This window comes from Cryptomeria japonica, chromosome 10 (assembly GCF_030272615.1).
Source record: "Cryptomeria japonica chromosome 10, Sugi_1.0, whole genome shotgun sequence".
Classification (NCBI taxonomy): Eukaryota; Viridiplantae; Streptophyta; class Pinopsida; order Cupressales; family Cupressaceae; genus Cryptomeria; species Cryptomeria japonica.
Window position 1 is genome coordinate 161922430 of NC_081414.1, and position 72089 is coordinate 161994518.

Genomic DNA, 72089 nt, shown 5'->3' on the forward strand with positions numbered 1-72089 from the left:
TTTGTTCTTTGAATGTAATCACATATGTTGTATGAAATGGCATGGACATGACAAAACCCTAATCACACACACATGCTTGCATATGAATGATGTAATTTTGATCCACAATGGTTAAATGATGAATAAGAAGCCTTGAAGATCTTTGAAAAATGCTTGATAACGAATGCTTCATGGATGCAAGAATGCTAGGAATTGATTGCCTGGATTCTTAGATGAAATTAGGTTAAATATCTTTATATATGGGTGTCTAGGTAAATTGTTGATTATGTCGACCTCCAATGATCATGCGAAGCCATGAGGATTAATTCTCACTGGGGAAATATGACTCTTGCCCCAATTCAAATTTGGGCCCCATTGAGAGGGACCATGGTACTAAAGATAATGATCAAGGGGGGATACCTCACTAGGGGACCTACTTATGGGTGTTCATATGTGGCATCAAAACTGGAGAATAGGCACAAAACAGACCTAGACAAGTGATGAGGATATGGCATGCTAATGTAGGGGCATGAACATGAGGTGTAAATTAGATCGGTGATAATTTAAGACGCTACAATTAGAATTATTGATAGATGAGTTTTGCCCAGAGACTATTTGCAAAAAATAAAGACTAATAAAAGATATTCTACAAATGAAATGTTGCAACTTAAATTTAAATATTCTAAATCTTTTAAGAAACCTTTATATCAACTAAAGAATCAAAACAATATTGAGATGGAAAAAACTAAGTATCTTGAAGGACTTCCATATAATATTGTTGATAGGGTTCTCCAATAATTGGATCTCAGAAACATCACTTTGAAGGAATGCCCCATCTCTAATTTAATCTATTTTTCTAGAGAACAAATTCTTAGATTTATTGATGATTGTAAATATTGGCAAAAGTTCACCAAGCATGAAGCACAGTGTATTGCCCGAACTTTTATTGATACAAATGGTTGTAATCCATTTACTAAAATATAGCACAAAAAATACAAGAAGCGTAAGAGAAGTAAGGTCAAATTCCAACATCACAGTTTTCTATAGAAACAATCTTATGCATCAAAAAGTAAATACCTTTGCAATCAATTTCATTTGCAACTTCAAAGAAATCAAATCATATGTTACATTTGCAACAAGCCTAGTCACAAAGCTCTTAATTGTTCCTGCAAGAACGAGGTTTTTAATGAAACCTATGCCAATCCCTCTATAATAGTATGGTAGAATTTTATTGAAGAAGAAGAAGAAGATATTTATCTTCACGATATCATTTATGAACTTGTTATAGAAGAATTTGAAGAACCCAATTATGAAGATGAAGCAACACTTGAAAATCTTGCAAAAATACTACACGAAATAGAGTGACAGTTGGAAGAAGAAGATTCTAATGAATATCCTACTGTCATGATGTACCAAACAAGAAGAGGTAGAGGACATAGACAACACAATTTCTAGTTTAAACAACCAAGGCCACCATTTCAATCACATCAGCCACAACTCCAACACTACCAAAGACAATTTTGAGAATTGAATCAATTTGAATCTATTCTTCCTCCTCAAGTAAATGAACAAACCTTATCATTTTCTCCCATTTTTATAGAAAGAAAGGAAATAAAATTTCATAAAAGAAAGTCTACTCTAGAAGATCCTGTTGTCAAGGCTATCGCTCAATTCTCCATAGAGCAACCACATTTTGAGGAGGATGATTATTACCCCTAGTGCTGTCCAACACAAGCTATCATCCAAGAAAAAATCTAATCATTCTAACACTTCCTACTTTTATTTGAACCATTCTAAATTTATTACACAAATTCAAGAAGAAAATAAAAATGAAGAAGTGAAGTTACCTTCTTATATTGAAAATCCAAGAAATGTAAAGGTAGTTATGTCCATCCTTCCAGATCCCAAGCCTCAGCTTGAACCTCATTACCTAGTACATCTATTGACAAAAAAAAATTCACAATACATCAGCATAATGAAAAAAGGAAAACAATATGTTGTCCAAGTTGATATTGGAGCCTCCCTATCTTTTTTAAAAGAACAAGTTTTAGACAATTGGGAACAACTAACCCAAAAAATTGCCTATACAACTTGTGGTGTCCAAGGCAAAAAGTTTACCTATGATAAATAAAGCCATCAACAACCTATAAAAGTATAAGGAAAAAGGTTCAAATGTGATTTATTTGCCATGAGTCATATGCTTGTTGATGTACTCCTAGGCGGTAACTCCATTGATAGATACACACCTTAAGGTACTAAAATGAGTATAATATTTACACTCAATGGAGATAATGGAGATAATGTAAGTACACCAAGGCTAGAGAAATATCCAACACTAAGTAGAATCCAAATAATAGATCCGCTTCCAAAACTTAAAGCCACAATCATCCAAGATATGTGTTCTACAGATTCTAAAAAAATCTAGAAAGAGATGACATAAATGGGGATGAGATTACAACCAGATGTGAAGATAAAAAGTGGTAAAAAGATCCCAATCCCTACACATGATTATCCAGATGTGGCAAAGGTAATTGAAGAACTTAAAAAGGGAAAGTATATTGTGCATTCATAATTTGATTTTAACTGTTGTGCATTTACGGTAGGTAAAGAATCTAAGAAAAGGAGAAAAAAGAAAACAATGGTAATAAATTATAGACCTCTAAATGCAATTACAGTTCATTTCCCTTATCCTATACCATTTTAATCTTATCTGCTAGAAAAATTTGTTAATGCTAAAATCTTTTCTCAATTTGATTAAATTAAGATTCTACCAAAATCGTGTGAAGAAGGAAGACCACTACAAAACAAAATTTAGTTGTTCATTTGGCCATTTCAATGGACAGGCATGCCCTTCAGGTTGATGAACACTCCCTCCTATTTCCAAGAAAGGATGGATAAGATTTTCCATAGTTGTGAAGACTTCTTGTGTGTTTATATCAATGATATTCTTGTTTTTAGTAAAGAGTTTGATGAGCATAAATATCATCTAGAAACAGTTCAGAGATTAGCTTTAAGTTTTAGGATTGTTATGTATCTCTCAAAAATTCAATAGTGTTTAGACTCTTATGAATTTTTAGGTATGATAACTTTATTTATGGAAAATTTGAGGATCAATCTCACATAAAAGAGAAAATCATTGGTTTTTAGCCTCCTCTTAATGCAAAGGATCTACAAGGATTCTTAGGAATATTAAATTGTGTAAATAATTTATCTCCAGGTGTGGGTTTTGACTAAGAACCTTTAGAACAACTTTTATCCAAGAAGAAACCACAATGGAGTCCTATCCATGATTAATTCTTGTAAAAAATCTAGCAAAAGATACAAAATCTCCTTCTCTTACATGTTCCAATTGATGAATTTATCTTATATGTAGATGCTTCAAATTATGCCTAGGGAGGACACCTTTATTTTGTTTGAGATGGTAAGGAATTCATTTCTAAGTATGTCAGTGGCATGTTCCCTCTAGTAGTTAGGAAATGGATTTATTTTGATAAATAAATCTATAGTGATAAAAAATCTAAAGAAATTTTCTCTCAAGCTAATGCATTTGAATAAATTCAGCATAAGAATTGATTGTACCAGATTCCTAACTTTTAAAGAAAAGGATGGTGAAAGGAAAGATGGTCGAGGCATGTATCTTAGGTGGCAAGAATACTTGAATCAATTAATTATGAAGTCCAACACATTATAGGAAAATAAAATGTTATTGCAAACAATCTCAATTGAATTACACTGTGAGTATTTATGCAAAATCCTTCTTCTTCATCCATTAATCTAGGATTCATAATCAACAAATAATTTGACTTCTATTTCAAAACAAATCATCTTACTAAGGGGTGTAAACAAGAAATGTCAAGATTATGCTACTCTACAGTTGAAAAAATCTCACATTTAGGATGCATCTCTAATATAGTGATAACCAGTGAAAAATTTGGTAAATTTTCTATCCAAGGATAAATACTGATCACCAATACTTACTCCTACTGGACATCATTCGAAGACCATTTTTACTTGGTTACTCAATTGTTTTGCTTCAATCTCTTGTTAGATATTGGATTTATTCAAATATGTTGGACCAAATCAACTTAATCCTGATCATTCTCTCAATAAATGAATTGTCACAAGAATTATTATCAAGCTTAAATTAAAACAAGAATCTTTCTTTTCTCCTCAACTATATTATATAATAACCTTCAAGACTAGAATATCCATCATAAACTCCAAATACATGCCAGATGGAGACCACTAAACTGAGAAGAACTCTTTGATCATGGCAAATTGATGTCTCCTATCCTATCACCATCATCTAGCTCATCAAGGAGTAATGATGAACATCATGTCTATAGTGGCTAAAATGTCTTTTGCTAAAGGGAATAATTATACAAGGACTACCAATGTCAGTGATTTATGACCAATATACCTCCTTTATGGGCAACCTCATTACTAGGTAATCCAATTCATATTCCCTTTTCACCTCTTTCCCCAGTCATAAGTCTACTATAAATAAGTCTTTGTAGAAGCATAATGGGCATTGAGCCTTAGAGTTATCAAGTCTTTAGTGTGTGTCTAGTTTAGGGAGTCTACTAGTTTATGAAGTATGATCTATCTCAGAGTGTGATTATGACCTAAGAAATTGAAAACATTAATTGGCATATGGAAGAAATATCATATTGTAATATTATTGTTATAAATTAATAGTCAAAAGATGAATCCATTCAACCAACAACCTCTGCCACATTTTTGTGTTAATAGCCCAAACCCTTTGTGGTTCTATCTCTTCTTGGCATATGGTTCTAGCTCTTCTTGGAATATTAGTTATAGCTCTTGATAAAAGGAAAAATATTTTAAAGGTATTGTTTACAAATTTCTCAAAATTTATGATTATAATTTTCTTTAAAGATGCAATAATTCATGTCATTTCATTTTACTTTTTCAATTGATTACTATAGTTTGAAGCACAAAATATATCTTATATACATTCCATGAAGAACCCATTTCAATTTTATATTTATTTGTTTAAATAATTATTTTTATTTTGAACATAAAATATATCTATGTATATACATACCATGAAGAACTTGTTTTAACTACTAGATAAACAATTAATTTTTGAACACACAATAAATATTGTAAAGCTAACATTACATAGAATATACTAATGAGTTTTTTTTTGGTGGGGGTTTCTTCCTTTTAATTGAATGCTTTTTTATAGATTTTATATCCAATTATTTCAAAATTCCATAATAAAGAGTATTATTTTAGGTCTATAACCAAGCTCAAAACAAAAAGCTATTCATATTACTAATCCTCTTTTAGTTTAATCAATTATGTATGAACTTATCATTTTATGTATTGGTTTTTTAGCTATAGTTTTTTTACGTGGGAGATACAGGCATTTGGCATAGTCATATGGATCTTAATGATGTCCTGACCTACCAGTTCAAAACTATGAATTTGTGTATGAAGAATAAGTTTGTTGATCATACCCTGATCTTTCTTGTCCATTATTGGTTATACAAAAAAATCCCTTCCATTAATGAACAGTCCTTGTAAAGTATTATCTCTCGAGGAAGCTTTGTCCACAGTTTGGAAGTCTACAAGTCCAACAACCCAGTTAAGAGCCTGTCATATGATCAAACATAAAGATACCAAGATACAAACTTCATGGGCACTCAAACTATGGAGTTAAGATGCACAACAAGAAAAACCTCCACAGTTACAAGGGGTTAGTATTCATAAAATTGATGATAAGGTTGTCTTAAATTTTTCTATACCAAATGCTACCCAAAGCTAGTCCATGTGGATTGAAAGAATATTCAATTATAACCAGGATAGAGCTCTATCTACAAGAATGTCTTTCGATATTACTTCAACATTTATTCAGCCTACACTTGGTTGGGAACACATATTTCAATTTCCAAAGGGTTTAATGCATAAAGGGGTGCCTGATGGCCACAACTCTTGTGATTGTAACTTCTTACCAAAAGGCAAAGGCCCTATGTTAGGAGCTAATACATTCTCCTATACTCGTTCATTTTTCTGAACTAGAAAATGGACTAATGAAAATATGATAATTGTAACTTTATTTTCCATTCTGGAAAAGTCCGGATGATGTTTGGAAAAGTTCTCTCTTAAATTCTTGTTCCTCATAATTCCAATCAAGAAGAAATGTTTATTGATACTCTAACAAGAAGATTTGTCATTCCAGGAATTATACCTTCCTTCAAGGATTTCATGCAGTATGATACAATTAGCAAATATCAAATAGAATTTTGGCCTCAACATGTCTCCATTGTTGGTGAACAACTTGTTCCAAGTCAAAGAAAATTGCTCAATTGGTCTAATCTATCTACGTAAACAAATGATACTTGCACAAGATCTTCACTACCAACAACAAGCTCATCTTCTTGACCAACAATGGACATTTGTTACCACACAAGCCAATATGTATTCTATTTTTGCCTAATTACAAACCCTTGAAGCTCGTCTTAATGATGAATGGAAAACCTTTGTCCAAGCTGAAATTACCCGCGTATGAACTGATTATACTCTTTTCAAGAGTCAATTGGAAGCCTGGTGGGCAAAAGCAATCGTAGATAACGCCGCAGGTGGGTATTCAAATGGAGGGGAGCACCTCGCTATCATGGAAACACCTCGCTATTATGCTTCTAACCTTGATGACATTGTCCTGGTTGATGTGGGAGAAATGGATTAGTCAGATGAAAGTGAAGAATTTTTTGAGCCAAAAAATAAATCTGAAGATACAAACTCAGAAATGTCTGAAGTATCATTCTTTGTCAGAATGATATGTGGAAGGAGATATTCTACATATATAAATCAAACATTGGAAGAAATCATTGTTGAAATGTGTAGAAAATAACATATTCAACAAGGGATGAATATAAGACCAAAAATCTAGAGAAAACATAAAGAAAAATTGACAAGATTAGAGGAACAAAAAAGGTATTTACTTCGCTAATTAGAAGTACCCTCATCCTCTACTAGATCATCTAGATATTCTCATCTAGAAAAGAATATACCTCTAAGTCTAAGAAATGTCTTTGAAGCACATGTTAGTGGTAGTATGGCATGAAGAATCTAGCATAGTTAAAGAATTGAATTTCTTCATAAAGTTATTCAACAAGCTAGAGAAGAAATCCAAAAACTCAAGGATGAAGAAAATGCAAATCTTACAGAGGAGTTAACCAAAGGAAAAGAAATGGAAGCATTTATTTCTATATTCAATGAGCTCTCTCCAGTTCCTATAGCCCCAACAATCTCTACAACGGAAGAAGAACTTTATAATCAAGAAAAAGTTTACATTCCTCTCATACAAGAAGCTATCCAAGCTAAAGGACTTGATCAATACAAAGTCTTTAAACAACCTATTACAACCTCATGCCCTGGTTTAGAATTTCAAATCCTTTTCCAAGGAATAAAATTATAGCCATTATCCTTTTTATGGGATACTGGTGTTGATTTGAATATTGCCAGATATAATTGTTTTCTTGAAAATCAATGGATAGAAGCTACCACTGAAATTACCTTTGGTAATAGAAAACATGTATCCCATTTGATATGTAAAGCTTTGATTGAATTTTCTGATGGAAATATTGATGAACTTGTCTTTGTACATTATGAAATAGATGGGTATGATGGAGTCATTAGTAGTCAAGCAATGTAGAATTGGAAACCAATTCTAATTACTCAAAAGTATATCATATTGAATAAGAATCAAGTCCCAAGGTTGCAAACAGAATATGCTTATACTAGTAAAACCAATGCCTCAAAAGAAAAGAAAAAGAATACCATATAAATCACCAAGAAAGCAACAAATATCCAACCCTAATTGGATCAAATAAAAGATGAATTTGCAGCAACATTCATGACTAAGGATCTGAAAAAGCATTCCAAAAGTTTAGAGTGTAGACTGCCACTCAAAAAAGATGTTGAAGGAAAGGAAATGTTGCCTAAAACAAAATCAAATTATTTCTTGAAGAGTCTAGTTGAGATAGAAGTATGTAAAAAATAAATTGATTATTTTTTAGCTGAAGGTTTGATTTCCCCACCTTCTTCACCATTTTCTTTCTATGCAATGTATGTTCTAAAATATAATAAAAATGGAAATAAGCTTTTGTTAATTATAAGCCTCTCAACACTTTCCTACATGATAATCAACATCCTCTTCCAGGAAAAGATCACATATGGCAAACAATTTAGGGAAGTAACATATATTTTGAGTTTGATCTAACAAAAGGTTTTTGGTAGATCTCAATTCATCTTGATGATCTCTACAAGACAACTTTATCAGTTCCACAGGGATTGTATGAATGGAATGTCCTTCCATTTGGTATCAAAATTGCTCCTTCTATTTTTCAGCATCATATGGATATTATTTTTCTCAAATGTTCTAAATTCATCCTTCCTTATATTGATGATATCTTGGTCTTCAATCAAAGCCCCAGTGCACATCTTGAGCATCTTCAACAATTTCTACACCTTTGTCAATAGAATGGTCTTGTTGTTAATCCCACCAAGAGTCATTTTGCTATAGAGTCTCTCATTTTTATTGGCATTCGTCTTCTTCTTAGAGGGAGAATGGAGGCACACCAACATAACTTAACACAATTTGCCAATCTATAGGTGACTAATCTAAAAGAGCTTCAACGTTTTCTTGGGTTGGTTAACTATGTTGCAAGATTCTACTCAAATATTTCCTAGGACATAATAGAACTCAATAAGTTGCTAAAGAAGAATCCTCCAGTTTGGTCATCAAAACATGATGAATCTATTGACAAAATCAAGAAAAAATGTGCTTCGTTACCACCTCTGCATCTGCCAGGTAATGGTGATAAAATTATATAAATAGATGCAAGTGAATTTATTTGGGTAGACATCTTGAAAGATAAAACTCCACGAGGTAAAGAAGAAATTGTCAAGAATGTTTCTGGCAGTTTTAAAGGCAATGAGTATAATTATCATAGTTCTCATAAAGAAATTATTGTTGTGATAAATTCCTTGAAATACTTTTATATGTTTGTTGCTGATAAAATATTTCTAATCAGGAGTGTGTAATACCCTAAAATTGGTCATCTAAACCATGGTCCCGTAATCTCGACAACATCACCAAGGTCCTAACCAAAGGCAATTAAATTAATCTTGAGCACATAATTAATTCTTTAATTATCAAATATCACATGGCAAAATCAATTACCCAATATTAATTAAATATTTATTTAATTAATCAAATCATTTCCAAGAATATCATTTTGATCAATTATCCTATTTTAATTTATTAAATATCTTTGCATATTTAATTAATAATTTGTCATTCAATCATGCAAAAAGATTTAATTTACTGTAAAAAGAAGAATTTATTACAAAATAAAGAGTTGAATTGAAAAAAAAATAATAATAATTGAATTGAGAGAGAAATCAAACTTGAGATATTATTTCTTTTTCTAAATTTAGAACTTGAAATCAGAAAAGCAATTTAATTGAATTATTGAATTATTCTCTTAAATTGGAACTCAAAGCTTTTCAGAAAAAAGAAGTTCAGTTGCATTAAAAAGATCTTTTTCTTGAATAAAACAAAAAATTATCTATTTTTATCACAAATGCATGGAATTAATTTAATATTATTTTCCAATGCAACTTGAACTTCTAATTTGAATGCATTTCAATTAAACTATAATTGGAATCTATCTCAAGGTTAACTCAACCCAATTTCTCAATTATTTTCAATTAATCCTAAATTGAGCTTTTTGTGATTCTCTATAAATTCAGTCTTTAGCTCTCGTTCCAATTCACCCCAGAGATTTTTGAGAAGACGTCATTATTATACTGATTTTGCTCTGGAGTCATTGATATATTGTGCTTTTTTAGATTATTTGCATCCATTTTTCCATTCATTATTGCTTGCATCCATCATTGCTTGAATTGATTTTCGCTTGAATTATTCATTATTGCTTGCATCCATATAGCATAATATCATATAGATTAAATCCTTCGTCTTGGTGTAGTCTAGTCACTGGTATTGCTTATAACAATTTGAGAGCAATCTTATACTCGCATCATTTAGAAGGCAATTGGTCGATTTGTCATGGTTTTCTTATTAATGCTTATATCTGACTAACCATGCATATAATGACTAAATTGAAGTGTTGTGTATTGCAGATACAGCTTCTTATCCCACTTTTCACACACACATTTCTGGCACCCACCGTGGGGCCCGAGACTACATTTTTCGGCCTCCAAGATTGATTTTTTTATTTTTTTATTATTCTTCAGATTTTTCAACTTTTCGGATTTTCGGCCGTACAACCTCTGCGTCATCTCGTACGACAATTTGTACAGGTTGAAATGATAAATTGCAGGTGTCGTATGAATGACAATATTATATCGTACAAGTAGATATTTTGTCATACGAGCAGAGATCCTCTGTCGTACGAGCAAACATCATCAACAATCCTATTTCGTGCAGTACTGAATCCTGTCTCGTACTAGTCAAGACTCTGTTGTACGATTCTGTATTCTCTAATAAAGAGGCAAATTTCATGATTTTATCATTTTTTTAAAATTATTCTGACGACTGACCTTGATTGTTTATCTGTCTGTCTCAAAAAATTTCGCAGCCTAACTAGTTTTTGCAGAACACTTATTGAAGAATATTCTTGTCGCACAAAGACAATATGACTACTGATTCGTTGTCTTTGCAGGTTGCCTAAGGAGAATTGACTAAACATCGTGTACTCTTTAAATTCATTTTTAGGCACCTAACTTGCTATCTGGTTAATGAACAAATTTTGTCTTTCGTGTTTTAGAAAAATCTGAGAGGTAGGAGAGTATGCTCTTGTCTTCTTTTAGACAATCAGAAATCCAGACCCTTGAAGTGCTTTCTTAAGATTGATTGCAACATCTTTAGCAGGCCTGCCCTCCCGAGGAGCTAATAACTCTATAGCCTTTAGGGCTGGTGAGAGGGGAACGACCTAAGTGGGAACGGCTAGACGCCAAGTACTCCAACCCACTATAAAATAAACATGATTTGATGAAAATCAAGTCAACGGCAGTGCTCGGGAATAGCTCTCCTTTGTACCTTCAGGTATATTAAACCTTGTTTTTCAAGGCTGGGAGACCTCTTAATTGAGTTTATACCTTGACGCGTCGAATAGACCCCTTACTAAATCCAATTAAAATTAGAAGCTACCTGGTTCACCTCCGAAAGGGAGATAATCTTTGTGCAAGAGAGATAGTAACTCTCCCAAGATACTTTTCATTTCGTGCCCCCATTAGCATTTGGAGTTGGATAATACGACGTTGAGAATCCATTGCGTGAGACTCAACAACCATATTTTGATTAGCTATTGGGTGTGTACCTGAGTCTACAAGCAAAGGTTTTCTTGCCTCACCAAATTCCTTAGGGTTTGCATGTTGTGATTGGAGTTACTATACATACTACCTGTTTTCTGTGTTTTCATCCCTGAAACAAAAATTGGAATACCAAAATTGGAGAAGACAAGAAACAACTCAGTGATTTGAAACTTTGTCCATGTCAGAAACTAGTCCATCCTAAGTTGAAACTCTGTCTGTGTTAGAAACTAGTCCCTCCTAATTTGAAACCCTGCCTGTGTCAGAAACTAGTCTATCCTAAGTCAAAACTCTGTCTGTGTCAGAACTAGTCTATACCAAGTTGAAATTCTGTCCAAAATTAGTCGATCCCAGTCAAAAATCAGGCCACCTTAGAATTTTTCATACTCAGTTGTCATACTCAGTAGTCAGAAAACTCAGAATTTTTAGTCTCTGCCCTATGAACAGTTGTATGAGTCTGCTAATTTATCGTGCTGCACCAGTCCTATGTCGTACGAGTTTACTAATTTGTCGTCCTATAGCAGATTCTCTGTCGGACAAGTCTACATCATTTATCGTCCTGCACTGTATACTGTCTCGTACGAAATAGAATTGACCTCAGTCTTTTGTCGTCCTACACATGCCCATCAGTCGCACAGTACAAGGCAGCAACTCGTACGAAATAGAACTTCTGTAGTCCTATAACTGCTAAATTGTCGTCCGGCTCAGAAAACCCAGTCATACAAGTCTCTAGTTTTGTCAGACAGAATAGTCAAACTTGCCAAAAACACAGTCTACCGCGAACATAATACTAGTTATCAAATTTTCCTGAGCATAAAACAGATCTAGATAGTGTACCTCTGCCATTTTTTGTTGCACGATTTGGTCGATCACCCTTCAGCTAGTTCAATAAAACTACCTATCAAACTCAAGTCACTTCGATAACGTCTTACATAGGATATATCGTTCCTGAATCAGACTGAATCTTAGTTACTATTTTAGAATCAACCCAAGTAAACATCTTATACAGGATAGATCTTTCCTGAAACCAGACTAAATCTCAATTGTTTCTCTCAAACAATACTTAAACCGAACAAACTAGCACTGAAATTGATCTTGACCTCTGCATCAAAAACAAGCTTTGGATCACACTAATCTATAAAGATGCCTATACAAACTAGGAGTTCTCGTAAGAAAGAAGCCAAACACAAGGAACCGGTCTTCACATACCAGCATAATCCATTTTATCGGGAAGACCCACTCACTGACATGCCTTCGTCCTCAGGAATACCGATTTTTGATGAACCTCGACCCCCTCCTATATATGAGACAGTATATGACATCAAAAATGAGGACAATGATAATATTCATGAGAGTGATGATTCCTCCTCCAGTGACGCTAATCAAGATGTTGAACCTTCCGAAAAAGAAATTCTTGACTTGCAAAAGGACAAAGACTTTAGAAAAGTGATGAATGATATCCTAGCTAGAGAGAAGGAAGACTATATCTTAAGATTAGCAAGACAAGGTGCCAAACTTCCTGTTGGATATGATGTCCAGACACTTGTCACCAAAAAGGAAGATTCACCTATCCTCGCAGTACACAAACTACTAGCTTTGAAAACTGAGATCACGGAATTGAAGAATAAGGATAAATCCCCGAAGCAATATTCCCTGGAGACAATATTCCCATTTCCATTTGACAAGAATCTATACATGCCTCCATTTCCTTCACGAATTGAAATCCCAAAATTTGACAAATATGACAGTATCTCAGATCCCCAAGATCATGTCAGAGAGTTTTGTGCTGGCTATATGGAATTCATGCACAATCACACCTATCTCATGCGTCTTTTCCCGAGGAGTCTGGGAGGACAAGCCATGGAATGGCTCTCAAGTCTACCTCAAGGAATAAAATCATTTGAAGAACTAGTCCAACTATTCTTGCAGCAATACTCATACAACATTCGACATCCTGTGACTATGACTGATCTTTGCAATACTAAACAGAAGATGGGAGAACCTTTTCTCACTTTTCTCCAGCATTGGAGAAGGATGTTCTCTAGGTATCCATGACCTATCCCAGACTCTAAGAAAATGGATATATTTGTCAATAACTTGGTCCCAGAACTGAAATATAGTATTCAAATGCAAGTACACCCATCATTTAACAAAATGGTAGATAATGCCATTCGAATGGAAGATGTGCTCATCAAAAAAGGGGATATTTCACCTTGGAAGGAAACACAACCAGGATCTAGCTCTAAAGAGAAGAACAAGTATTGGAAATTTGGCAAGGACAACAACAAGAATGTTGTTAATGATGGAGTAGTAGATACTATTAAAACCACCTCACAACCCACCATATTCAACTTGGCTAGTGGTACACAAGCACTCAAAGTTGTTGAAACTGCAGCAGAGAATGCTCCTAAGAAAAAAGAATGGTTCAAAGAGAAACCTTGGCTCTCTAAACCTAAGCGTGATTTCACTCCTCTTGAAGAATCATATGAATCCGCTTTCAAGACTCTATTGGCAAACAACCTGATAACACTACCAGATAACTCCAGACCATACGATCCAGAAGTCAAACCAAGATGGTGGAGAGAAAATGAATACTGTGAATTTCATCGAAACAAGGGTCATAACATAAACAATTGCCTGAAACTAAAACATGAGATTCAAGATCTCATAGACGCTGGTAAAATCATTGTCGGAAATCACCCGACCAATGTTGATCACAAAGCATTCAAAGATCCTTTACCTATTTATGAACAAGGTGATTCATCAAAGAGCAAAGGAGGTGCCAAAGTAAATTATACTTATGCCAGCCAGGACAACGTTATCAACATGATTGAACCTTCACACTCAGAATATTGCAATGTGATTATAGTTCAAGATAAACCAAATGAATCACGATGTGCAAGAGCTCTGACCCGATCTCAAAAGAAAGTCACTCTCCAAGGAGCTAGTTCTTCCACTCTAGCTCAAGAAAACTCAACAGCCTTACCAAATAAACAAAAGGAATCAACCTTCGACAAATTTAAAAGGTTAACTTCGTCATCATCTTCTGGATATAGCGTAGTTGAACAGTTAAAAAGGACAAATGCTCAAATTTCAATTTTTGAATTGCTACAACTCTCATCTGCTCACAAGGAAATCCTAGACAAAGCATTGCTCACTACCAACGTTCCAAAAGATTTAGACATTGATCGGTTTCAGTCTATGGTGGGTCATCTGACTTCACCTCACTATTTGACCTTCTATGAAGAAGATGACAATTCATTAAATCATCCACATAACCAGCCATTGCATATTGAGGCCATGATCCACAAACATAGAGTCAAACGTGTTTTGATAGATGGAGGCGCGGGGTTGAATATCTGTACTTACCATCTGCTTACACAACTAGGATTCACTGAAAATGTCATTGATCCAGGCAAGAAAATAACAATTAAAGCCTATGATGAGGAAGAAAGGACCTCCAAAGGTCTGGTATCATTACCAATCAGAGTGGGGCTAGTAGAGAGAGATGTCCTTTTCCAAGTTCTTGATATTTCATTGTCATACAATATTTTACTGGGCAAGCCGTGGATTCATGAAATGAAGGCAGTATCATCAACATATCACCAATGCTTAAATTTTCCTTATAATGAAGCTGAAGTTAGTATTCCTGCTGATACAAATGTCATTTGTAATGCATTGACAAAATGTGCAGATACTTTTGTGCCTCATAATAGGGCAGCCTCTCCAAATGAAGATCCAAAAACATTGATGGGAGACTTGGAAAAGAGATTGAAGATTACAGATACCGGCATGGATGGCTACAAGATAGAACTGGTACTATCATTAGTTTCTCTTCCCCCATCACCAAAACAGTTGGGCAAGTCATCAGAGAACATGAGAACATAGAATTCAACTCCTAATGTCATACATGATGGTCTCTTTGTACAATCTTCCACTTCCCTGGTAGATGAAATAGAAGGGGATGTAGTTCTTAACTGGCTTTTTAAGGAAGACAACCAACATGAAGAGGTACGACACTATGAGATTTCTCCTACTCAGTATGGTCTTTGTTACAAAATGATTCAACGTATGGGATACTCAGGTACTGTTCCTCTGGGCAAACAAAAGGAAGGTATTACTAAACCAATTTAGCTACAAACCAAATCCACAAATGATAAGGCTGGACTGGGATATAATACGAAAAAGACATCAGACCAAAAACATGTTTCTAAGTCTAAGTGCTTGAAAAAGATATCACCTTTAACATTACATGAAGCAGACACTAAACAAACAAAAGTAGAGTGTAGAGAAGAGAAAGAGGAATCAACAGTCAAGAAAGAAGAAATAGTCAGCACCCAGGCTTCGATGGTATCAGCTACGACAATACAAGAAGTTGAGGTTCCTGAGGATATAAGAAATGAAGTGGTGAGAATTAGAGAATTGTTCGCACCATTAAAAGTTCCAGTCACATATACTGGCAGGCAACAAGTAGATGATTCAGAGACTAATTCAAACGAGTATGAATGGGGTCCTTACTACCTTTTAGACACATCCACTAAAGAAACTCTAGAAGTATCTAGTGGTGTCATAAATGATACTCAAGAGCTGATGCGCATAAAACTAGAGAAGGAAATACAAGAAATTAGACAAAAAAGGCAAGCAAATTATGAACAAGGATTGAAAGAAGGAAGAATACCAGAAAGCTTCTCATCTATGTGCCCGTATCCTAAAATAGAACAAATCAAGTACAACACTACACAAGAAGAGTTAGAAGCTACACAAAATGAACCAGTCGTCAGTCCAGAAGAAGCTAAATGGAGTAGATGACAACAAATTACAGAAACAATGAGATCATGTCAACAGGTGTGTCAGATCCAAATGATAGATGAACCACAACATGAAGGGACTTGTAGCATTAAAGATGTTGGCATTGATACCATACATACGCTTACTAAATCACCTAAAAGAGGCTTGGAAACTTTATCTGATGACTCTAATGACTCTGACGACAATCCTATTCATGATTATATCCACTTAGCCTCAAAATCAAAATCATCAGATGCAAATAATGAAAAGTTGCCTACTAGTCTTATTGCTGTTAAGCCATCATATGAAGTCCAGTCTGGCGTAGTAAACGACGTTACAAGTATGTCTATTGGATTAGATCGATTTAATATTAACATGAACTCTAATAATCACGATCTGACTTTTCCCGGTCTCGAGACACTTACGCAAGGTATACTGCTAGAACTTGATTTTTCAATCCCCAGCTGTGATAACAATACCGTGAACACTCTTGAACCTATCCAAAATTTATCCTTAGTACATCCCGAATTGATTGCTTGTACTTTACAAAACCAACCCATGAATGTACCTACTTTTGCCAATGACTATACATTATCCTATTATCTCAATGCATTCGAACCTATAGACTCTTCCACCAGTGAACGAAGTGAAAATATGACTGAAGCAGATATCAAGTATCTTAGTCGCAAAAACAAGAAAAATAAAAATAAAAGATCTGATGGCGAAAACCACATTGTGGCAGTGTCAGAATCTAAAAAAGAGAAAATAAAGGACGTACCTGAAGGTGAAAACCTCTTTGAGGAGCCTAAAGGTGAGATGCTTGATATACTGCCAAGTCATTTTCAGGAAAGATCCTCCATATTGATCGAGCCAACTTAGCCAGTGAACATCAGGAGTCAAGAGACACCACAAATCATTCACTTAGCTCAATCACTATCAGAAGAGGAATTGAAGGATTTCACTTAGCTATTCTCAGAAAAGAAAATAAATTTTGCATGGATGTATTCTGATATGCCGGGCTTGGATCCTAATCTCATTATGCACTATCTCTCAATCACACTAGGAGTAAAACCAGTTAAGCAAAAACTCCATAAGATGCACCCACATGTGGCACTATTAGTCAAAGCTAAATTAGAGAAGCTTCTCAAAGCTGGATTTATTAGAGCAATAGATTATGCTAAATGGATTTCCAACATAGTACCTGTGTCGAAGGCAGATACATCTATCAGAGTTTGTATAGACTTTAGAGATCTCAACAAAGCATGTCCAAAAGACGACTTTCCATTGCCAAATATTGATATGATAGTCAACATGACAGCTGGATATGAGATGTACTCACGAATGGACGGATTTTCTAGCTACAATCAGATTAAAATTGCTTCTGGAGATCAAGAAAAGACGGCTTTCACTTGTGCATGGGGAACCTTTTGCTGGAACATCATGCCATTTGGGCTAAAGAACGCAGGAGAAACCTATCAAAGAGCAGTCACTACTATTTTTCATGATATGATGCACAAGAATATGGAAGACTACGTTGATGATACTTTAGTGAAAACTATGAAAAGATCAACACATATTCAAGTTAGGTCCTATCCTCGATAGAATGGAAAAGTTCAAACTCCAGTTAAATCCAAAGAAGTGTGCATTCGGAGTGACGTCTGGTAAACTACTTGGATACATCATTTCAAAAAAAGGAATCGAAGTTGATCCTGAGAAAGTCCAAGCCATAATGGAAATGTCGCCTCCCAAGAATATCAGTCAAATGAGAAGTCTACAGGGACGTCTCCAATCCATTAGAAGGTTCATTTCTCAGCTAGCAGACAAGGCTCAACCTTTCACGAAGGTACTAAGGAAAGGCGTATTATATAATTGGGATCAAGAATGTGAGCAACATCTTCAGCAAATCAAAGAGTACCTATCTAATCCACCGATATTGATGCCACCTATTCAGGGTAAACCACTAATCTTATATATTTCAGTAACTGATTCATCACTGGGGGCACTTCTGGCGCAACAAGATGACAACAAAAAGGAAAGAGCTATCTATTACATTAGTAGGACATTAGTGTCTTATGAAATGAACTACAGTATAATAGAAAAAGCATGCTTAGCATTGGTCTTTGCATCACAAAAACTAAGACACTACATGCTAGCACACTCTGTCAAGTTGGTGGCTAAAATTGATCCACTCAAGTATCTTCTTAGCAAGGCAACACTCACAGGAAGATTGGCAAAATGGGTCATGATCCTTACAGAATTTGACATTGAATATGTGGAACGTAAAGCCATAAAGGGACAGGTAATTGCCGATCAACTTGCTGAAGCTCCACTAGAAGATACTCAACCACTACACATTGAGTTCCCAGATGAATCAATAATGCATCTTACTCAACAACCCTGGAAGATGTTCTTCGATGGGTCCTTTACTCAAACTGGTTCAGGTGCTGGCATATTATTCATTACTCCTCAAAAGTATTCCATCCCAAAATCTTACAAGATTTTATTTCCCTGCACAAACAATATTGCATAATATGAAGCCTTGGTAAATGGGATAAAGCTAGCCATTGAATGGAAGGTTGTTGAATTGTATATTTATGGAGATTCTCAGCTGGTAGTCAATCAAATCAATGATACATACTAGACTCGAGATGAGAAGTTGATGCCTTACAAGAGAATGGTGGACGATCTAAAGAAGTACTTTGCTTTTGTGTCTTTCCAACAGATTCCAAGGTCCGCTAACAAAGCAGCAGATGTTATGGCCACACTCGCATCCATACCTGAGTTACAAGAGTTTAATGCTCACTTTGAATTCCTGGTGGAAGAGTTACGTTACCCAACTTATGATTCCCCTGAGACCCAAATAGTCTGTTCCATTATTGGACATGACTCATCCCGATACAACCACATCTACTCCTATTTACGTGACCAAGTTATCCCTGAAAACCTTACTCATAACGAGAAAAAGAAACCTAACTCAAAATGCTTCACGGTATGTTATCATAGCTAACGATTTATTTAGACAAGGTTTGGACGGTACATTGCTTAGATGTCTAGAAACTGAAGAGTCTAAACGTGCATTATCAGAAGTCCATGGAGGTATTTGTGGATCTCATTCGAATGGCCTAACTTTAGCGCGTAAACTATTACGGGCTGGCTACTACTGGCCACATATGGAAAAAGACGCCATAAAATTTGCTAAGACTTGTGAAAAATGTCAGCTACATGGGAACCTCATACATGCTCCAACTCGGGATCTCATACCATTTACTACACACTAGCCTTTTCAGCAATGGGCCTTTGATCTTATTGGCCAGATTTACCCTGCTTCATCCAACGGACATAAATTTATCATAACTGTAACTGAATATTTCACCAAATGGGTAGAGGCGGTTCCGCTCATCAAAGCAACTGGCAAACAAGTTGCCTTGTTCATCTTAAACTATATCATTTGTAGGTATGTAATACCTTCCTCCATTGTGACTGATAATGGAGGACAGTTTAAGAATAAAGATCTGGATGAACTCTGCGAGAAATTTAAAATCAAACAACACTGGTCATCAGTATATTATCCTCAAGGCAATGGACAGGCCAAGGCATCTAATAAGAACCTGTTAACTATCTTGCATAGAACAATGAACAAATCAGGGAAGGATTGGCATCTGTAGATCAATCCTACATTATGGGCTTACAGAACAAGTATCAGAACACCTATTGGGGCTACACCTTTTTCTTTGGTGTATGGGTCCGAAGCAGTATTGCCTATTGAAGTAGAAATACCATCTCTAAGAGTTTCATTGCAAGGTCTTGTTACTGATGAAGATCATAGGATATCTAGATTGCAAGAAATCAAATTGCTGGATGAACGTCGGCAAGTGGCGTTTGATCATCTCAGAGTGTACCAAAAGAGAATGTCTAGAGGATATAACAAGAAGGTTAGACAAAGAGAATTTCAGGTTGGAGAGCTAGTACTAAGAGAAAATCCAAAAAATCAATAGTTTCGAGACAACAAAGGGAAGTTTGAATCCAATTGGCTGGGTCCCTATATCGTTACTGCAGTCTTCGGCTCCAGTGCCTATCAGCTCTCAACATCGGAAGGAGAACAGCTCCGAGAACTGATTAACACCATCCACTTGAAAAGATTCTTTACTTAGCATTCTCTGCTCCAGTAAATTGTATAGTTGAAAAAGTCCTGAAAAAAATACTAAAAAAAAAAATCATAAAAGGTCCTTAAAAAATTCAAAACAAAAAGAGAAAAAAAAGAAAAGAAAAAAAATATATATAAAGAGAGAAAATGCCCTGGTGAAAACCTGGTAAACAGGCACCTTGGTAAAAAAAATTTGATTCTCTGCCAAGCAGGTGAAAACCTGGTAAACAGGCGCCTCTTGTACTCAAGCGCTCCATCTATCAACGCAACATTGGCATTTCCCGCTTTCATGCATCTTTGCTTTCGCTTGTACATATTTTTCAGTCACTTTTATGATACCCTGGTTCGTTGGAACCCACATGACTTGAAGTTGATCAATGCCCTAGTCTTAGGAAAATTGATAGAGCACATCCCATGTCCTAAGCAGTATCAAACAAGTCATTTTCCCGTCAGTGAAAACGAGTCGTCCACTCCGAGTCAGTCATCTGTCTCCTGACTACTACAGAGTTTTTATCACTGAGTTAACAAGCAAAACAACATAACAGAAAATAATCACTAAACAGTTTGAGCTATGCATGAAAATTTTCTTTGTATGTTGTCTTTTATATTGGTTTTCGATTATTATCCCCCTGAGTAACTCGAGCAAGTCTGTATTGACTAAGAGGTGCAAGGATTGGGGGCATAATATTTTCTTTGTTTTCTGCTTGTAGGAATGATCCCGATGATCTGGAAACATATAAATTAGCTGGGTGTCTATGATAAGAGCCTTCACATCAAGGTGAAATCGCCTCACATACCTCGACTCTACTTATTTGTATGCTATAGGGAGGTCCATATCATTTCTTTGTCTATTCTGAGGGAATTTCTTTATGATGCAATTCGGGTCCCTGCGAAATCTGTCCAAGGATATGAATGAAAAAAGGGTCATTGCGGACAAGATAATACATATTGTACATTGAAAAAGAAAGGAACTCTAACCTGCCTGTTGTGTTCGTTATGCTCAGTGATGAATCTTAAGCATTTTAAATCCAGTGACTAGGTTTAGGTTGCATTTCACATCTCATTTTGCATTTCATTTTGCATTTTGTGACTTTAGAGTGATTTTGGTGTGATAATAATGATCTCTTTATTTGCTGAATAAGAGTTGGAAGCTTCATCATTTCTCTGCTAAGTGGTCTCCTCTTCACCATTTCTTCGATCGAGTACTTGTGTTTTGAGATGTTAGCTGCATACATAAACATCTTATATAGATTCATTCATTTCATTATTAATCATTTGCATTCATCTTATTGCATAAAAATAATAATAATAAAAATGGCACTATTCATTTTCATTCATTTATTTGCATATGAAAAGAAAGAAAAATAGACACCAATATTCCATTTGCATACATTTATGCTGAAATAAATGCATACATGTAGAATAAAGCATATAGAAACATCTCATAATCGATTGACACAAGTACAATGAAGTCCAATCCGATCTCGTATATATATCATATCAAGTCTAAGGGTACAAAATGATGTCCAATGACATGTACAAACTCCCATCAGAGCAAGAATCGTATCAGCTACAAAAAAAATGGGTGTGTCTACAAAAAAATATCCCAGCTACAAAAAGAATCATCTAGCTGGCACCCTCTCCCTCATCGCTTGGTGGAGGAGGAGGAGCCTGATGCCCAGGATCCTATTGAGGTGCTCGTGCTCCCTCTGATGTGGCCATATACTGTGAATAGGGTTGCACCTGCTGTGCAATAGGAACTACAACATTATACGCTGCTACGTAATATGATGCCCTACTACTCTGGAGAAGGACCTCTTGTCGTAGAGACTCAATCTCAGCTCTCGCCTCTGCTCTCAAAGCCGCAATCTAACGATCTCGCTTGGCCCTCACCTCTGCAAGCTGGTGATCCCGCTCAGTCCTCATCTCGGCCAGCTGTCGGTCTCACTCCGCCAGCTGAGTCTACGCCACTGTCAACTGTGACTGCAGCTCTGCAAGGTGTGCTCTCATCGACCAACCCGTGTCAGCCCCCTGCTCTCTCGCAGGCTCTCCGCCGCCATCTCCACCACCATCTTCACCTGTGGCTCCACCTTGCTCATCCCACCGTTGTCAGACCTTCCTCGGAGCTGCTCGCTCCTCCTCTTCGCCACCCAACCTCACGTCCACTCACCCTAGGGATCCACCCTCGCCCCTTTGTTGCCTACCCTGAGCTAGCACCTTGCTGCTGCTAGCACTCGGATCATCACTACCTCATCACAGAGCCTTAGCTCTCTGTGTCTGACCCTCCCTCTGGCCCTGTCTCTGGCCCTGTCCCTATGCTGGTGCGGGGGCATCCTCCTCAACATCCTCAATCTGAGGAGCTTGCTCACCTGGGTCTATAAACCATGGGAAAGGATGTTGCTGAAAATAATCTCTATACTGGGGCAATACCCCCGCATCTGCTATATCATCCAAGTAATCCCACCTCAGGCGATGTAAACCTGTCAGCTCTTGCATCGCTAAAGTATAAGATAGCCTAGGTGACCATCCCTGTCTCTCCTCATCGGCATATCGAGCATACACTGTATACTCCTGAGAGATCGCCTGAGACCGGCCGTACTACCTCATCACCCGTGAAACGACGAATCGCTCCACAATAGTCTGCGATCTCCTAATGAGTGGGCGTGTAACAAACAGGTCCCTGCGAACCACCCGCCAGTCATCCCACGACTCCAATCCTCTGTATGGTCTCCATACGACCGCTATCAGATCATCGAGCTGCCGTCTCCAGAAGTCTGTCTTGCCCAGATGGGGCTGTGTGATATATCTGGCATACCTATAAATGATCGGCTACCTTGGCTCTCTGTTGTCTGTCACTATCGGCCGACAAACGGGAAGGTGATCCCAAGCCCACACCTGTAAAATGTACACCCCTATAGCCATGCTCCGCCTATCCCTATAAACAATCTCATGCATCTCTCGATACATGTGAGCCAATAAACAAGAGCCCCAACCTAGTCTCTGAGGGGTCTCTATCAACCTCTCTAGCATACGACCCCATCCACTCTGAAAACCCTGTTGCCCTCTGTCCGGCATCAGGAAGCAACTGATGAAACCTGCTAGGACACATGCCAGGGGATACTCCTCATTGTACCTGCCCATCAATATATCCCAACTCATAGAACGAGTCAAGATATCAGGATCCCTGAATACATTCCTAAGAGCCTGTAGCCCAGGTAACAATGCAATATCATAATCCACCTTATCCCCGGCAAAAGGGATACGAAGGATCCTGTACACATCCTCGGGAGTGATAGTCAACTCCCCAACTGGCAAATGAAAGGTGTTATGCTCTAAATGAAATCGCTCTACCAACGCCGTGAGCATCCCGTGATTCACACGGATATCAGGTAACCTCATCAGATGATTAAAACCACACATGTCAATATGAGTCTGCTCAACCTCAGACAAATCACGAACTAAAGCCATAGTGGGAGGATATATGCATCTGAAGAGCACAGGAGGTAAGCACACCTGCAACAATCCAACAATGAAGCATCAGAAAACATTCTGAATGAGCCTACAAGAGAAGTTAAACATCACGCAAATCCAACTAAGTCAAATGAAAAACCAAAATTTCATGTTTACACTTTCAAAAATGGTCACTGTTTTTCAAATGACAAAACACAATTAAGCAGCATCTCGTACGAATCAATGGCTCTCGTACGAGAAAACAGCCTCAAACGATACTTTATTGGACTTAGCACGACAAAATGATCTTCTAACTAAGCTGTCATACGACACAAGGGTGGATCCCGTACGACAAATCTAATGGCTTCAAATGATAAAATAAAATTTGCCAGTTTCTCGTACGAGACAGGATCCTGTCTCGCTCGATAAACCGCGACACCCGACCAAAAACCCGTGAAAAATGTGAAAAATGCATTAAAAAAATTCAAAATTGGAAACATAAACAGGCTTAAGATCGATCACTTACCGCTGGCTCGTAGTTTCAGGGTCGATTATGTCTTCTCCGGTGCTTGAATCGATGCTGACGAGTAGGGACCACCATTTTCTTCGCAGAAGGGTTTTTCAAAATTTCAAACTTGGAGGGTTAAAATGAATTGAAAATGACACTTTTGTCCTATATATAGCCAAAAACCTAATTTTTCAACTTGCTCTGATGGACACGAAAATTGTACCCTTGGCTAATGTGCCTACTCTGATTCCATTTTCGGGATCGAAATTGAAAATCGAGATCATCTTGCTAGTCAATTTCACAATTTGGACCACTTAGTGCTCTTTCAAATGCTTATTCTGTCTTCAAGTTGCTCTCAATTTCTCAACAATCAACGTTGAATATCAATTTCAATTCTATCAGTCAACTTTGCAATCAATTCAATCATTGCCAAATCTTCAATATTCTTCAAAATCAATTTGCGCTCAAATGACTACTCATGGCACAATTGCCTAAAATCAACTACCCTCGCTATCTTTCGATTTCGCTCCCGAGGGGGCATACTTGTGACCTTATGACTTCACATTCTTCAAAATGTCGAGAAATTTTTCAAATTTTCATCAAAAGTCGAGCAAAATCTTTTCAATTAAAATGAAATCAATTCTTATTGTTAAGGGGCATCTCAGCTTCATCGCTTCACATCAAGTTGAGATCTCTTGATCATCTGAATTGAATCAATCGCTAGGGGCATATCAGTTTCATCGCTTCAAATCAAGTTGATATTTGTCTTCATTTGAATTAATCTCTTAACGTTAATCAGTTTCATCGCTTCAAATCAAGCTGATTATTTGTTTAAACTCAATCAAAAGTTTAAAGAGTATCTTTGATCACACTCAATCTAAGCAAGTGTTCAGTATTCGTTTCTTGATCAAGCTGAACAGTTTATCTTCATCGTGTCTTGATCAATCAAGTTCAAGATCGATATTTTTTATCATCACTCACTGTATCTAAGTTCAATCAAGTTCTAGATCAGTAAGATCCGCTTCTTGATCAATCAAGTTCAAGTTCGGTATCTTTGTTTTCTATCGTTCCTCAGTTCAATCAAGTTTGGGATCGGTATCGCTTTAATCAGACTTCATTCAGCTTTGTCGCTTCAAATCAAGCTAAACACCTTGCTTTTTATCTAGTTTGTGATCAATCAAGTTCAGAACTGGCATCTCCTAGACATCACACATTCTTTGAATCAAAGCGCTGCTCACACATTAATTCAAATAGGGGCAAAAGTAATACCCTAGAATTGGTCATCTAAACCATGGGCCCCTAATCTCGACAACATCACCAAGGTCCTAACCAAAGGCAATTAAATTAATCTTGAGCACATAATTAATTCTTTAATTATCAAATATCACATGGCAAAATCAATTACCCAATATTAAATAAATTTATTTAATTAATCAAATCATTTCCAAGAATATCATTTTGATAATTTATCCTATTTTAATTTATTAAATATCTTTGCATATTTAATTAATAATTTACCATTCGATCATGCAAAAAGAATTTATTTACTATAAAAAGAAGAATTTATTACAAAACAAAGAGTTGAATTGAAAATAAAACAAAAATAATTGAATTGAGAGAGAAATCAAACTTGAGATATTATTTCTTTTTCTAAATTTAGAACTTGAAATCAGAAAAACAATTTAACTGAATTATTGAATTATTCTCTTAAATTGGAACTCAAAGCTTTTCAGAAAAAAGAAGTTCAGTTGCATTAAAAAGATCTTTTTCTTGAATAAAACAAAGAATTATCTATTTTTATCACAAATGCATGGAATTAATTTAATATTATTTTCCAATGCAACTTGAACTTCTAATTTGAATGCATTTCAATTAAACTATAATTGGAATCTATCTCAAGGTTAACTCAACCCAATTTCTCAATTATTTTCAATTAATCCTAAATTGAGCTTTTTGTGATTCTCTATAAATTCAATCTTCAGCTCTCATTCCAATTCACCCTAGAGATTTTTTAGAAGACGTCATTATTATACTGATTTTGCTCTGGAGTCATTGATATATTGTGCTTTTTTAGATTATTTGCATCCATTTTTCCATTCATTATTGCTTGCATCCATATAGCTTAATATCATATAGATTAAATCCTTCATCTTGGTGTAGTCTAATCACTGGTATTGCTTATAACAATCTGAGAGCAATCTTATACTCACATCATTTAGAAGGCAATTGGTCGATTTGTCATGGTTTTCTTATTAATGCTTATATCTGACTAACCATGCATATAATGACTAAATTGAAGTGTTGTGTATTGCAGATACAACTTCTTATCCCACTTTTCACACACACAGAGTGATCTTCAAAATTTAAAAGGATTTTTTAAGAAGGAATCCAAGGACAAAGTGATCTGAGGTCATATGTTAAGATGGGCTCAATTTATTAACACTTTTGACTTTGAAATTGAACATTTACAAGTAAACAAGAATGTGTTTGCAAATTTTCTCTCTAGAGAGGACATCAAAAAAATGGAAATGTTTGGGTAATGCAAATCAAAGAGGAGCGATGGTTTGAAGAAATTTGTCCTAAGTTCAGTAGCAACCCCTTTAATTGAAGAAATGGGTATAATTTTGATTTAGCAAATGATTATCTCTTTGACAGATACAAAATGATTCAAGCTAAACAAATGTTAACAACACCAGGAATCAAGAACCAAAGTGCCTTCTTCAAAATATCAACAACCATGGAACCCGTTGATGAACAGGTTAAGCAATATCTACTCCTTCTAAAATCCAATTCCATATCTACCTATTCAGTTTTTGAATCCTCATATTCAAAGACCAGAATGATGACTACAACAAGAGAAAGGATTAAAATTCATTTGTGACATGTTTCAAGGACCATATCCTTATGAAAACCTTCATTTTATGATGGATATCCAGGAGTATTATGGAAACTAACATTTGGATCCTTTCAAGATAAACTGGTCAATAGCTATGTTTGTCAACACTATGGTCCATATGGCTAAAATTCAATATTTCAACATTGGACTTATGAAGCATGAATCAGACACCTATATAATAATCAATACCCTATTTGGCTACATACCAGAACTTATCGGTTACAACACGGTGATCCGGGAGCTACAACAAGAGGAATACACGAACCATGTAAAACAAAAACATTGTGAATCATGTGGAATGAACCGGATCCATCTGTACATCCATGTTCACTAAATGATCCTCATGATGACATGAACTGTCCACAATATGTTCATGGTATGGCCGATAGCGACTAATGAGTGGGTTTGTCACTCATCAAAGTTATCAGTCTCTTTGCATGAACACATTGACATGGACCACACCATGGTAAAAGGGGTAAAGTTACCACCATAATGTAATCCCAAGTTATGCTTCTCGTGATAAAAAAGATTCATGTTGTATCTACTTCCGGTTGTAAAGAAATGTTCCATATGTAGCGGTCCCACATGTTTGTCCATTTAACTTTCTTTGTTTATGAGATATTGGGGTCCACCGAGAGGAATCCTCATAGTGGGCATCTCGTCCAAGAAAACTTGTTTGTGCTTTCTACTTGTCAATCATTGGTTGGCAGCTTTCAAACTTCATTATCTCCTTTTTTATAAAAAGGCAGTGGGATTGGTTTATAAAAGGTGTCCACTTGCTCATAAAAATCATAATGGAAGTAGCAAGAGAAAATGGTAGGGTCTTAGAGTCATAGGATTGCATATTGTATAAGAGTGAGTAGAGAAGTATGCCCTTCCCTTACAAGGAATTAGAAACTCGGACCTTGCTTAAGTTATAAAGTATAGTTTGAGTAGTCCGTATGTATGGTATGTTTGTATAAAACACACAATTCATGTCATAGAAGATGGTCTTGCTTCTGTCTTTCAACTTGTGTCAAAACATGGAGATTCTTGCTTAAGAAAGGTAATTTATTTTGTTGAAACTATTTTTTGTGTTTTTTTAATAATATACTCATTAAAATGAATAAATTAAGTAATTTAATTTTAAAATGTATTTTTAAATATTTTAGAAAATATTTATATGTAAATTTTTTAATTCTATATATATATATATATGTATTTGATCTTATTTATTTTGAAGGGTAGTTATGGATGTTTGGTGTTAGCATGGTTGATCAAAAAACACAAATTTTAATTATGTAAGAAAATTGAGGTTGTCTTTGAACCTCGGTAAGGCAATGATCCAAATAATTTTTAATTTATATTGTTTATTCATCTATTATTTATTGTTATATATAGCATTATAGCACATGTTCAAGTGCTAACAAGTGTTGACTTAATTTGTATCAAAAAATATTTTTCTTTCCATAGACAAGTAAATTTGAAGTTTTAGATTTATATTCTCTAGTATTCTTGTACTTTGAGATATTTTTTATGTTTTTTTTTTTTAGAAGCTTAATAGTTTTGAAGTAAATTGACTAAGACTAAGCATGATGAATAGTAACATAAGCTCCAACTTGAACATATCCTATCTTGCTAAGTTGTATGCTATTAATATCAAAAACATTATTGTAAACTGTGTTGATTGAGTGAACAAAATGGCATACATGTATACCAATATATTATCCATAATATATTTTCCTATTTTATATAGAAAATAATATGCATACCCCTAAAATATGACCAACACGTGCTTTTATATTTTATTAACACTTGAATCTTTAATCATAGAAATATAAGGTGAATCTTATATGAAATTATTCTAATTCACTAAGGCTATTGGGGAAAGGAGAACTCAAATGACAACATAGAGTTTGAGTTTGAGTTTGATTTGTTTCTTGTTGTAGGTTTCCTACTCATATACTCTCTCCTGGTTGATGTAGGAGAAGTTCAATAGCGATTGCTATTAGAATTAGGCTGAGAGAAGTTATTAGGTTGAGTAACACTTGTAAAAGTTAATGTGATAGAATATTAAGGATGGTGAAAATTATAATCATCTTCGTGAACATAGAATTTTGGTTGGGCAAATGATTTAATTGATTTTCAATTATCTTTGTTTCTTCATTTTCTTCTTTTCCCTTTCAATCTCTTTTTTATTTAATAAAAAAAGTTGTACAATTATAAGCATTCAATGCAAAGTTGTACCCTTTTAAGTATAATCTATGCTCACTTATCAAATACTATCATTATTAATATGTTTATAGTTAGCAAGAAGGAATGCTTTGATATAAAACAACTAGATCTCACAATATGACCCTAAATTCAATGAAAATATTAAGAAAATAAACATTAAATCTTTAGCCAAACATAAAAAATATTAGAGTTATATCAAATCCAAAACCTTAATATAATCATTAGGAACAATCTATAAGAAGGCTTGGGTAGGATCAATCGAGTTCACCAAAAATGAAAAAGAAAATGTTGCTTCCTTATATGTGTTGGTCTATGCTAGTTGAATACCATGCATACACAAGGACACAATCAACCTAGAAAAATATTAATTGTGATTAACTAGAGATGGATTAAAATGTAAGAAATTGCTATTTTTGGAAAGGAAAATGAGAAGGATAAGATGATTGGATCAATGATCAAAGAATGAGTGCTAAATTAATGAAGATAGTGAGATAAGTGCACTTGAAAAATATAATATTCTCTTAGTTGAATGTTTATATCAAAATATGATCTCTTTATTTCTTTACTCTTGGTAGACTCCCCCAGTTTGGATATTATTCATAACTATGAACTTTCTTTGTATTTGCAAACTTGAGCTCTATAAATATTTTAATCTTGTCATATAAAATGTAAAGTTTGAATTATCTAATCTCTTACTAGAAATAGAAATCGATAGTTTTTAAGGATTCATTCATAGTAGACTCCCATTAGACTACGATTCAAGCCCTTGTTTGATGATAAGATTGAATACAATAAGTAACCACCAAGAAATGTCCATGTACTCCTTTTTAGTACCAAATTGAAGTGTGTTTTTATTCATACCATTCTACATGCTATTGAGTGGCTATTGTTTTGAATCCAAGAGTGTGTGAAAGAAGTGATTTATTGTAATTCAATCATACTTTTCGATGTCATCATTCAATACAAATGAATGTCTTTTATAAAAGCACCTACATGAATTCACAAAAGCATGTACAAAGTTGACTTAGGGCCAAAGTAGAAAAGAGGGTAGTTGGCTAATTTTGAATTTGGGTGGGTCAAGTTTGCGGTTGCAAAATTGACCTCACAAGTGCAAATTCTTCTAGAATTAAAGAAATAATTAGAATTATGGTAGACAACATTTTCTTGGGGTTTTTGCATAATAATCAAGATAATAAATACAAATAAATTGATTGTTTGCAATAATAAATACAAATAAAGTCAAGTAAGTGACCCTAACTTTACACAAGAATGTGCTACTAATCATCATATACAAGTGCAAAGATATCTTATCAAAATAAGTACAAAATAAAATAAAATATTGAGATGCAATTTTTAATCATTACAACTATAAATATTATACTACTAACTAATATCTATTATTGTGAATACTAATAAGTATTATCTATTATTTGTTATGATTGATAGGTAGCTAAAATATTTATTATTAATTTTACTTTATTGGTATAAAACTTTATGATATATTATATGAACACTCTTTATTAATCATATACTGTATAGATGTTTGATTCTTGTGAGGAAAAACAATTTTACAATTCTCTAAAACTAAAATTTCTCAAAATTCCAAAAGGCCCAACTTATCCAAAGAAGAAAAAACCTTGACAACAATCCACTAGATACTTCTCTACAACATGGTGTTGCACAACTGAAAATTAACTTCATAAAATGGCTAATTACAAGGGAAAAGGATCTCAAGAGAGCCCATTTGAAATGGTTGAAAGAGGGATAATACCACCAAGTTCTTCTTCCACTTCCTTCAATATAAGTATAATAAGGAACAAATTTTAGTTATTAAATCCATTGTTGACACACTGCAGACTAACCAAGACATGATTATGAAAACCTTCTATGGTCATTATAGACAAATCTTTATTGACGAATCAACCAATGAACCCTTAATTCCTATTTTCGAGGATAGCTTAGCTAATTGGATCCCATGTGAAGTTCAGCAAGATTACAACCAATTTCTTGACCAATATCTCTCCTTGGATGAGATTGAGGATGAACATACAATTTGGCTTTAGAGAAGGGTCTTGGGTTGGACGGCTTCCCTATTGAGTTCTATCATAAGCTTTGGCCCCATATCAAGGATGACATAATGTTTACCTTGAGGGCATTGAGACGAGGTCACTAGGAGCTATTATTAATAAAGGCCTTATCAAACTTATCCCCAAAGGAAAACATGAAGACACTATGAATGGATGACACCCTATAACCTTATTGAACACTTTATACAAGATTATAGCAAAAGCATTAGCTAATATAATCAAATCCAAAGCACGGTAGATTGTTTAGCCAAAGAAAACTGATTTCCTTGGGGGTAGATTTGTTTAAGACAACTTGGTGCTAGCTTAGGAATCTTCGAAATGAGCACAACAAATAGTTCATAATGCTTTGGTTCTCAAACTTGACTTTGATAAGGCTTATGATCGAATAAGGTGGTAATTCATCCCTAAAATGCTTCAGTGGTTGGGATTTGGACCCAATTTATGCCCATGTTCAAATCTTGTTCATGGGTGCTAATACAGGAGTGACCATTGATGGATTTTTCTTTCCACAATTCCCTCTTCAAAAGTCCATTTGTCAAGGTTGCCCTTTAGCACCATTCCTTTATGTTCTCAAAACTAATGCTCTTAGATACCTCTTGCATTTTGCCCAATCAAATAATATCATCCATGATATTCCTCTTCCAGGTAATACAATTGCCCTTAACTCGGGCACTTTGTAGATGGCAACATGAACTTCATTAAAAATACTATTGGTGATGTTAACAATTTATTGGATGTCCTTGATCTCTTTCATGTTGTTTTAGGCTCCCAACTTGCTATGCACAAAATTGAAATTTGGATGACTTCTCCTAGTCCTCACCCACCTTGGATCTAAAAGAATGGCAAGAAATCAAACATGGAACCATAACTAGATACCTTGGCATGGCTTTTGGAATTGGAGTCTCATTGAAAGATATGCGAAGATGGTTTTTTAGCAAGTTTAAATCCAAATTGCTATCTTGGACAACCCATTTTCTTCTATGACTAGGCAAATACAAGTGGCCAATAGAATTCTCTCAGCTAGTCATGTTTATATTTCTTCCTGTTGGTTTTTTTCCAAAACTTGTTACAATTAGCTTAAACAACTCATTTGAGGCATTATTTGGTCTAAATAGAGAAATAAAAAAATCATGCCAACCACCTTGTGAGCTCATTGTATGCTCCCAAAGGAGAAGGGTGGACCGAGCATCATTGGTCCTTGCAAACAAGGAATTTGTCTTTCTACCAAATAGATTTAAAGAGCTTTCGAAGGAAACACACCTTGGAAACTCTTAGTTTGGTTTTGTATTCAAACAACTACAACTGGTAAATCTTAGAATTCTATTCAATGGAGTCATAATACCCTTTTGCCCCATGCTTTTAACTCCATGGATCAACCCCTCTCAATTACATATGGAAATCTTGGCAAGTGGTTTCCCACAAGCTATGTAGGTTTGATCAATCATTAAGCCATGGTCTCTGCTTTGCAACCTCTTCAATTTGGAGGAATCATCTTATCCAAGAAAATAATAGCCTGCTTGCTTTAATTCTAATATTTAAAGTTAAAATTTTATTTTTTATGAAAGGCATTCAAACATTCAGAGATCTAAGGAACCACAATTACTTTTTGTGGAAATCATGGCACTAGCTCAAACTGTGCTTCAACTTAAATTATAGATAGAAGGCTGTAGTGATGGAAGTTTAGAAGATTGTGCCTCCCAATCTATCTATTTGTGTCTCTTCTAATAGTCACTCTTGCATTCTCAAAGGCTGCAAGCGAGAGCCTCCTTCCCTCTTAGAATTCTCTATAAGCAACTTGTCCCTGGCAATGCCTATATCTCATAGACTTAACTCTATTTGGAGATGCAAATTCAAATGAACCAACTAGAACAAACTCAACCTCCTAATCTAGAAATCCAAAGTTGACTCACAATCCCAACTGACTGCTTAGAAGCTTTTGCATGCAAAACTCCCTATTGGACATCATCTTAAATCCCTCAACGCATCCCCTTCTTGTCCTTTTTGTGGTAAGTATGAATCATTTAAGCATTGCTTTTGGTTCTTCCATCATGCTAAATTGCTTTGGAATGAGCTTTTCATTTCCCTACCCACCCTTTTCCACTTCCCTTGGTCTTGGAATTTTTCTCTTCTCATATCTTCATGTGCTTACAATGTGATACCCAAATCTTGTCGTCTTACTATAATAAAACATATTTGAAAATTTAGATGCTTGACAACCTTATCCCACTCCTTTTTTCCATTGGAGATCAAAATTCAAACCATTTATTGTAGCCTCTTAACCCAAATGATGCTTATAGCTACCTCTTTAAAAGATCAAATCAATAATGATGCTATCAAGGTGCACATAGAAGATCTTCTAATTCAGCTCAAGCACAAGGTTTCACTCAAGCAAAAATTTGAAGACTATGTGCAGCCAGATCTATCCAATACTTGATATTTCAGAGAGGAAGGATGTTTTGCTTGTCCTGCTAACTTTATTGACTAAGCACGATCTATTACCAGCTTCAATATTTTCAGCTTGGTACAATTTCATAATGTGGAGAATATGCTATGGCTCGTTTGTGGGCTGCTACAACAATTTCTATCATTGCAATTGCTATTGTTGGTTGCGACGAATGTCTCTATGTTTTGCTAGAGCTGTCTTTATGTTTTTGCCTCAGTTGTCTTTATGTATTGGCTACAGCTGAGTTTTTTCATCTGATATTGTATTTGGATCTAATTCTGTAATTTTTATCTTCTCCCTCCCAATAAAAAATAAAAAAATCTCAAAATTCCAACAACTATATCATATAATTTTTTATTATAAAATCATTATTCCTTATTCATCGGACGAACTATACTTTGAACAGTTTTAGGATTGTGAAGGGGGGTTGTTGCCACCATGGATTAGGCTAAACCCGAGCAAAAGTCTGGGAGAGAAATAGCATTCACAGTCCAATATGTTTTGTTTTCTCTCAATTCCATTACGAGATCATTCCTTGGAGTTGCTGTGGAGTTTCCATACAGAGCCTAAATGGGGACACTAAGTCTGTATTGTGTTCTAGCTACTGTGTTAGTGCCTTATTTTCTAAAATATCTCTGGATAGGATTTAGATTGTGCTGAAATGTCTGGTTTCATGGGTTGATAATTGTCGTGGGTGCTTGGTCTCACTGGGTGTAAGGTTTTTAACAAAATAATTTTCTTTGGCAGTGATCGTCTCTTCTCAAATTTATGTCCTTTGTTCATTCAAATGTTGTGAAAATATTTTTGGTTGTAGAATGGGAACAAGAAGTCTCCAGGTTTTGATTTATTTCATCTAGGGTTTGTAACTTGATTCTATGTTATGATCTTGGTATAATTGAAAATGCTTCCAGCCTTACCGGTGGCGATGTCATTGTGCTAACACGTAGACTGAATAATACTGCACATTTTCCTCACACCAATTACAGTTGTAAAATGCATTGTCATCCACTACTCATCTCAATCTAACAGCATTATGTTGAAAGAGGCGCTGAACACACACAAACTCCCTGAAGACTGCTCTACATATCTTCGATTGTTGCATACCTGTATTCCCAACAACTTGCTTTCAGGAGTGAAAAATGTCCACTCTTTCATCGCTCACAGGCGATTTGCCTTTGCTACACGAACAACTTTTCATAATAAGCTTATTCACATGTATGTCAAGTGCGGAAGTTTGGTGGATGCTAGAAAAGTCTTCGATCACATGAAAGAACGAGACATCTTCTCATGGAATACGGTTATTACAGCGTACAGAAGACATGGGTGTCCTCAAGAGGCAGTCACACTGTTTCACCATATGCAACAAACAGGTTTACAACCCGATCAAGTTACATTTGCTAGTGTACTCCCGGCCTGTGCTAAAATGGGAGCTTTGGAACAGGGTATGCATATCCATCAAAGCATAACGGAAGGAGGGTTTTTGTCAGATATTATAGTTGGAAATGCACTGGTAGACATGTATGCAAAATGTGGAATAATAGAGAAGGCACGTGAACTGTTTGTCGCAATGCCTCAAAGAGATGTCTTCTCATGGACTGCAATGATTGCAGGATATGCACAAAATGGATTTGTCGAGAAGGCGTTAGAAACTTTCAAGCAAATCAATTCGGCAGGTATCAAGCCAAATTCCACAACCTTTGCCAGTATCCTTCCTGCGTGTGCCAAAATGGGGAATTTGGGACTGGGTATGGACATTCATCAAAACATAATAGAAGGGGGGATTTTTTCAGATGTTATAGTTGGAAATGCTCTGGTAGACATGTATGCAAAATGTGGAAACATAGACAAGGCACAGAAACTGTTCGATAGAATGCCTCAAAGAGATGTCATCTCATGGAATGCAATGATTTCAGGGTATGCACAAAATGGATTTGTTGAAAAGGCTTTAGAAATTTTAAAGCAAATGCGAATGGGTAGTGTAAAGCCGAATTCCACCACCTTTGCCAGTATCCTTTCTACCTGTGCCAAAATGGGAGCTTTGGAACAGGGAATGGATATCCATCAAAGCATAAAGGATGAAAGAATTTTGTCGGATGTTATTGTTGCAACGGCCATGGTAGACATGTATGCAAAATGTGGAAGCATAGACAAGGCATGTGAACTGTTTGACAGAATGCCTCAAAGAAATGTGGTCTCATGGACCGCAATGATTGCAGGATATGCACAAAATGGATTTGTTGAAAAGGCTTTAGAAACTTTCAAGCAAATGCAATTGGCAGGTGTAAAACCAGACTCGACAACCTTTGCCTGTATCCTCCGTGCCTGTGCCAAAATGGGAGCTTTCGAACAGGGTATACACATCCATCAAAGCATAAAGGATAGAAGAATTTTTTCAGATATTGTAGTTGTAACTGCCTTAGTAGACATGTATGCAAAAAGTGGAAGCGTAGAGAAGGCACTTGAATTGTTTGACAGAATGTCTCAAAGAGATGTTGTCTCATGGACTGCAATGATTGCAGGATATGCACAAAATGGATTTGTTGAAAAGGCTGTAGAAACTTTCAAAAAAATGCAATTGGCAGGTGTAAAGCCAGACTCTACAACATTTGCCAGCATCCTCCCTGCCTGTGCCAAAATGGGAGCTTTGGAACATGGTATGGACATACATCAAAGCATAAAGGATACAAGAATTTTATCAGATGTTGCAGTTGCAACGGCCCTAGTAGACATGTATGCAAAATGTGGAAACATAGACAAGGCACGCGAATTGTTTGACAGAATGCCTCAAAGAGATATCATCTCGTGGAATGCAATGATTGCAGGCTATGCACAAAATGGATTTTGCAAGGATGCTCTCAAAGTATTTGAAATAATGAAGCACTCTGGAACACATCCTAATATTGTAAGCTTTGCTTGTGTTCTATGTGCATGCAGCCATGCAGGGTTAGTGGATGAGGGCTGTACATACTTCAATCATATGAGTAACCCTTATTCCCTCACCCCTACGGTTGATCATTATGTGTGCATGGTTGATATTCTTGCTCGTGCTGGCTATCTTGAGAGCACCCTAAACTTTATCATTAAGATGCCAATCAAACCTGTAGTGGTTGTGTGGACGTCTTTCCTTGGAGCTTGTAGATCACATATGAATTTAGGCTTAGGAGTATTAACAGCAATGCTGCTATTTGATTTGGATCCTAAAAACGCTGCAACTTATGTTCTTCTCTCAAACATCTATGCAGAAGCGGGCAGGTGGGGTGAAGCTCAAATGGTAAGAAGATTGATGAAAGATAGAGGAATTAAAAAGATCCCTGGATGTAGTTGGATTGAAGACCACAAAATAGTACATGTTTTTTGTGTAGGCGACAGATCACATCCACAGACACGGGAGATTTATGCAAAGTTGGAGGAATTGGTTTGGGAGATGAAGGCAGCAGGGTATTTTCCAGATTCAAAACATTTATTAAATGCCGTGGAGGACGAGGAAAAAGAATTATTTCTCTGTTATCATAGTGAAAAGTTGGCAATCGCATTCGGTTTGTTAAACACACCCCCTAGAACAACTATTAGAGTTGTTAAGAACCTTAGAATCTGTGCTGATTGCCATATTGCAGCAAAATTTATCTCCAAGATTGTTGGAAGAGAAATTGTTGTGAGAGATGCAAACCGTTTCCATCATTTTAAACATGGACAATGTTCTTGTAGAGATTATTGGTGATGCTAAATGAAGTTTAGTATGTTCTTGTAAAGATTATTGTGATTTTAAATGAAACAATCTGAAAAAAAGATTTTATATCAGACCTCCAATGGTAAGGACAAGGTTATATTTTCCCTTTCATTATTTTTTATTATTTATCAATTCATGTTGTGTTGTTGGCTTCATAAAATTAGATGCATCTCACCCGATGCGCTTGGTTTGCGGGCGGCTTGGTACATCTGTGATGGAACCCGTTGCAACGAACGAAACGACATTTCTCGTTGTCGACACTCGTTTCGAAGCACTCTTAAACGTTTTATGTCGTTGCTGGTAATCTGAAGCGATGAGCAGTACGCTAACTAAACTTCCATTTTACCTAACTGAAAACTACCGCACAGCCAGTTTGAATAATTGTTGTTTTTTAATTATTACAGTGCAGATGCTATTTTTCAGGCATGTAACTTATGCATGAATCAATTACATCAGTCGATTCAGTCCTATCTCTGACTCGTCATTGTTTTGCACTTCAGTCAGACTCGTAACATTTAAATTTTTTATTCATCAATCTTTATGATATTCAAGTTTATCATTGATTTTAAACAGACTAACTATTACTTTTTTTTAGTGATACTTTTAAATAATTAATTTTTTTTTTATTAACTAGCCCTTATATGATGGAGGTTTACTACGATACAAGTTTATTCTGAGATGAGGTATGTGTATACTATGTCACGGTGTTTATTATTTATCAAATTATATATATACACGTTTTTTATATGCAACTTTTAAATATTCCGTTTTTCGTCATGTTGTCATTGTCGTTGTGTTTCTCATTTTTCGTTTTTAGTTGCATAGATCTCCAATTGATTAGTTTCGCGTCAGCTCGTTCCCTCCTGAACCCCAACTTGACAATAAGTAAGACCAAGATAAGACGGGTTGTGCACTGGGCTGGGTTGCGAGGATACCACTGACGCAAAAAATAAAATAAAAAAATTAGATGCATAGAGTGTAATGTGGATCACTATTTATATAGCTTTTTGCTTTTTGTGGTACTTGTCAAAGATGAGGAGGTGGAGGGGGATGACCCTTTGGTGAAATGGTGGGGCTTCTTGTCTGTAGTGCCTACAACCTAGGTTCAAACCCCCACGGGTTCGTCTCTACCGTGTTAAAAATGGAGTACCCTTACCTTGGGGAGAACCTTGGAGAAATAGTGGGGCTTCTTGCCTGTAGTGCTTACATCCTTGGTTCAAACCATTATTTTAAAGGGGAGATGACCCTTTGGTGAAATGGTGGGGCTTCTTACCTGTAGTGCCTACAACCTAGGTTCAAACCCCCACGGGTTCGTCTCTACCATGTTAAAAATGGAGTACCCTTACCTTGGGGAGAACTTTGGAGAAATAGTGGGGCTTCTTGCCTGTAGTGCTTACATCCTTGGTTCAAACCATTATTAAAAAGGGCCTCCACAGCTATTGCCGACGTGCTAAAAAAAAAAATTGTGGGAAGGCTCTAAATCAGAGAGGAAGCTCCCCTTGATCAGCTGGGATACAACCTATATGATCAAAGAAGAAGGGGGGGCTGGTTTAAGAAAAATGAGTTTGCAAAATCTAGCCTTAGGGGCAAAGCTTGCATGGAAGATGTACAAGTATCCTCAAAAGCCCTGGTGTAGAATCATGGCAGCCAAATATCTTGATTCTCAATCCCCGGAGAGGATATTGACGATAGCTAACTCGATTAGGGGCTCACTTATGTGCAGATTCTTATGGGAAAGTCGTAGGCTCCTCTTAGATCATTTGACTTGGAAGATAGGGAATGGCAAAAAAGCCAAGTTTTGGCGTGATTCCTGGAACGGAGATGAGCCTTTGGCAGAGGTTTTCGAGGATCAAGACTGGGTTAACCAAATTGAAGCTTCAGTGGGCCCCTGGGTTGCAAATTATTTCCATCATTGGTCGGCATCAGCGTTGGTATGGAAGAAAGTAGGAGAATGGCATCCTCTTAATCATAGTCGACTTAATAGCATTCTCCTCAATAAAAAAGTCTTCCCTTCAAATGAGGAGGATAGTCTTATGTGGAGTGCATCTAAATCAGGTGAATACAGGGTCAGTTTGGGTTATGAATTATAGAGGAAGAGGGATCAAAGTAGTGATTGGCCTTTTATCCTTTGTTGGGGTAAGTTGCCTCTGCCAAAAGCAGGTTCGTTTCTTTGGATTGCACTCCATGGTAGGATCCTTACGGGTAACAAACTCAAAATGTTTGGCTTCATTGGCCCCAGCATGTGTATAATGTGTAGACAAGCGGAGGAATCAACAAATCATCTCCTATATTGGTGTCCGGTGGCGAGTTGTTGTTGGGAATGGCTGCTAGAGATGATGCAATTCTACGTAGCCAGAAACCAAACGTTCAAAGACTTTCTATTGTCATGGCCAACTCAAGGCAGATTTTCGAAGTAGGGTCCTATCTGGATTATCGGCCCCTCCTTAGTAGCTTGGCACGTGTGGAAGGATCAGAACAGGAGGGTATTTCAAGGAAGAGAATTGAATGTTCATAAGCTAATATCTATGATAAAGCTCGCCATTGAGGAAATGATCAACGAAAAAATTCAGGGAGTTAAATATAAATATATCTCGAAATGGGATTTGGAAATTGAAAAGGTTTGGTTCCTCAAACAGAACGACGACCATAGTTTAAAAGATGAGAGAAGGAAGCGAAAGGATGTGGTTTGGCAGGGACCTCCTCCAGGGTGGTTGAAATTAAATTTCGACGGGGCTAGTAAAGGCAACCCAGGTCGGGGTGGTCTAGGAGCAATTGTAAGGGACGAATTTGGAAATATTTTGAAAGCTTTCTCGGGCTCAGGTGGCTTTGTGACAAATAACGTGGCAGAAATCTCAGCGTTGGAGGTAGGCTTAAAATGGTGTGCGACCAAGAGTATGGACAAACTTGTTATAGAGGGAGACTCCCAAATAATACTAAATGGGATCAGCTTGTCTAAATTCCAAAACTGGCGGCTCAATAATTGGCTATCGAGGATCAAAATGCTCTTGGATTCGCTTGGAGACTATCACATCCAACACATGTTTCGAGAAGGAAACAAGGCTACAGATGCATTGGCGAATCTAGGGATTGAGGAACCAGAGTCCACCTTAGAGAATTTGACAGTGTTGATGGTTAGCCCGTGACAGTGCGGAAAATCATTTCATAGGATAGAGATTTAATCCCTAGACAAGGAATAGGATGAGAGCAAGTGTTCGGCAGCATTGTTAGTTGAGACTGGGGAACCTGGACAATGTTGTTATTTTCAAATGAGGTCGTTCGATTTTTGAGATGGGAAGGAATTCTAGGTTTCATTTGCATCCCGTGACCTAGTGAATCAGAGGAAGGGCGGTGGTTAGTACAGTGATATGACTAAGTTCTAAGGAAGAGGCCATTTGCAGGATCCTCTTTTGGTAGATTCGATTTGGCCTCAATTTGGGCACCTGATGGGGTAGGTACGTGGAGCATCTATAATAACCAGTTAGCTCTTAGTTGTTTTGTGGCAATTTTAATTTCCATATTCAGATCCAATGGTTCACCATTTCGGGCTCAGCTGCTTATGTCGGGAGGAAATACTGGAAGAATAGTGTGATAGGCTCTTTGACATTGATGTGGATGGTCAAGCTGCGATTGTGGAGTTAGTCCAAAATGGCTTAAGCGAAGATAGGCACTGGTGTGACGACTTCATTTACGAGATGGTGTTGTGCCTTCTAGTGGATGTGATGCCAACCAAGGAAGCTATGATGGAAAAAATACCCCAGTTGGTTATGGAATGTGACACGAAGGCGGTAGGGAGTGCGGTCATTGAAGTAGAGGAAGAGTGGGCAAGCATTCTGGGACCCTATTTCAACCCGAGGTGTTTTCTATCAGAGATAGAGATTTCAGACTTTGAGGATGAAGATCGGGTGGCAACCGTGGTATTGCAGAAGAGGAAGGAAAACTTTATGGCAGAGGCTTGGGAAGTTTTCAGGGTAGGAGTTAATAACAGGTCCTTCACCCCTTTCTGCAGGATGATGGAGGATGAGCTGGGTTGGCTATCTGACAGTAGTATAGACAAGGTGGTGGACATTGGGATGAGGGTCTCCACTATAATCAACCCGATTTAGCTTGGAGGTCCTTTATTTTGGATTGGTTGGTCAGGTTAGGGGTATGTTAGAGTTAGTATCCCTTTGTATAGCGAGATACCTTTTGTGTTAAGGTTTGGACTTGCCGGTTATGTAATGAAATTATGTAAAAATTCTGATATTAATATAGGGCGCTATCCCCACTAATAGATAGCACTTGCCTAAAAAGAAAAGGAAAAAAAAAGATGAGGAGGTGGAGAATGGCAAAAAAAACAAAAAGGTGAGGAAAACTCCAAGTAAGCAAAAAGATGCTTGACCAACATGAAATGAGAGAGGACTCGAAGTTGTCGTTTTGTAGAGTTCTTGTGTTTGGATTATTTGTATTATCTTTTGTCGATGTCAAGTGGACAATTTGATATTAATATTCACATTAGAGATTCAATTTTGTAATTTTATGCAAATGCATAAAGATTTTGTCTCATTTACAGCTAGAAATTAATGTTGCTTCATATCCCTTTGCTTGGTGATATAGTTAATAGATTTGTGAATTCATGAATATTTTTTAATTAAATTTGATTTTCAATATGATTGATTTTAATTAGAAATGAACTATTACTACTATAAATATCTTAAATACATTTATCTAAAAAATATTGGGAGATACCAAATTGGAGCTGTTTTAATTTAGTTTGGAATTGTTTTATTTACTATGTGCTTAGAGACATAAATTTTATGTGCTGCTTATTTTGGAAATATTATGTTTATTATTAAATATTAATATTTTAATGTATAAATGGTTGTTAAATTTAAGATGAGTGATAAAAGTTTTTGTTAAAATGCTCATGTTATTACACTCCATCTTTTACTACCATTGTAGAATGTTTGTCAACATTAATAATTTACATTTGAAGGTAAAAAGCTTACAATAGTTTATGTTATTATTAGTAGATATGTATGGCACTCAAAAGCATTATATAATAAGGTTTATAGATTAATGTATATGTAAAAATAAAATCACATTTTTTCTTGCATTTTAATTGCACAATCATCTTATGGGAAAATATGGATGATGAGATTTATAAATTGATGCTAATGAGATGAATGTTTGAAGGTGGTTGGGAGAGAGCTAATTATGACATTTTGTCAGTGTTAGGAGTGACAGTAGTTTTAAAACAAGGACCGAAAAGGTTTAATCAAGGCTATGGGAATTTTGAAGAAACATAATGGAAACATAGATAAGATTAAAAATACTATTACAATTATATCCATAATATGATTAATTTGACTACTTTATTCAAGTGTAACAAATCTAATAACTAGAAATTAGGGTTAAATTTCATTCAATAAGATATGAATTGAATATTTTTGCATTAGTTGCATGCTTAGTAAATTCTAACAAGACTTAAATCATTGATTCAATATAAGTGAGAAAAAGACAACAAACAACGGCGGACAAGAATAGCATAGATTGGGGGATCATGGAGAGTTTCACCCAAAGATAAAGGCAACAAACAATGACAAACAATTGTTTAGAACCAAGGAGGCAGATCACTAGGATGTTTGTCAACAGGCTAGGCCAGAGAAGAACTGGTGGTTCAATTGGTTGGCACAAGGTAGGCAATGGGTGAATCAACAAAGGACACAAGAACATGGGTGGAGGAATTACTTTGGAGATACCAAAGCCTCGACACAAAACCAAGACATAATGGATGATGAGGGTGAATGGTATGGACAACATCAGCAAATTGCTCCCTATTGAGAAAGGAGATGTAAGATCACCATGGAAGACCAAAAAGACCGGAAAGGGGTGGATGGTTCACAAATTTTGCAAGGTGGAGAGGTAGAAACCCTAACTGGAAGCATTACAGGAGAAACTCACTATTTGGACAAGGGTGAGAACAACATATGCCACTCCAAATCAAAATCCATGTGCGGATAAAAATTTCTTACCCATGCCTCTAAGGTGTTGCACTTCATTTTATCTAGATAATAAAAGACATAACAAACAATTAAGTAGATACAAAATGTAGCTTTGTATGTAAAATGGGAGGAAAGTGACCAACAATCCCCAAAATAAGTCGATGATGTGAAAAGAATTGGGGTAGAGTAAGCATCAAATCATTGACAAATGGTTTCTTTTTGATCTAGTGCCCTAATGGACGAACGAAAGAACAAATATTGAAGGCCCCACCTAATGGATGGAATCAATTTCTTAACAAAGATTGGGACCAAACTTTGACCTCTTGAAGCAGTCCATTGAAGAGACTACTATTTGGATTAGACTATACAATTTACCAATAAAATATTATAAGGAAGTTAAGTAGTGGAACAACTTCCTACACTAATCTTGAAAGGGGGGTAATGCAAAACTTTTATAGATCGCTACAATAGCTACAAATTTAAAAAAAAAACAACATAATATCATGCATACCACAACACAACAACACAATGATTTACGTGGGGAAAACCCTTTTAGGAGAAAACCCCACACTCCAAAAGTAGCTCAATATATTATTCAACAACCAATAACAGATTACAATATACTTGTAGAGAAAGCTCTTCACAGGAGTAGCACTAATAAGAGACTCAGGGGTAACTCAATAGCCATAACTCTTACACACAACCTCTATCTCACGCACCTCATATATAGGATATACAATACAAGAAACCGTCAAATGATATTACAAAACCATGGGCTAATACCACCCAATAAAGTAGAGTCGACTTTATCTCCATTCTAGATGCCCTATGATGTGTCAAAACACACATCACCACGTGTTCCTCCATTTTACAACTCATTTATGTATTTGATGCAATTTTATATTTCCTTTTACAGGAGTCCAAACTTCGAGAGGCCATAACTTGTGAACCGGCTGTCTGATTGATGAACCGTTTGATGCGTCGAAAAACTCACGAAGTTCTTTATCACCTCATAACTGCTATGTTGGTTACACCCACTTTTTAGGGAATTCCAAAGGGTGTAAATTCCTCAAAATTAAATTTAAACCTTTCATCGTACCCTTCAAAAATGAAACCTTTTATATCTTCAAAACTAGTTGTGATCTTGCGACGAAAATTTACTGGCATGCTTATCTAGCCAATTTGAAGCTTTGGGGAGAATTTCATACCATTTCGTGCTCAAACAAAAAGTTGTACTATAAATAGTAACCTCATGTAATTGCAAGGTTGAGACACCATTTTCCCAACATTCTCCCACTTGTCGAACACCTTGCAAGAGAAAAAGGAGTATAAACACAATAAATTAATTGCTAGGGGCCATGAGGCCCATAGACTCTGAACACCATCAAAACTTCTCTGTGCTCACAACCTTAGTTTAAGAATCTATAGCATTCATTAAAGTCTCCACCTTAACCAACTTCACCCTACCATCTTCGACCATATCTCTGACAAAATGATGTTGAACATCAATATGTTTGGTTTAGGCATGAAATGTAAGGTTCTTAGCTAGGCAGATCGCACTCTGACTATCACAATAAACTATCACTGCACCTTGTTTTATTCCAATATTTGAACACGGTCTCTTAAGCCAAATGGCTTCTTTACAAGCATGAGTAGCTACAATGTACTCTTCTTCTGTAGTGGACAAAGCAACCACAACCTACCGCTTACTCATCCAACTAATTGCACCACCAAATAAAGTAAACACATAAGCACTTGTGGATCTTCTGCTATCAATATCGTCTGCCTAGTCTGAATCCACATAACCATGAATATCAAGGGAAATCGCATCTCCAACCAAATTACCATGATAACACAAAGAATACCCTGAGGTACCCTTCAAATATCTGAAGACTCTTTTGATTGCATCCTAATGAACTCTTATTTTATCTTAAAACAATTATTGATTATGTTTATTTAATTACTTTCCCAAAGCATATGTAAAAAATTAGAATCTCTTATTTTCTTCAATAAATTTATAACATTATTAATTAATAGTTTCTCTACAATAAGCACATGCTATTAAATATACTTATACTAATATTCCATAAAAATAGAGCTCTTGCATTAGATATGGGTATTTCAACAATCACCTCAAAAGGGTAGAATTCTTTTGACAAGAAAATTGCTTTACCTTCAAGAAAACTCTCGAGAGGTTATTTAAGGAGGATACAATCCCTTCACATGACCTCCATAGTCACGAGTTAACTAATTTAATTCAAGGTACACTTGGAGAGTGCAAAAGAGAAAAGAAATAAATCACTTAACAAATAGTTTTTTGCTTAATGCTTGGTGATGCAGGAGCAACCAATGGTGTATGGGCAATCCTGCATCACCCAAAAATATTTCTTTTTGTTTAGTTTTCTTTTAATGTTTTTGAAGTTCTGGATACCCATTTGGGTGAATAAGAGATTTCAACTTTCATAATTGATAAGCTGCTTTTTCTAGCCGACTGCCCAAAATAGTAGGTTTTTATTTAAAGGCGGATGGAGCCCAAAATTTGCAGGAATCTTAAGGAAGAAAAAATAAGCACTTTGAAAAAAGAATCAAGTTAAAATCATTTATGGTTCGAAAGTTATTCAAGTATTAGTTTCTCAAAAAATTGAAAAAGATTATTCCAAGTCAAATTTGTGGCATTAAACGATGTCAAACGGCCTCGAAAACGGTGAGAATAAATAGAGAAAATTCTTAGCATATTCTTCTCTCAAAGATGTTTCTGACACTTCAAATGGTTCCTCAATCCGATTCCCGAATCAAAAGTTATGGTTGCCTGAAGTTGGACAATTTTTTCAGAAAGCTTCAAGTTTTCGAATCTGGCTGTATTTTCATAATTCCAATTTCATGTTTTGGCATTTGTCCACCAATTGGTAATTTCCAAATTGTAATTTCAGATCCAAAATGTTGGAAGGCTATTTTACGACTCATGGGAGGAAACTTGTTAGAGTTGTGGTATGCGAGTTTATGGAGTTGAGTTTTTGGGAGTGTAGTTCTGGGTTGGGAAATTGCATTGTAAGGGTTTTCCATAAAACTCTATAAGTTGTGTATTGCAACCTATGAGGATTTATTCCTCTAGATTGTACTTGCACGTGTTTTAATTGCATGTTTTGTAGATAATAATAATAAAATCTTTTGTGTCTTTTATTGCAATTTGTTGTGTTTTTCTGTCTCTCGGGTTGTGCCCTCATCACTTGGTTTGATGAGAAATATAAAATTGCTAAGAGAACATTGAAAGTGTCAATCAAGAATATTAAGTTGTATAAGTAGATTTTGAGAAAAAAAAGCTAATTTCATCAACACAAGATGTGAAAAACTAATTTACCTTTGAAAGAATAACACCAAGCTAGTTTGGAAGGAACTTCATTCTAGAAAGAAGCAAATTAAAAAATAATATTATAAATACTCAATTGTTTGATAATGGAAGACAATTTTATGAGCAAAAAATAGAGGTTGCCCTACTCCTTTGGTCAACACTATAGCAAAGCTTTTCATTGTTCAAGAAGTGGAGATGGGTATTCAATTTTCGTGATAGGAAAAATTAAGGACTTGGTTGTGTATACTTGATAGCTACAGGTTGAACTTCAAGTAGAGTATCTAATGTGGGGAGTGAGATTTCTCACAACACACATTAGGAAAACATTTAGCAATGTCATTCAGCAAGGGTTCCCCAAAGAGTGGATAACTAGTCTAGCTATACCTCTTTGGTGACATCATTAATCCTTCCAACTATAAAACCATAATCATAATCTTGTTGTTTGCAAGGCTATTTGGTAGTATGATAGAAAATAGAATCAACATGTGAGTAGCAAAAAAAGATAAGCATGCAAAATGGCAAGCCGGTTCTAGGCCTAAACACTCTATAGTTGATCATGACATCACTTTGAGGCACTTAATTGAAAAAGTTTGGGAGAAAGAGGAAGGATTCTTTTTTTATCTTTTGTTTTGTTGATTTCAAAAAGGCGTTCGACATGGTCCTTAAGGATAAGCTATGACATAGAATAGAGGAACTAGGGATTCCTTCACATCTTAGAGCGACTATCCATAGGCTTTATGAAGAGTTTAAAGTCGAAATCAAAACTTTGATAGGCATTCTAGAAAGTTTTAGGAGTGACACTACGGTCATGGAAGGGTGCCCCTTACCTCCTACTCTTTTTTGTCTTTATATGGACAAGCTTGAGGAATGATTAAATTCACAAGGTGGAGACGGGCTTTGTTTGGGGAGTTTGTGATAATGCTTCTTCTTTACGTTGATAACCTCATTTAGTTTGTGTATACTTGATAGCTACAGGTTGAACTTCAAGTAGAGTATCTAATGTGGGGAGTGAGATTTCTCACAACACACATTAGGAAAACATTTAGCAATGTCATTCAGCAAGGGTTCCCCAAAGAGTGGATAACTAGTCTAGCTATACCTCTTTGGTGACATCATTAATCCTTCCAACTATAAAACCATAATCATAATCTTGTTGTTTGCAAGGCTATTTGGTAGTATGATAGAAAATAGAATCAACGTGTGAGTAGCAGAAAAAGATAAGCATGCAAAAGGGCAAGCCGGTTCTAGGCCTAAACACTCTATAGTTGATCATGACATCACTTTGAGGCACTTAATTGAAAAAGTTTGGGAGAAAGAGGAAGGATTCTTTTTTTATCTTTTGTTTTGTTGATTTCAAAAAGGCGTTCGACATGGTCCTTAAGGATAAGCTATGACATAGAATAGAGGAACTAGGGATTCCTTCACATCTTAGAGCGACTATCCATAGGCTTTATGAAGAGTTTAAAGTCGAAATCAAAACTTTGATAGGCATTCTAGAAAGTTTTAGGAGTGACACTACGGTCATGGAAGGGTGCCCCTTACCCCCTACTCTTTTTTGTCTTTATATGGACAAGCTTGAGGAATGATTAAATTCACAAGGTGGAGACGGGCTTTGTTTGGGGAGTTTGTGATAATGCTTCTTCTTTACGTTGATAACCTCATTTAGTTTGTGTATACTTGATAGCTACAGGTTGAACTTCAAGTAGAGTATCTAATGTGGGGAGTGAGATTTCTCACAACACACATTAGGAAAACATTTAGCAATGTCATTCAGCAAGGGTTCCCCAAAGAGTGGATAACTAGTCTAGCTATACCTCTTTGGTGACATCATTAATCCTTCCAACTATAAAACCATAATCATAATCTTGTTGTTTGCAAGGCTATTTGGTAGTATGATAGAAAATAGAATCAATGTGTGAGTAGTAGAAAAAGATAAGCATGCAAAAGGGCAAGCCGGTTCTAGGCCTAAACACTCTATAGTTGATCATGACATCACTTTGAGGCACTTAATTGAAAAAGTTTGGGAGAAAGAGGAAGGATTCTTTTTTTATCTTTTGTTTTGTTGATTTCAAAAAGGCGTTCGACATGGTCCTTAAGGATAAGCTATGACATAGAATAGAGGAACTAGGGATTCCTTCACATCTTAGAGCGACTATCCATAGGCTTTATGAAGAGTTTAAAGTTGAAATCAAAACTTTGATAGGCATTCTAGAAAGTTTTAGGAGTGACACTATGGTCATGGAAGGGTGCCCCTTACCTCCTACTCTTTTTTGTCTTTATATGGACAAGCTTGAGGAATGATTAAATTCACAAGGTGGAGACGGGCTTTGTTTGGGGAGTTTGTGATAATGCTTCTTCTTTACGTTGATAACCTCATTTAGTTTGTGTATACTTGATAGCTACAGGTTGAACTTCAAGTAGAGTATCTAATGTGGGGAGTGAGATTTCTCACAACACACATTAGGAAAACATTTAGCAATGTCATTCAGCAAGGGTTCCCCAAAGAGTGGATAACTAGTCTAGCTATACCTCTTTGGTGACATCATTAATCCTTCCAACTATAAAACCATATTCATAATCTTGTTGTTTGCAAGGCTATTTGGTAGTATGATAGAAAATAGAATCAACGTGTGAGTAGCAGAAAAAGATAAGCATGCAAAAGGGCAAGCCGGTTCTAGGCCTAAACACTCTATAGTTGATCATGACATCACTTTGAGGCACTTAATTGAAAAATTTTGGGAGAAAGAGGAAGGATTCTTTTTTTATCTTTTGTTTTGTTGATTTCAAAAAGGCGTTCGACATGGTCCTTAAGGATAAGCTATGACATAGAATAGAGGAACTAGGGATTCCTTCACATCTTAGAGCGACTATCCATAGGCTTTATGAAGAGTTTAAAGTCGAAATCAAAACTTTGATAGGCATTCTAGAAAGTTTTAGGAGTGACACTACGGTCATGGAAGGGTGCCCCTTACTCCCTACTCTTTTTTGTCTTTATATGGACAAGCTTGAGGAATGATTAAATTCACAAGGTGGAGACGGGCTTTGTTTGGGGAGTTTGTGATAATGCTTCTTCTTTACGTTGATAACCTCATTTAGTTTGTGTATACTTGATAGCTACAGGTTGAACTTCAAGTAGAGTATCTAATGTGGGGAGTGAGATTTCTCACAACACACATTAGGAAAACATTTAGCAATGTCATTCAGCAAGGGTTCCCCAAAGAGTGGATAACTAGTCTAGCTATACCTCTTTGGTGACATCATTAATCCTTCCAACTATAAAACCATAATCATAATCTTGTTGTTTGCAAGGCTATTTGGTAGTATGATAGAAAATAGAATCAACGTGTGAGTAGCAGAAAAAGATAAGCATGCAAAAGGGCAAGCCGGTTCTAGGCCTAAACACTCTATAGTTGATCATGACATCACTTTGAGGCACTTAATTGAAAAAGTTTGGGAGAAAGAGGAAGGATTCTTTTTTTATCTTTTGTTTTGTTGATTTCAAAAAGGCGTTCGACATGGTCCTTAAAGATAAGCTATGACATAGAATAGAGGAACTAGGGATTCCTTCACATCTTAGAGCGACTATCCATAGGCTTTATGAAGAGTTTAAAGTCGAAATCAAAACTTTGATAGGCATTCTAGAAAGTTTTAGGAGTGACACTACGGTCATGGAAGGGTGCCCCTTACCTCCTACTCTTTTTTGTCTTTATATGGACAAGCTTGAGGAATGATTAAATTCACAAGGTGGAGACGGGCTTTGTTTGGGGAGTTTGTGATAATGCTTCTTCTTTACGTTGATAACCTCATTTAGATTGCTAATTCGACTTAGAGCTTGCAATAACACTTATATGCCCTTAAGCTTTGTTGAATTATAGTGGGGATGCAAGTTAATATCAACAAGACTAAAGTCATGATTTTCTCTTAATAGAAGAAAGTAAAGCCAACATAAGTTCCACTTTGAAGGCAATTCTTGAAGAAGTTATGGAGTACACATATCTTGGGATTGACTTCAACAACAAGTTAAGGTGGGAGGGTTGTAGAAAGAATATGATTTCGGAAGATGAAAAATGTTATATGCTCTTCAAATTATATGTAGAGAGGTCGAACTTTGGGATTGAAAAACTACCTAGATTCTTTTTGGACTTCTAGTGCTCCTAGTTGTGCTCCATAGTTGTGAATTGTGGGCTAGTAGCAAATCTAAATCAAAGTGGAAACAAATTGAGAAAATATATAAGTGCTTGATCACAAGCAAGTTCAAAATGTAAAGTTCGGTTACTTATGATATTATGTTGAGTTAAATGCGGGCAGTTTTTATTCCTTATGATGCATCTCGTAAGATATTTGAAAAGAATTGAACAAATGGAAGTAGGTAGATGGCCTAAGGTTGTTTTCTATGACAACTCGAGCAAAAGCAAGAAGACTTGAATGAGGAAAACAACAAATGGATGAGTAAATGGAATACTACTTGAATGCGTGCCCATAGACAACAAAGATATAAATACTTTTATTACGAATACTTTTAGTAAGCATACTTGGGATAAAGTGCTAGGAAAACAAAAAAGAAATATTATATTGAAGAGTTCAATCACACATGTGATATTCATCAAAAAGGATACTAAAATAATATTCTTTAGAAAACCAAAAATTTTATTACTCAATTAAGAACTAACTCTCATCAACTTCCATGTTTTGAAATGAGGTGGTAAAAAATACCGAAAGAAGTTTGAAAAAAAAAGATAGATTGTTTGCATTTCCAAGAGAGTCAAATTTGAAAAACACTTCATTTTAGAGTTTGATCCCCAAAAAACATTAGAAATAATTATATTATATTAATATCTTGATAATTAATTCTTGATATTTCCTTTTCATTGAAAAAAAAAAAAAAAAAAAATTTGAAAAATTGAAGGAGCTCATCATCTTGTAAGAAAAAGAATTCCATTGAAAAAATAAAAAATGACTAGTGAACGGTAAAAAGCTTTTCTTTCTTTTCCTTCATACAAACCTACATGTATGACAAACAATATTTCAAAACTAAAACCAGGAAGAAAATTCTTAAACCCTAAACCTGGAAGATTTTGAAATTCTCATGAAATATCTGAGAGCTTGAAATAATAGCTTATGTAAGCCGTGCAATCCTGTCAAGCACATTGAAACATGGCGGTCCTCAAAGAACGGGCATTGAATTTTGCCAAGCACGACGAATTAGCAGCAGCAGTGGAAGACGAAGATGATTACAGCGAAGAGGAAGAAGAAGATTCAGAATATTCAGAAGAAGAAGAAGATACCCCGCTAAACGAGCCTCGTAAAGATGCGGTGTACAACATCGTTGGTCTCCATGAAAAACTTGAGGAGATCGGATGGCCGGACAACGTCAACTGGATCGAAAAGCTCTGCATAGATTACAAAAGAGAAGGTGAAATCGACGCCAATGATGACCTGGCGCGGGAGATGGCCTTTTACACGCAGGCTTTGGAGGGTACCCGCCAAGCCTACGAAAAATTACAGGCCATGGGAATCCCCTTCTTAAGACCTGAAGACTATTACGCAGAAATGGTGAAAACAGATCAACATATGCTGAAGGTGAAGGATAAGTTACTTTTCCAGAAGCAGAAAATAGAGGAGGCGGAGGAGAGGAGAAAGTCGAGGGAGGCGAAGAAGTTGTCCAAGGCTATCCAGGCGGTGAAATTGAAGGAGAGGGCGAAGAAGAAGAAGGAAGATTTCGAGTCAGTTAAAAAATGGAGGAAAATGAGGCAGAATAGCGGTTTTAAGGACGGCGACGATGAAATGCCTCTGGATTTTGAGGAAAGGAAGAGTTCGTTTCAGAAGGGGAAGAAGATCAGGCCTGGGGTTTCACCTGGCGATCGCTCGGGCGGGAAGGGGAGAAATAATATGGCGTTTGGTGGAGGCAAAAAGGGGAGAAATATCGAGTTTGGCGGAGGGAAAAAAGTGGTGAAGAATAGACAATATAAAGATTCTAAATTTGGACATGGAGGGCCAAAGCGGATGAGGAAGCAGAACACTGCGGATTCTGCTGCAGATGTTGCAGGGTTTCCGGGGAACCGGAAAAATAACAAGAAGAAGAGAAGGATGAATTAAGGGTCTTTTGGGCTTTCTGTGTGCGACGCATTTGTAAATTTGGTATTAAGGTTTACACAAATTTTTATCTTTATAAAGCATTGAGGGCAGCAATTGCATTTACCATTGTATCTGTAAGTACATGATTGCCATTTTTATGTTTTAAAGTTCCTTCAACTTAAAAAAACCTTGTTTCTTTACGCACATTGTTAAGTGCAACTTTTTTTTCCATCGTGGCCGGTAACTTTGAGACCAGAATCAATTTGAGGGTAACTTTGAGGACTTAACTAGTTTTAGAGTGCGTGTAGTTTGTTTACTTTTGATTTAATTTAATGCTGAATCATCCAAAAACTGATGGAAGATAATTTCCTAGGGTTTTTATACGTTTCATTAAACGGTTTCAGGGAATAGCATGCCTATTTTCTCATTTTAGTGTTTGAAGTGCTTATTTTCAAACATTAAAGGTTGGCGTTTTGATAGTGGGCTTTATTAGTCTACTATTTGCCTCTTGAAAATGGATTGTAGAATTTTAGATGAATCGAGGGCTATCTTTTTTTGGTTATTTTCAGCTGGGTATCTGTAAAATTTGGTATTACTTTATTTCCCACGTCTAGAAAAATTAACACAGGAGGGTAGAAAAATTGGTTGATGCAAATCAAGGTATTTGTAAAATTTGTGTTAGGGTTCTCAGTTTAGTTTTTTTGCTCCTTTTGTTTATGTTTTGAGAAAATCTGTAAGATAATTTCTTGGGTTATACATCTTTTACATGCAATTGTTTAGGAGTTTAATGAGGTAATTTTCTTGGCTTATACCTATCTGAGTGCTTAGTTATCATCAGGGAGCACTTAGAAGGGGGAATGCACTTGCCGATGTCCATCTGCCATTAGTTTTATATGATTGAAATAAAAGATCCAATATTTGTTTAAACTTTAAAATGATTGCAGCTGGATGGGTGAGGCTGCAGAACAAGATCCGTGACCCTCCCCTCCCTGATACCACTCACATTTAGATAAGTGATAATTGATCCCATGAATATAGACAGTAGTAGTAACATGTAATTTTCACTTTATCAATTTTGGTTATGTACTTTGTATTTTGTGCTCCACAGAGTGCAAGTTTAACGCTTTCACATGGCAAATATATTTGAAATAAGAAGACATTTCAAATGAATATTGTTTGCCAGAAGTTTTTTACTGTTATTGGAGCCTTTTGCCACTTATGTCAAAAATGAAATTGGGTGATAAATCATGAAGTACTCATTTGTTCAAGCGAAGGAAATGAATTGTGATAATTTGTGCCATTAACATTTATCTCCAACTTTTAATTAATCTATAGGCTGTAATGTCCCCTTCCTCATTTGCCCTAGAATTTACTCTAAAATCACAACTGCAACAAATTAGGGTTAGGGTTACATCTTACCGAATAAATCTTTCCTCAATAGTACGATCCTTGATTTGGATCTTCAATCACAACATGGGAGACATATGCAATATGTTAGGGTTAGTCAAGCCACATTATATTTATAAACACATTGGGGGAAGAGACATGGTGGGTTCGCCTGAAGCAATTTCTACACAAAGCCTAAGAGAGGATGTCTACCACAACCCTTTCGCTTGGCAGCTTGTACCTGCTTTCTCCAACCATGTCTCGTCTCCCTACTGATAGTTGCCATCTTGTGGAGTTGGGCGGAGGTCGTAAGGGGTTTCTTGACTCTGTAAGTGCCCTCTTTGTCTTAGGCCGCAATGGTCCTTCTAGGATGGCCTACTTATTAGCCCACTCGCCACCCTTCTCTTGCACCTCAAGCCCTCTCTCTCACAAGTGGATTTCAGACAACATGCATATCCATTCTATAACATAGAGCCATACACTTAATAATAGTCTCAATATAAAGATGCTTACATGTACCTCTAAAGAATTGACAAATATGATCTGAGTATTAATTATACCAAGATGTTGAATGTATAGTTAGATCGCAATCCCTCAACTGCTATTGATTGATGGACCGATCTGATATCAACTGCAGGTGTACAATGCTATGCTGGAAGTGCGACCTGCCGTTCGACTTTGGAAGGCTTATTGCTTGCTGATCTTGTTAATCTGATTCTTATATTGCTGCAGAAGCATTTGGGAATGATTGATGATGAATGATGGTGTTTGATACTGATATTTTCTGAAGGCGTATCTCGCTGATCGCTGATGATACCGGAATCTGAAGATGTGTTTTCTGAATGCTGATGATGGCAGGTCTGATACAATATCAGCCTGCAGTACTAAGTCTGAAGAGAAGTCCTTTGATGTATACCTGTTCAACTCCTGGAGTTGATCCAAGGCTGATGTGCTTCTTTGTGGAATGCTTTGATCTTCTTTGGTAATCAAAGTCCGCTGTCTCTTCTTTGTTTTTCTTTGGATCTGCTCATCAATGATGTATATCCCTCTTGACTCTTCAAAAATAATCCCTTATATATATTGTCTATTTTTAAAGATCATTCCTCTTAAAATGAAGAGACACACATTTGTATTTATTAATTCTTTTATTTTCAAACTTTACATTGGTCATATTATTTTGATTGCATCCTTTGCCTTTTTTCCTAATTGCTGTAAACTATCTTCTAACATGTCCAAGCAGTGCCTGCTTTTAATTAAATCTCTCCTTAACACATTCTCTTAATATGAACCTATACTTTTAGTGCGAATTGCAGTCACCATTATATCAAGTTTTCTGCTCACGATTATGGCTAGATCAAAGTCGGCTTGAATTGGTTGTCTCGGACTTTTAATATACTGCTCCATACACATGCCTTGGTAGTCGGCTGCTTTTGGTTGATACTATAGACATTGCTTGGCTGCGTAGTAGCCAGAAACTTCTTTGTCCCTCCCTTGGCACGCGTATCCCTGTATCCGTTCCCGTTTCCGAAATGGATACGTATCCGATACAGCCTGGATACATGTTGAATATTGTATCCACACACATGCCCTAAAATCCTTGATTTCCAACCATGCTAGATACTATGTGATTTGATTTTTTTTAAAAATTTGACATAAATCTTCCTAAATTTAATTTTAAAAAACTTCATTCATGCCTTTTTAAAAAAAAAAATTGGTATTAACAAAACCTACGCCAAATGAGAAAGACAAATGAAATGTTTTTCTATTTCAGTGACCCATTTTTTGGGTTATCTTCCAATGCAGCTATACTATTTTTGCATATTGTAAAATGTTATATCAACTTATCATTATTTATGTAGCAATTATGTGTCTATATTGCTTTTGAAGTAATGAAAATCTCCTCGAATAACTTAGAAAATTGTGTTAAAAATATGTGTATGTGTTTTTTATGAATGACGCATTCAGCTGTATCCATATTGGGGGTCTTAAAAAATGGCCGTATCCATATCCGATACCGTATCCATGTCCATGCAACTTTGCTTGGCTGTCTTATGAATTGATACTACGGTTGATCTCATGTTCATTGCTTTGATCAGATTTGTGGATGACAGATGTTGACTTCTTTATATGAGTCTTCCATTATATCCTTTACTTTGACTGGTTCTTTCCTATGTTTTTTTATCATTGACTGTCTGTCTTTTTGATTCGATTTATTGCTGAGTGCTGATCCCTTTTGCTCAATGAAGATCTGCCTTATATAGTCTGAAGAGCCACGTCTCTTTCCATGGTAATGCCTTGTTTCCAAAAGAGGCATCTCCTCTAAACTACCCACTGACTCTTCATGAAACCGTGGCTGTTTGAAATGCTATTAATAGGAGTTGTTTGCTTAGAATTAATTTAATGCACTTAATTCTGGATATGTATATATAGCTCTTTCCTTGTTCACAATCTTCCTTTGTGGTGATTTGTAGATAGTATTTGATAAAAAATGAAGATTTTTATCTTTGTTGGGGCTTAGTTTGTAGATTTATCAATTTGTGACACTTTCTTCTTGAATTGCACAATTGGGTTTTGGAATTGTAGAGACCTCTTATTGATGGCAAGATCAAGCTTTCTTTTGACTCTTCAGAGGATAGGGGTTTTGTGATAAACCGACCCCAATATGTTATATTTAAACAATGACAAATGACCATTTGTAATAAAAAAACCGTATCTAATGTTAGTATTTTTATTCTTATTATTATCGCGCGAATGAGATGCATACGATATGAATATCAAAGCGCAATTTCTTTAGTCCAAATGTGGCAAGCAAGGTAATCGGTTTCAAACTAATCGATTTCTATTTTCGACGCCAAAAGAAGGATCTAAACCAAACGACGGGACTCTTCTATGGCGCCGAACCATTACAAACGTAACCCTAAACGTGACTGTTTAGGTGCATATTTTATATACCGATGACAATGAATAAGGGAAATATAATAAGCACACGGAAGTTACAGAGGAAAATTGCGGGAAATCTGAGGGTATGCAGCGATAGTAAAGAAGGTCATCAACAACCTAGGTAAGTACCGATCCGCCCTTCCCTGCAACTCACACGAATGAGATTATAATGCAAAATCATTACTATACAATACGTTCATAGGACTTAAGACTATAATGCATTCTTAATATATTCCAATACATTTATGCGATTTAAATTATAAGGCACTAATTAATACTTTGTGATACATTTATATGAGTAAAATATATAACGCACCTTTAATACATTACAATTCATCCATACAAATTAAATACAATTCATACTATCTAAATTATAATACACTCCAATACAAAGAGCATCTATAATTAATGAAATTTGAGTTGCCTAAATTAAGTTCATTTACCTTCAATGGCTATATGAATATAAATTGAATTAGGGAATAAATGACTATGGGTCAATATACCCATGATTAAGGAAACTGAATAAATTCATAGGAAATTAATCTAATATATTAATTCAAATATACCAAATAATGGAAATAATGTTCAATATGAGCAAATGTAGAATGAATGAATAATCACACAAACGTTAATGTACAATGGTTAGACGATTAATTTTAATATACAATGAAGTTAATTATTCACCAAGTGCATGTTAAGTTTAATATCCAAATATTATAGCAAACTCTAAATTCAATCCAATCAACAACCGAATCCGTATTCTTCCAAATCCCCAAGGGAGATGGGCTGCTAGGGAGAGGCAGAGTAAATCCAGTCAAGGGGTGCCCTAAGGGTGAAGACTCCTCCTAAGTCTGGGCTGCGAGCCCTAAGGACGAGAGGATTGAGTCAAGTAATCTGGGACCTAAGAGAGAACTGGTGTCGAGCTCCCTAGGTAAGCAAGAACCTCTTCTGGGAAAAGGGACGGAATAGTTGACGATCGGGATTGAGCTCCAAGAGTTGTTATTAAATTAAGATTGAATTTACTTAAAACAAAATTATAACTTGGTTATTAATTGGTTATGCACAGGTCTTAATTAGGGGACATTACAGGTTTGGTGCATGACGACAAATTATGGTTGTGGGGAGTGCACTCTCTCTCGGTCAAGCTTTGGTCTATCTTTTTCAATCCCCTCATTGAACCTCCCTCAATATCAGACCAGTTTGCATTAGACCATTGAATATTCTTCTCTAGTTTTGAATATAATTCTTCTATTAAGCTGTTGGCAATGCAATTAGTCACTTCTTGAAGGTTGTATCTGCTACTTCCTTCATGGGTTACATTACGTATGCCTGTATTTTGGTGGACATAGATACCTCCAAGACTTTTCATAGGAATATTGTTTTAATGGTGGGGCCTAGGTCTTGGACTCAACCGCTTGACGATGTCTCGGACTCAACTCACGACGATGTAAGAAGTGCTTCTAATGACCAATGATGATTGTGCCTCATCATTATACCAACTTCCATTGATAAAGAGATGATCCATGTCTCTCCAAAACACCCAAACAGCTGCTGCCTTCGAAGTGCCTACAAGAAAATCCATGTTCAATGTAGAACACTCATTACTAGCAATGTGTGTAGTAGTAACCCATGAATTAAGGTTTGGAAAACTTTTGCCCTTATGCTCATGTGTATATCATAGATCATAACCCAGCTGAAACACAAACATTTGCAACACAACACCAAGTATCTTCATGACAACTTCTCCATACCTTGTTTCATAGATCAGCTGTGTCTCCACTTCTCCAAGTGCATACCTACCAAGAGCAAGTATCTCCATGACACGTGTCACAAGTCTTGGAATTACAGCAGTCGTAGACTTCATCAAAGAATCACCAATGCCACCATCCATGTACACTCCTTCATAGGCTGGCCCCAAAATAGTAAGTTCTACCATGCGAGATTCTAAAAGAGATAACTCCTCATCAAACTCTCCACAAATGACCACAAGCCCAACCAAATTAATTATGCCTCCCTTTACATGTGTAGATATAACACTAGTGGCTGATCCACGAAGTGTGTGTTCAACTATCCCATCTTCCTCTATGATTTGATTCTTCAATGGATTTTTTAAAAGAGGAAACTCAAGAACCTCACGATGCAAAGTAGTTATCAACTTATCACCATAAAATTTTCCGAATCATACCTCTTCTCTAGTTCACATCAATCTGAATGTTCTTCTTGTAAGTGCTGTCTTGTTGGGGCTGTCAACCACTTGGCCTTCCTATCTCTTTGTAGCCATCCATCACATGTACCTTGTGACTTCTTTACTTCTCCCCAGGTATGATGTATAAAATCAGAACCTTTGTGGCTGAACCTTCATTACATTCCTCACACAAAATTTGACTGCACATATTGGGAGACTCCTCAATATCGTCATCTTTATGTGAAGTGATGTAATGTCCCCACTTTGAAATAGAATTTAATAATAAATAATAATAATAAAATTAAAATATAAAAGAATATAATTAAACATAATTAACATTTAATTAAGTTTATGAATGGTCAAAGGACATAAAATGAAAAGTTGTGACTCCCTCAAACATGAGATATAAAAGAGAGAAGAGAACATTTGAGGGGGAGATAATTTGAGAATCAGAAGTACAGATCGGATTTAAATAAGAAGTGCAGATCTGATTGTGAAAGGTTGTGTCCATTTCAAAGGGCAGAAATAATGAAGAGTTGCACTCTTTCAAAGGGTGCTAATGGTGAAAGAGTATGTCTCTTGCCAAAGGGCATACATAATGAAGAGGCGTAACCTCTCCCTCACATTGAGAGATATATAGAAAGGAATCAAAAGCCTCCAATGACAACACCATTGATCAGATCAGATCAGAACTGTTATTAAGTTACAGGCAGTAACATTCTTGTTCTTGGTGGTATGCATGGGGATTATGGAAAAAAAAGGAAGAAGCATTCACAACAGAGATTATCAATCAGAGGATAAATATAAATAACAACCTTAAGATAAAGGAGAAGCATCTTCAATAATCAGTGAACTGAAGGGATCAAGGACAGCGGAACACCAAGACATAAATATACAACAGACTGCCACATTAGGCAAACTGTGAGAAATTAGAAATATAAAGGACCAGCCAGCATTACAACCGTATTATCAGATAATGCAGATCTGGTATGATCTTCCCTATTCATGAGTTTATAGCATAATAGACTATAATTGCAGATCAATTGTCTATTAAGATTATACAATACCTTGTGGCCAATTATATTGGGCATATCATTCTTGGCAATAAACAATGCAATAAGAATTTATTTATTATTACTTAATTATGAATGATATACTTAATTCTTATTATATCTGGCATAAGGAACAATCAATGATGGACAATTATATATATTGAGAAAACTACCATGATAGTAATATAAGGAAGTACAAGGAGGGAGAGCGGTGATGAGGTCCTCCTCTAGGTACCTCATGGTAGCTGACTGATGGTCCCATGAGGTCAAGGGGGTGTAGACAAAGTCCACCGGACCACCGCTCTTGGCAAGGACATTCAGGTCACCCTATTGTATCTTTCCAAACACTATCATGGTTGATCATTGGATTAAGGGAATTCTAACCACAAGAGAAGGATATGGATGGAAGTGATAAAGGGGAATGGTGATAGGATACCTTCCTAGGTAGACCACCTCATGGTAGTTGACCGGTGGTCCCATGAGGCCAAGAGGGCTTTGGTTTTCACTCTGCTCTTGGGCCTAGTGTAGAGGGTCTCTTGGACACCTTATTGTTCCTCCTTACTCCCACTTTCTTATGGTTGAGTTTCGATAAGGAATTGGACAAAAACTATGGTTAAGTTAATGTTCCTAACCCTAAGTACAGAGAATTTATGCTTAATTGTCTTTCTTAGAAGATTCATATTATTAATTATATACATTTCAATGGTTTCCTAACCTATTGCAGGATCTCAATCAGGTATGCATCCTGTTCCATTTATTGTTTTACATGGAAATGGTGATTTAGGGCAAAAATTAGGGTTTTTACTAAAAAGGGACTTTACAGGTGACTGCTATCTCATGATTATGCAAAGGTGAGGGACAGTTGTTGCCAAGCCAAAAATCGGAATGGCAGTCATACCTTTCCATAGTGTCCTCAAGAGCCTCAAACACTCTTTCCTTCTTTGTTGAAGGTTCTTCATCAAGTGCTGCTCCAAGAGATGTCGCTAACTGAAGATCACATGCTTCAAGCTCGATTCGAGCCTCCATCCTCTTGGCTGCCATGTTCATAGGTGTGCCATTGATTTTGGTTGTCACAAAGTGTTTACCCCACCAAAAACCATCCTCCTCAAGGTTGCTAACTGTCCTAACTGGAGTGCTGCTGTTAACAACCAGAAAATTAGAATTTTCTGAGTTTAGGGCAGCATCATGTCCACCAATCAAGAAATCACCCTCTTTAGGATTCTGAATCAAGGATAAGTTGTTCCCCAATTGCACCACTATCATGTCATGATGGCTTACAAGGAGTATAAACAATCTTTTCTCCTTTGATCATAGTTGGAACCTTCATTGCAAATTCTTTATTGGGAGGTTGCCCCTCAACAAAGGCTGGTCCAAAAGAAGCATGCAACTGAAAATTACATGCATCTTCTTCATGGTTGCAAACTAAATCCTCTTCTCTATGAAGATCCTCCATTACTTGTTTAATTTCTACCAAACTTGCATGATTTCCTTCTACCTTAGGTGGGGCTGCAAAAGATGTTTGAATTGTCTAATTTGGATGATGAAGAATGTGTCAAGCCCAAAATTAAACAAAACTCATCATCTGGAATTTCTGATTCTTGAAGGGCCATTTGAGTACTCTTCAAGGAATCCATAGTAACCTTAAGCTCATAGGTAAGCTTACCAGCTTCATCTTCTTTTCTTCTTGATGCATCAAAATATATCTCATTAAGCTGGAGGAGATGATCTCTATCCGAAAGTAGGTGTAAGTTGTTTGATTTCATCACAACCAAAGCTTCTCTGAGTACCTGTAAGTCTGCAAGACATAGTTTTCCTTTATGCACCCTTGAGCTGCCCCCAAATAATCTGCCATTATGTTATGAATATCATCAGTGTGAGTTATAGGTACAATAATCATGTCTTCATTTAAACTCAATTGATTGTCCAAGTGCTGTGACTCTTGAGCTCTAACATCTTCAAACAAATGTTCTGATTTGTCTTCATAATCGTACCATTCCAACACGGCCCCCTTCACAACATCTCTTCCACAAAACTCATGTTTTGAAGTTAGGCCATCATTATGCTCAATCAAATGATCACCAACATAACTGTGAGTAGAATCGGTTACCTCATGCTCTTCTTCAACTGCTGATACGGAATCAAACTGTGATCAATCTGAATTTCTATCTTTTACCTCATATTTATCAATCCACTCTTGAGTGTCTTCCATGCAAGGCTCATGTGATAACAACGGACTGCTGGTCAAACTCAAAAAATCAGAATCATGTTCTTGCCTCTTCAAAGTGTCTTCATCAGGTAAGTTGCTTCTTCATAAGGGATGGTCTATTGGTGTGTCCAATTGAAAATCACATATTCTCCTAGCTGCCTTAGTTGTCATTAAACTGATCAATACCTGCATCTCCCTAGCTGTTATGTTTTCCGCCTTCAACCACCTCCATGGTGAAGTGTCTATGACAAACCAAACATTATCAAATTGTAGGACCTTCTTATTAGGCAATCTCCTAGACACCACAATTAGCTCTCTAAGACAACATACCTCATATGATCTTGACACATATTTCTCCAATGTAACCATGGGTATGAAGCAAGGAAATCAATCTCACTACATGACCAAATTTCTCCACATAGCTGATCAGTCAATGCTGGTTTGGCCAATTCTGGGAAAGCATTTTGTTCAACCTTGTAGTCGCCATGAAGACTTATGTATTCTCCACTTGTAGGTGCAATAATTGATTCTTGCTTGATCACATCCTCATATGGCTGATTGTTGTCTTTCCCATGATCATTTGTAAGCTGCAGATCATAAGCAATTGAGTCCTTTCTTTTCTGTCCTTTCTTCAATGGTAACTTCTGGGTTTTCTTTTGGCATTAGCTCTTTACTTTTCTCATTCATTTCAGTTTCTCCACAAGCATCAACTCCCTCTTGACTAGTCACAATTTGATCTTCTTTTGACTATGATTCATTTCCTGATTTAGAATCCAATTCCTCTCTTCTTGTTCTTATGTAGTACATATCAAAAGATTCGGTAGCCTTGACCTCCTCAGGTTCACTTAAGTATTCATCAAAATTTTTGATAACCTTCTCATTCACAGCTATAGTAATCCTTGTTAGACTTCACTATTTCTGAAATGTTAGTAGATCCTTCATCCTTTGATATCTGTTATGCCATCTGGCAATTCTAGAGATTGCAATTTCATTATCCCATTCTTCCATCTTTGTAATCATCCTTAACATCCCACAGGCTGGCATAATTTTGACTTTGATACCACTGTAAGAAGCCTTACTGTTATCTACCAGAGACTTTGCAATATATTCCCAAGAAATTTCACAAATAATTAACAGGGAACAAAATGACTGAGTTCTAACGGTTTTGGCATGATGAATACCAAAAACTCTTTAAGCAACAATAGGAATCTATTTAGCAAACTTGGCTTTCATTAATCTATTCACTGTTTAGCTCATTCAGAAATCACATAAGTCAGAATTACATGTAGAACAGTAAAGGTCTATCTAACCTCTTATTTGCAGCTGCCTGAGAATGGAGTTTACAATTGATAAGACTATAAGTCTACATTGGAAGGCACTAGACTTACGGGCAGAAATTCCCGCACTTGTTACTCCAACTGAATCACACCAGTGAGAGAGAGCTTGTATCAGACCAAGGAAATATACGCTGGAGCTTCTAGCTTACTCACACTTGCACTCGCTAAGGAATATCCCAACAATATCACACTTTCTCTGTAGTCAAATGCTACAAGCTGAGGGCCGCTATAGTTGGAATTGCGTCCAAGAACTAAGGCCCCCACAATCCTCAATAATGATGGCTTTGGTCCCAGTTATAGGCTCAGCCGCGCTAATATACTCAGACACAATAACCTTTGAATAGAAATGTGTGCCATTCTTATCCTGTAGCCCCTCTGCACTTCAAAATATTATTCACATCAACCTCAATAAATTGCCCATATCGACATCAAATCTCCCCTTATAAAAGTCCTTTGCTAAGTCGGCCTCCCTAAAATAAGCAATATCAATCACCATGGCTTCGTTACAAAATATATCTTTGGCCCCAAATGCATCAAGCCGTGGTTTTATCATAACTGCCGAACATTGGAAATAATCAAGTTTTCGATGAAGCACTAAGATTACACCCGACTTCCAATCATTGGAATATTCCTTATTTAGACAGGCCCTTATATGATATTTGCAATACTTCCACAAAGCCACGGTTAGAATGGCAAACTCCACCCAGCGGCAATAATAATTTTTAGAATAAAATACCTTTATTTCCCAGAATGTATACAGATGTAAAATACTTCATCACATGAAATATCTTTATTACTGGTACTGATCTGCAAATTTGTCTCCACATGAGACTTCACAAATTTGCCTCAGCTGTGAATTCCGTCGCAAATCCACTCCCAGGAAGAGTCAGGTTTTCGTCCAACCCTTCTGCTGTCTCTTGAAGGTTTTCATCTCTAGAAATTATAAATCTTTTATCAATTCCAAGCATAAGCAATCCATCACTAGTAACCCCCTTATAGAAGTTTTGCCCCTTGTAAGAAATCACTAACCACTGAAATTAAATCAGCCATTATAGCAGTTTTGCCCCCATTTATCCAAATTTGTTGATCGATTCCCTGAAGACTAGATAGAAAAATGCATGGGAGGGCAATGGAATTATGGATGACTGCCTCCACTGGACCAAGAGACATGAGAAACCAGTCATGCTTATCAACAAAGTAGAAGAGCTTGAAGAATGGAAGACTGAGCTTGGATTTTTTCTTCTTCGTCTCATCTTGAACAAGACCACCATAGACATCTTTGTCAGGTGAGGCAACATCAACAGAACGCAGCTGAAGATGCCAAACCTCTCCCAAGTTGTTCAAACACACAGAATGGCTATAAAACTTTCTCAACGTTCACTTTTAGCTTTGAATCCTTTTACGCTACTAGCTGAGCTTTGCATTAAGTATAGACAAAGAGGAAGAAGCAATGGATAAAGCAAAAAAAGGCTAATATTTGCTTTCTATATAACTGAATGTGGGGTTACAGGGAGACATAGTAACCAGACACTATTCAACAATGTATTGTCAAGATTTGTGGAAAATTCATAAATAATCAATTATCTGTTTTACTTGTGTCTTGATGCACTTCAGTTTAAAAGGCTTTGGCAATATAAAATGATTCTGTGATAATATTACAGATATATTTAGTATATTGATGAAAGAACTGTCAATAATGTTTCGTTGTTTGCACTGATTATGAATATAGGTTGATCAAATGTCTTGGTTCCATTTATTTGTTTGTATTTTGAAAGATTAATTTGTTTTGATGTTATTTAATGCTGCCTCTTTTAGTTGGTTGGCAAAGGTTTTGGTTCACAACGAACTGGTGAAGAGGAGGCTCTCAACACAATTTCTTATCATGTGACATTAGAGGGGTGATCGCTACAAAGTTGGCTTAAAATAATGTTGCTCGCTACCTAAACAAGTGATTTCATTGTTAAAATTGATCTCACGAGTACCACGATTGATACTAAATATTCAGTCAAAATGAATTTATCAGAGTTCTTCCTTTGGAAAGAGCTATATGACAACTATAGCCATCAACAATCTATAATCCCGTATTAACATCTCCATGCTTAAGTTTCTTGATAAGATCAATAGTTGCATTCTTAGGTTCGAGCATTTTGGTTCATCTTTCAGACCTTTTATACTTAATATCCTCTCTATCCCAAGTTTTCTGTGATTTTTTCTCCCAAACTACTTTCAAATGGACAAGAACAATCAATTTCTAGCCTCTTATCATCATCAGGACATTCACTTATTTGATCAAGAGATGAGGGCATAAGACAAAGCATCCTTAAAGCATGGTCCCTTGCAGCCAAATTTTCAAGGTGCAGGTGGCTCCAGGAATTTTTTTAATTAGTGTGGATAATTTAAAATATTCTTTTACAAGTGTAGCAGTTTTAGTTTGGAATTTGAAACTGTAGCTGTAAATAGAATCGGGGACTGAAATCATGCAACTGCTCAACAATATATCTGCCACATTTATGCTAAAACAAATAAATAAAAAAGACCTAAGCAACAAAAAGGGGTTGTCGCAGAATAAATCAAAACCCATTGAAAAAACCCTACGAATGGAAGGAATCAGTATAGTTCATACTGAAAAATAAAAGCCTAAAATGAGATTAGAAGTAGCTACACAAGAACTCACTACTGGTCCTTAAAAGAAATCGGAGTTATATATGCCTAAATCTACTAACCCTACTAGGTTTGTTCGCAAAGTGAAAACAGCTAACCATCTTTTATCTGGTGCTGATACTAAGGGGCCAGGAATCAAACCTAAAAGGATCCAATTAGCCAAAATAAATCAAAGATGTCCATTCCAAAGCAAAAAGGTTAAGAAACCTTGAAAGCAATTGTTCAACATACTTAAGATACCAGTGCTATCACCATTGATCTCTCTATTCCATTGTTCCCAAATAAATCCCATGTGATATGGCTCAAATTATCAGCCAACTAAAAGATCAAGTATCGATTATTGAATTAATGAGGATTTTTGAACATAGAAACAAAGCCATTAACCTTCCAATTATTGAGCAGTCAAATAACAGTCATAATATTAATAATAGTGTTGTGGACCCTAAAATATAATTGAAAACCACCCTAGCCAAAAGACTATCCAATGTTACCTGTATTTTGTATTGTTAGCCATTATTTATTAATGGGTAGTGTTGTGAGGTTTTCACACATTGCCCCATTGCAAATGGGGACCCCCACATTTTTCTATTTTCCAGGGTAGTGTTAGAATCCTTAGCTATTAGCCTTTGCATTGAAGAGGTATAGATGGTCAAGAAGCCAGGAGTTAGGTGGATAGCCTTGTGTGAGGTGTGAAATGAAGAGTTATGAGATGAGTAAGTGGTTCCCAGCTCAATTGGTCAAGGTCTGCCTAGAAAGGAGAGGTCAAGTGATGTCAATTTGAGCATAGCAGGTAAGGAAGGTCAGTTGCAGGTTGAAAGGGCAAAATTTGACTAAGTACATGAATATTTCCTTTGCTCCCTCTCAGGAGCAAATACATCTTCGAGTGCTCATTCATGTCTTCCTTTGCTCTCTCATAAGAACGAATTTGCTTCCAAAGCCTCCCTTAATGATAATTGGGACATCTACACACTAGGAGAGCAAAACTACACAATTTAAGTTGACGAAAAGAGGAGAATTGATGAAACCAAGCTAGAGGGTGAATTTGAGGTTACTTCAATTGCTTCAGTCTCGGAGTGAATACTTATTCCTTTGCTCCCTCTCTAGGAGCGAAAACCACTTCATGTGCTCCTTATTGAGAGCGAAATTCACTCCAATTGCTCTTGATTGAGAGCAAAATTGATCCTAAAATACACCATGAGCCTAATTTGAAAGACTCAAGTGAATGGAATGAAAGAGAATGAGCAAGAAAACAATAATTGTCAAGTTTCAATCCACCTCCAGTGCACAACTCTTAGAGTGAAATTCACTTCAAGTGCACCCCTTGTGGAGTGAACTTCATGTGCTCAAGACTCATAGCAAAATTCCTCTTAAGACCTCATGTTGAGCATACTATGACATATTGGAGTTGAGAAAGTGAGTGTAAGTGAGCGAAGGAGAGTAAGAGTGTTGATTTGAAATTCACTTCCAAGTGCATCCACTCTAGAGCGAACTTCAAGTGCATCATTCCTAGAGCGAACTTCAAGTGTTCCACTTTAGGAGCGAAATTGCTTGTAGAGCCTTCTTCCAAGTTAATTTGATGCCTTCACTTGCATGAATGACAAAGTATTCAAACCTGAAGTGATGAAGGGCAGAATTGGACTAGGTTTGAGAGAGCTTCTATTGCCCCTTATTGGGAGCAAAATCCTCTTCTCTTGCCTCTATCTTGGAGCGAAGTCATCCTCAATGCATTCAATGAGGGTAATATGAGCAATTCTGCACATGAAAATTAAATCTTAAGTGATCAATTGGTAGAGAAGTGAGGAAATGATGCTAAGCCTCATTTGCTTCTCATCATGAGCAAATTTGCTCCAACTTCCATCGCCCACCCTTATGAGCGACCTCCTCATATCATTCTTGCAAAACACATAAAAATCAAAGAATATATCAAGTTAGAAGAACTATCAAGGTTATATATTATGTGTATTTGATATCATGTTGGTTTTGTTTTGCAGATAGGAGAAAATGGTGATTGCAAAGCAAAAGATGGAGAATAAGATCTACACCACCATGCAAAGGAGAAAACTTCATTTACAAGCACAAAATGCCCAAGAGGAATCTCAACTCTCACCGCATCATGGAGACATGAAGAGATCAAAGGAGTGCAAAGGAGAAGTTATAAAATCACCCCAAGACAAGCAAGCGAGGATGGAGGAATGACTTGACTACATCAATGCTTCCCATCATCATCATATTGAGCAAGTGACTAATGTTGAGTATCAAGAGATATCTCTCAATATCCCTTCATGATAATCTACCAAGTATGAGAGCAAGTTGAGGTGGCATCCTAGTCACTGTCTCCACCAATCAAAGAAGTTCCACATCAACACATCTAGTTGGGTTCACGATTCCACGCGAGATATTGGGGCACCAACTAGTGTTATGCTATTAAAAATAATGAATGAGCTGGCCCTTAAGATCTTAATGTCGTTTAAAAAATGTTCTATGGATTTGGTGGAGATACCCATTATTGGAGTAGATGGCGTGGAGTTTTAGCTGGTTACTTTCTGTGAGGTCTTGGACTATAAATATTTTAGTTTTTGACTTCCCTCCAAAGTTAAGTTTGTTTGTACAAAAATGAAATTTCATCCACATATATAAAATCTTGTGCAAATATAAATACAAAGAAGAGGCAAAGAGATAATTAAGTTTTGGTTTGAATAGTTGCTAAAGTGAAGGCCAAATTTTTATTGATGGATTATCAATTCAACTCTATTTTGAAATTATAGAATTTGAAATGAAAGGAGAAGAATGTAAAGGACTACATGGAGGAATCTTACATGTTGAAGACAAGGGATAGCTACATAGAGGATGATGATGGAAAGATCTCAAGGTATATAGGTGGGTTGGAAGTGTCAATTCAATATGAATCTAGTATATTAATGCGAGGCCAATAGAAGAGGCCTATTTGTGTTTTAAATACATAGGATGATAAGAAAACAACAAAACAACTCTAGAGGAAGAAGTCAATTTAGTGTTTGTAGAGAACACCAAAAATAAAGAGAATTTAGTATAATATAGAACAATAATTATAGGCAAAACTCAAGAAAAATATGTTTATTTGAAGGAAGATTATTGTGGAAGAGGTATAAGAGGAGGATTTGTCTCCATGTTACACTTATGGAGAAATTGCAGTAATAGGGTATTTAAATGCACATAGGTACAACAAATTAATAGGAGTAAATGATGCAAAGAATCATGTTGCACAAGTAGATGAATAAATTGTAGTTTTATCCAAATGTACAAAAAAACTAGAGCAAGGATAGTCATTGATTACAAGAGTATTGTTCAAACTTGATGAAGACCATGAGGTCATATAAAGAGGGAGTTTATTCAAGATTATGTAAGTTTGGAGGAAAATATTGTAAGGAATGTGGATAGCGAGTCTATCAATAACTTGGTGTTTCAATAAATGGTGGACAAGTGTAAGTTGAAGAATACTAAGCACTCAAACTCATACAAGCTTTTGTGGCTAGAAAAGGGGCTTCAACTCTTGGTACATCAATAATGCATAGTAAAACTTCCTAATTGGTACATACAAGGATGAATTATTGTGTAATATATTGTCTTGTTAGAAAGATCATATTGATTTGACAAGAAGACTACATATGGCAATAGAATACCCACTTATACCATTTTGAAAGATGAAAAAAATCTACATTGAGTCCATTGAAGGACAAAAAGAAAATAATCCAAATTTGTTTGATTTTTGGAAACAATTTTAAAAGAAGATGAGAAGAGAGAAGGGGTGCTATACTTTTATTCTTAAGTTTGTTGAAGTTAGGACAACAAATAAGATTGAAGAAGTTGCCTTAGAAGTGAAGGAATTGTTAGAAAGTATGTTGAAATACTTTCAGAGGGATTATTAGATGGGTTGGTGTTTATGATAAGCATTTGTCACCATCTGGATTTAATTCTAGGGGTTTATTGAATAAGGCACTGTGTAGGATAACAGTTATGGAGAATGATGTGAAAAAACAAGTTCAAGGACAACGAAGAGTTTGAGCTGACATGCTAGTTTGTAGCATTAGCACTGAAAAAAGGATGGAAAGTGAGCCATGTGTAAGAATTGAAGAGCCATCAATAAGATAATAATAGAGTACAAGTTTTCATTATCCCAAATGGATGATCAACAACAAATTTAAGTTGAGCTAAGTATTAGACAAAAAAAATATTTAAAGGGTGGGCACCATCAAATTTGAATCAGAGAAAGGGAAAAATAGAAGTCTGTGATTAATACAAATGGTGGGTTGTATGAGTGGTTCTATAATGCCATATGGGTTGACCAATGCACCGAGCACATTCACGAGGCTGATGAATGGAGTGCTGAAATGGCTACTTGATAAGTCCACAATTGTCTATTTAGATGATATTATGTTTCTAAATATAAGAAAAGGAGTGCAATTAATGCATTTGAGGCTAGTTTTTCAAAGATTAAGGGAAGATAAATGATTGGTTAGTTTGATAAAGTGAAATAAAGAAGATTTAATGTCTTTGGGTTTCATCATTTCATAAAAAGGTTCGTGGATGGATCTAGAAAAGGTAAGGCTATTGTGGAGTGGCCATTATTGAGGAGTATGTAAGAAGTTTTCATGATTGAGTATTTTTCTTCAAGAAATTTATTAGAAGATTTAGTGGCATTTTTACACGTATCATGGAAACAATGAAGGGTAGTAGGAAAGAATTTCAATGGACAATTACAATAGAGAAAGTTGTACTATTGAAAGATAAAGTGACAAAAGCATTGCTTCTAACATTGTTGGATTCTAGTAAAATGTTCCAAGTGGACTATGATGTGAATATGACAACAATAGGAGTTTTGAGGCAAGAAGGTAAGCCTATTGCTTATTTTAGTGGAAAGTTAAATAAAGCCAAAGCTATGACCAATTATTTTACACTATTAATCAAGCGCTCAAGAAATGGAGACATTATTTGCTATCCAATGAGTTTGTTTTATACATGGGTAATCATGTATTCCAGTTTATAAGAAATCAAGGTAAGTCAAAAAGCATATGGAATGGCTTGAGTTTCTTCAAAGTTCTCATTTATTTTAAAAGATAGGAATGATAGATTAAATTGGATAGCTAATGCATTAAACAGATGATGTCCTCTTATTGAAAGAAGTGAGAGGAAAGGTTGATGTATTGACTTTATTAGAGAGCTATATGAGGAAGATTTAGAGAGAGATGAATAGTGTGTACAAATCATATCGAGAAGGATAAAACTCTACGGTTAGAATTTTTCTTTCAAAAAGGTTTATTGTTTAAGGGACAATAAT

At 36.1% G+C, this 72089-nt stretch overlaps 3 protein-coding genes across 4 annotated transcripts; all 3 read left to right on the top strand.

Moving 5' to 3' along the window:
- The first annotated feature begins 33903 nt into the window (after nt 1-33903).
- Nucleotides 33904-37428, top strand: LOC131068061 (pentatricopeptide repeat-containing protein At5g39350-like). The gene is made up of 2 exons (XM_058003273.2): nt 33904-37147; nt 37239-37428. The coding sequence occupies exons 1-2, from the start codon at nt 34910-34912 to the stop codon at nt 37302-37304; spliced, it is 2304 nt and encodes a 767-aa protein (XP_057859256.2). The 5' UTR covers nt 33904-34909; the 3' UTR covers nt 37305-37428.
- Nucleotides 37429-40128: 2700 nt separating this feature from the next.
- LOC131858830 (uncharacterized) lies at nt 40129-40746 on the top strand. The gene has a single exon (XM_059212283.1). The coding sequence runs from the start codon at nt 40129-40131 to the stop codon at nt 40744-40746; it is 618 nt and encodes a 205-aa protein (XP_059068266.1).
- An 11157-nt stretch (nt 40747-51903) lies between these two features.
- LOC131068062 (probable rRNA-processing protein EBP2 homolog) lies at nt 51904-55555 on the top strand. 2 transcript variants are annotated; one of them, XM_058003275.2, is made up of 2 exons: nt 51904-53071; nt 55032-55555. In XM_058003275.2, the coding sequence occupies exon 1, from the start codon at nt 52088-52090 to the stop codon at nt 53027-53029; it is 942 nt and encodes a 313-aa protein (XP_057859258.1). In that variant the 5' UTR covers nt 51904-52087; the 3' UTR covers nt 53030-53071; nt 55032-55555. The 2 variants fall into 2 exon arrangements, 1 of the variants encoding a protein (XP_057859258.1); XR_009111904.2 differs by having other exon boundaries at nt 51905-53142; nt 55032-55494.
- The last annotated feature ends 16534 nt before the right edge of the window (nt 55556-72089 follow it).

Bases quoted from the DNA above. Each gene is read 5' to 3' on its own strand.
- LOC131068062 (XM_058003275.2), top strand. From the start codon at position 52,088: ATGGCGGTCCTCAAAGAACGGGCATTGAATTTTGCCAAGCACGACGAA.
- LOC131858830 (XM_059212283.1), top strand. From the start codon at position 40,129: ATGATAAAGCTCGCCATTGAGGAAATGATCAACGAAAAAATTCAGGGA.
- LOC131068061 (XM_058003273.2), top strand. From the start codon at position 34,910: ATGTTGAAAGAGGCGCTGAACACACACAAACTCCCTGAAGACTGCTCT. The intron at 37,148-37,238 runs GTAAGAAGATTG...TTTTTTGTGTAG, and splicing joins GGTGGGGTGAAGCTCAAATG to GCGACAGATCACATCCACAG.